Source organism: Haliotis cracherodii, unplaced genomic scaffold (assembly GCF_022045235.1).
Source record: "Haliotis cracherodii isolate W230 unplaced genomic scaffold, xgHalCrac1.p SCAF_7, whole genome shotgun sequence".
NCBI lineage: Eukaryota > Metazoa > Mollusca > Gastropoda > Lepetellida > Haliotidae > Haliotis > Haliotis cracherodii.
Genome location: NW_027266330.1, coordinates 60,488,336 through 60,552,650, shown reverse-complemented (window position 1 = coordinate 60,552,650; position 64,315 = coordinate 60,488,336). Strand labels below are relative to the sequence as shown.

Genomic DNA, 64,315 nt, shown 5'->3' with positions numbered 1-64,315 from the left:
CATTTAGATATATTGAATATAGTTCCTACTTTGCAACCACATGTGCATATTTATCGGATAGTGATACCAGGTTTGTCGCTAAGGTCGACTATGCTTGTTGTAAGTAAGAGGCGACTAACAGTATCGGGTGGTCAGGCTTGTTGACTTGGTCGATGCATGTCATCGTATCTCATTTGCGTGGATCGATGTTCACGATATCACTGACTGACTGACTGACTGACTGACTGACTGACTGACTGACTCAAAACCCACCCACTCAATGATGATCGTGTACCACCAACTCCCGTAATCAACATTCAATATGATGATCGTGTACCACCAACTCATGTAGTCCTCACTCGTGCTATCAGTATTATCAGGTTTCTGGCTGATGCACTGCCACATTGACTTCCACCAGACAATCGGGATGGGCCTCCTCGCGCAGGTTGGGGAGCTGAACCAGATGCCCCGTCCCCCCAAACGCTTCCCCAGTGTGGGAACTGGCAGTACACAGGGGAGGTCGATGTGGAGAAGCCCCGGTGCCCCGTCGATGGAGCAGGACACCGCTACAGAGAGTCCGGGCTGTTGATGTATGCTGCCATGTTAAGCAGCTTGTGCATCAAATCCATGTGAAATAAACGATAATTATATAATTACACTCAATGGGTCATCGTGTCATGCACAGACATTGGTGCATGTCTTTTTGAAGAAGATCCAAATTTTATTGACATCGAATTTGTTTGTTTGTTTGTTACATTACTGAAGATGTTCAGCTAAGTGATCATGTGGACAAAGTGTTGATGGTTGAATCTGAGCACTCGATGTAAGGAGAAAGAAATTTTGAATCCAGTACTCGATGTGCAGCAGATCATATCAAAACGTTTGTCTTAGAAGCGTGATAAGGTCACGAGAAAGTCTTTGTTTTGATCATACACGGAACACAGAATACACGGAATACATACAGGAGTGAGAGTTACAATGTACCTCTTCACGTCGGAAATACATCATCAATATAGCGTCTTTATATCACAAATATATATTTCTAATAAAATATTTCATATCACTACATCCGTGTTTAGTTACGATAATGTCAGTATGAAGAGGCCGAGTGTTTGTCTTGTTGATGTTGAAGGGACATAAGAACAGCCGAACCTCGTTGTGTCGAAATCGTTGGAACCTGGAATAAAGTTCGAGATATCTTTGTTTCCAGACATTTTATGTTTTATTTTCATACTTAATGAGTTCGACACAACAGCGAATTCGACATATCCAAGTTCGACACAACGAGGTTCGACTGTGTATGCCATGGGTGTTAGTTCAGGACAGGACGTCCCAAGTCGTTGTAATAAGAGATGTGACACAGAGGGATATACATATTAAGCTGCCGCATGAGTCCGGAGTTGTACAAGCCGCCAAACACACATTATATAAGTGCAATAGTCTTGAAGGCAACGTTAAACCCCATTTTAACTCACCTCAGTTCTTCTGGTTTCAGTTGGCTATTTTATTAACCTAAAGATATTAGTCAAAGGTGTCATATATAGAACATACTTTCTATTTTTCTCAAAGTGGCCTTGAAGAGGCACACATAGCTGGAAACTACCGAAGCACACATTTAGAAAGCAGTATGTGACAATATTCTCGAAGGATTGTAAATAGTTTGTGACTCTGGGTTAACGATAGTGTAAGCGAGTGGGTGAGTGAGTTAAAGTGGGTTTGAACAATATTTCAGTTGTACAGGGCATATCAGTCTAATAGGGATGACACTAATGCAGGTCTTTGACGTTTGGTGCTTTTTATTACTTACGTTCTGTTTTCCCATCCATGTAACCAATATGATTAGAGACGGGATATTGACTCAGACACTGGTTCAACACACACAAAACACAACAGTTTCACATTTAAAGACATTCAGAATGTCCAGCAGACAATTCGCATTTTTTGCAAAACCTGAGGACATAATGATGTTCCAGTATTTTTTCTGGAAAGCAATAAGGTTTTTAAAACAATCCAAGTAACCACACCATACGCTTGGGCTTTGGAATGACTTGCCATTTATCAAACCTGACAACTATGTCTGTGAAGTTAAAATCAGGTGGTTTTAAGAACACAGTATAATTGTTAATATTCCAAAATATCCCAGGCTTCTTATACAACTGTTACCTCAATGTGATCTAAACCTTTAAGACCCTTTCTCATATACTTCATTTTACGGTGTCCTTTCTTATATAACATGACTTTTATGCCCTGCCGTGTTTCACGGGCAAAAATAACAGTTCCTTGTGTCACTTCTAGGAAGGAATATATTTTTATGTCATACATTTGCTTCACTGTGTGGACTTTATTGATGATTACGTCATATATTTTCAAGCCAAAGTTCATGAAGTATACTTTCCCTGAGCCAACTGCCATGAAACGACGTCTATGAGACCTGACAAAATCCAGTGTTGTGACTCTGTTCCTGCTGTGGTCGTATCTGCAGAGCACAGATGGGCACCACCAGTACACACTCGTGATGTCTGCGTCACACCACATAATGGGAACCTTCTGATCTAGGGTCTGTGCAGGTATTGTCATTCGTTTCTTTGGCTCCTGTAGAGGCACTGTTATCAACTCGAACTGATGACGGCGACGCTTCAGAAGAAACATTTCGTTCCTGATTCGGTCAAGAGCGAAAGCTGTAACATCTGAATAAATTCTTCTTTTGGAAACTGCTCGTCCATTTCTTATCCCATATTGAAACAGATCTGATCTCGCCTTTAACACTACATAGATGTAACACCTAGAAGAGTCCACCTGCATTCTAGATAGAGCGTCAGCAATACGGGTAGTTAACGAAGCCCACTTATAAAATGTGTTTGTTGAACTATCATACGCCTTGAAGTTCACAGATCGCCCTTTGAACAAAATAATCATGAACTTTGGCCCTGAACAATTGTTACCCTGACATTGGCAGTTTATGGAGCTGCCATTTGAGGCTACAGTGTCAAGGGTCGTTGAGTGAAGTATGTCCTGCCGAAGTGAAGAGGAATTGAACACCGATCGCTTATCCTCTTCTGTCCATTTCGTTCTTGGGAGTGTTGTTGTCTTTAGTCGTTCTTTGTACTTTGGATGTACGTGTGATGCATTCCGTTGGCACATTTGTATTATCCATGGTCCATGCTTACAGCTTTCAGTTCTCATAAGTCGACACTGACGATCCAGTGTGTCTTGTAGATTGTGTGGGGTAGGTTGGTTTGGTGAGTCTTCAGTATTACCATACATCCTAATATAAGGAGTACCAGCTGACAAAAGGAACACCAGCTCCAAGCAAAGAAACATCATTTTGTAGAATGTTGTGATTGATGCAGAACCTGTGCTTTATAGCGTGGTGTAGTCCCAATGAACTCGAACTAATGATCTGAAAAAGAGTCAGTTATTTGAATTTTGAATGGATAGAAGGGTTCAGTGAGCGACAATGTTAAAGGTGACATTATATATTCATAAATTTCTTAGAAGTATGAAATATCAGGTGGCCCTTTACGCTCTTCTAATTTAATTTGATTTTCTATTTTTTATCACAGAACAAAGTCTAATGGCTGAAAACTGTTTTATTATTTACGTATCTACGACAAGCTGCTCAAGTGACAATGAACGGTCTGAGAAAGACATACCTATTTACAAAGAAGACTGCGATTCCGGACAGTCATGACCCTTTAACATTATGGATGTTGGCGAAAATATTTCTCAGTTTTACTTCTTGGGAGAAAGGAGATTGAGTGTCCACACAGCCATGACCCATTAACATTATGGATGCCTTCGAGATATTTCTCAGCTTCCTTCCTTGTTTCCAGCTTTTTTATATTACTCGGAATGTTTGCTGGGATTGGCGAGAGGGTCCACAACTACCGGCTTGTATCGCGATTACTGAATACAAACAGGAGATTGGAAAGAAAAAAGATTGTACGAGATTTGTTTGTCTATAACCATAGGGTCTTTGGCTGTCATGGAAATGTATCAGTTAAAAGAAATATCTTTTCGAGTGATCTTTTATGAATATTTACGAAATAATTCTCAAAATGTTTTTTTAAATTACTTTGCCGTTTTGTATACTCTGACTCAAAATGTTAATTTCGGTCTATATTTGTTCAGGTTTGGCGGATCATCGAAACACGTATGGCATAGTAAGGACCCATACATTTGAATTTCAGTCATCCATTCATATATCGTTTATCACTACTTTGAGTTTCATGCCCAATGGAATTTGCTTCGGCAGATAACCGAGACTGGATAGCATCTGGCTGATCGATTTCACTGTCAATGTTTTTTTAGGTAAGAATAAAGGTGATAACAACTAATATTTTGAAAAAAGGCCATGTATGAAAGCGCCCATACAGTCACAATGCATTGGCCGCACGCTGGCATAAACACTTAAAATCATTGACAAGTGTACAAATCCGATCACGTTGTGACTGTTACTGATTTCTTTCTCGGAAACGAGAGACTGACGTTAAGACACAATATCGGCACTGAGTTCATTAAGAATATGTTTATAAAGAGTATTACAAATGATCATGACGGACTGGATGAAATGTCTCGTTCCAACCAGTCGTGTGTGATATGTGAACAGAACCTTGTTGTAAGAGAGTCTGATCTTTTAATGGTCTTCCTTCTGGCTAATGTGACATCGTCTCTTGCTCGACATGTTGGCATAACATGTTGGCATGTTGGTAACTCAATAGCCGATGCTGCAGCTAAAGCCGATTTTGACGAACCGTTATCTCCACTTCTTATACAGTGATTTCAAACCAACCATAAAGAGTTATTTTCGGGATCTAATGCAAAAAGCGTTGGACAGCCAGGTAAGAATCAATAATCTTCACGAATTTAAACCAACACTCTGTCATGCATAATTGGGTTGTCATGCTTATCGTAAAAGGTTACTAACGGGATTGGGTGGTCAGGCTCGCTGACTTGGTTGATGCATGTCATCGATCCCAATTGTGTGGCTCGATGCTCTTGATGTCAATCACTAGTTTGCGTGGTCCAGACCCGATTGTTTACAGACCGCCGTCATACAGCTGGAATACTGCCGACAGCGGCGTTACACAACAAACAAAACAAACAAAATCCAGAACACGCAGACGGCCTTGTCAATACTTTAGTAACACCAAGATAATGGATTATGAAATGGCAAGCGAGCTTATCAAACAGACATGTGAAAAAGCACTATTTTATCACTTTTAACTGACACAGCTCTATTTTTACCCCTCTCGGTGGCCACAATGCAAGGTCATCTTATTCACAACCACGCGCCCCCATCTGCTAGTCTCTTCCTGCGGCAAGGCAATAGTAGAACCCTCTCCCTCAAATGTGTCCTCCATGATATAACCTGCTCTCAATAAGTAAATGCTACACTTTCTCAGCGTCACTGACCTGAGACAAAGAGACCCAGCCATCATTAAGTGATTAGGGTCCAATGAAAACAATGCTCTGCAACCCTAATAAATGGAATCACTTGAAGTCGCACTACAGACGTTTAACATCAAATCACACAAAATGTTCAATGACAATGACAAATTTCCAGGATCATTTGTTCTTACCATAGCAAACGACCATGAAGAAGCCAATGGTGTTATAAATAAGATCTGATTGATGACAACGCTACTCATATTTACCTACAAAATCACATCTAAAAAGGAGACACCAGCAAGTATATATCATAAAATGTGTCTAAAACATTTTCGTCAGGATATTAAAAAAAATGTTCTACTTGTTACTACATCTATTTTCAACTTAACATGGGTCAAACGTTTGTGCCTGATGAGATGAGAGTGTCACGCGTTGCACACGGGTGGCGCAGGGGGTGCACACCCGTGTTCAACGCGTTGTGCACGGGTGTCAGCCGCGAAGCGGACAGGTTATATACGAGTAACCAACGCGGTGCACACGGGTTGCGTCACGCATTGCCCATGCGTGTAAGGGGAATGAACTTATGGTCAGTAGTGTAGTAGTGAGGTCATGAAGGGTCGGTCCTCCTAACGGGTGCGATATGAACAGCTCACTCCAAGCAATAATGGGTTCATTGGTTCAACTTCATAGCTCCCCCATAAACCCTAATCATTTTACATCGGTTGCACCCTGTGTCTTCTATGTGTGGGTAATCACCCCGAGATTACAGTTGGTGGGCGGCTTTACTTTAGCATTAAATATCGGCATGCCACAAGCACTGAAAAAAGTCGTGGTGACTGTATGTCAAGGACTTTCACTGAAACTTGGCTAGTATTTGACTTTGAGGTATTGGGTATGACCTCTCGTTGCAGCTAAGGGCCCGGCCATTTATGACAGGGGGTGGGAGTACGGGACAGAGGGATTCAGCGAAGGGTAATGTATACTAGTATATAAAAAGGTGCACAAAGAATGAACTGCTATGAAATAAGTTGTCAAGATAGTAATGGGATGTAACTCGAAATACTAATCTTCTGAGGCCACTGTGTAATGAAGACCAAGCCATTCATTAACAGTTGTAAAGAAATATCCAAATTTTATGTAGCAGACGCCCCTGAGCCGCAAACACTGGTGGACCATGGACTTGTTTGGGGACAGTTTAGTGTCGCTATTCTGAAACAATACTTTCACTCTTATTGTGCATTGAGGTAAACAAAACATTTAATAAATAGACATTTATTATTTCGGTAATTCGCTATCTATTTTCGTCTTGATTTCAGGTGAGTGAATACGAAAACTATAACAGACAGCTACAAGACGGTTAATTCTCAACAACAAAACACCTATCAAAGTAAATTTTCCCTAATGCGTGTTTATACTGAAATATTTTTAATACCATATGTCAACGATAGATTTACAAGTAGTTTTCTTATGACTCATCAGCAGATAACATTACACAATCACTTGGGAGACTTGGCCCACTTGACCCAAATTGAGAGCGTCGAGTAGCACACAGACGTGTTAGTGGCTGATTTAACAGCGAACCTACATTTGACAGAAATTCAGGTGAGGGTTAGAGAATTGAACAGAAATGTCTGTGAAGTATGGCTAGCAAAACATTATGAGATAAACAACAGGCTTGACAGAAACGAAAGTTTTCTTATTGTGTCCTTTTGGTTATCTAAGCGGAGTAGGTCAAATAGTCCCGTCAGCGAAAACGTTGTGTGAAGCAAAGACTGAACTATACGTGAGTGCGAAAGGAAGTGTGTTTGTGTGCGGAGATGTTTGTTGCGAGATGCTGTGATATCTTAACTGTAAGGACAGCTTGCAACAGATTTGAAAGCGAAACAGTTTGACATTAAAAATGCTTCACAAACTTACAATAAATCAATACGTTGGTTAAAATGGCCTTATTTGTGATAGGTTTAGTGTGGGAATTGTTTTAGTTACACATCTATGGCAGGCTCAACGGAAGCACTACTACACTTGAGACGATGTCGGACTACCACAAGAAGATGATGTACTATTTCGGCGCCGGTAGTGTCATGTTAAGCTTGTCCCTGGCAAGGGAGTTGGGCGTGGTGCAGATGTTGATGGAAGCCAACGTCCCTCTCACATCACAGCAGGTTGCTGACAAGCTGAACCTTAGAGAAAGGTAAATACCGTTTAATGATGAAGCAGTGACGAACTGGTAAGAACATAAGAACATTGATAGACATAGATTGATAGGGGGGACCAATCTTATACATATTATGTATTTAGACATAGCAGGCATAGATTGATAAAGGGAGGTGGGTAGGGGGGGGGGGGGGGGGGGGGGTAGGGGCGGTAGGGGTCGGAGGGCATCTCATACATATTCTGTTGTGCCGCCATTTACGTTTTACTCAAGAAGTTCGGGACCCTGAACGTTTACGAAGGTGGTTACTGCCCAGAACGTCTCCTACAAACAAAGTGACGTTGCTCCATACCAATGGGTCGATTGAGTTTATATTGTAAGAGATATATACGAGGGCTGGTAAAAAAGTTGTAAGCCTAACAAACAAAAGCAATAATTGTGAGGATATTTTTTGTTGTTGCATTTATCAACATAATCTCCCAGTTTTTCAATAGATGTATCTTAAGTCTTCTCTTAAGACTTTTAATTCCAGTAAGGAAGATGTTTCCTGAAACCACCCTGAACAAACCTATTCACGACAGCTTTGAGGTCAGTGTTGTCGTCATACATTAGAAATCACTTGGTGTCAGGTTGCCGAGTATGGAGGATGAGAAGGTTCTTCGAAACCATACTGTCGCACAGCAGCCTTTGCAAGTCGAGAGGTGTAAGAAGAGGCATTGTCATGAAGTAGTAGAATTCCAGCAGTCAGCATTGCTCGCCGCTTTTCTTTGATAGAATCTCTCAGGCGATGAAAGCAAATCAGCATAGTAGGCACCGGTAATCGTCTTTTGACTTCCTAAGCAATCAACAAGGATCACCCCCTGTGCATCTCAGAATACAGTGGACATAACTTTCCTTACTGATCATAAAGACTTGAATTTCTTTGGTGCCAGAGAAGTGGAATGGCTCCATCATAGTAGTAGACCTATGTTTCATCCCCCTATACTAATATTTTTCTCCCCAATTAGCTCTAAATTTTCTGTCAATGTCAGTTCTTTTTTCCTTTTGATCAGAATTCAGAAACCTTTTTGTACCCAAGGAGCATATATCTTATTCGTCTGATAATGTTTATGAATACAAGTTTGAACGAGTCCATGGCTTAGATCTGTGTCTTCCTCAAGTTCAGCAATGGTAATTCGTGTATCTAACAGTATAAGATTTTCTATCCATTGATTGATACTTTATTGATGGAAGTAGAGTGACGTTCAGACCAAGAGTCATCATCAGAGCTTTTCCTCCCAGCCTTAAATGCAGCTGCGCAATGCTTAACTGTAGAATAGGTAGAGCGCTTATCCTCATACACTTGTGATATGCGGTCATGAATTTTGCAGGGAGTACAGTCCCTACAGTAAATAACTTGATGACTGCTCGGTACTCGTTCTTTTCGGGTTTTTTTGTGTTCATTTGGACCCCTATCACATTCAACTGCCTGACACTAATATACAAACGGCCTCAACAGACCAAATATGCTTGCAAGGAACTACTCACACAATGTACTATCTTGACTAGTTCACTTTCTTATGGCCCATAGTTGCAAGTTAGTCATCCTTAATAATATTTTACCAGCCCTCGTATCATTAGGAGCTTTGAGCACGTTAGTGATAAATAAATGTTTTAATAATAATTATATATATATTATAATTTCCACAGGTATGTGCGTGAGATACTTGGTTCACTCGCTGTCGGGGAGGTCATCAGCGTGGACGACTCGTCCACCCAGTTCCATGTTCCAGATGACCGCAAGGCCACATTCAATACAATATCTGTGTTTTCCAGATTTTTGCCACAGTTTGGTTTGAGACATGCCAGTATCAAGGAATGTGCTCAACAACGGAACACTGGTGGTAAGGACATTGTACATTCACATGAATGTCATCACTATAATGTGCAGACACTTATTTACATTCCTATTTCTCGACATGAGTTGTAATCCTGTTGAGAGTGAACATGCAGAAACACAGTCGCGTACAAGTCGAGTTTTCAATCGACACACAGGTCTGGAACATGAGTATTATCAGCTCTTCCCATGAGGAATCCGATATGGTCTTGATCATGAAAAACAGGGGTATTTATGCTTTGAAGTTGACCATAAGTTAATCATCATGTAGAAAGTGATTCAACTTTATGAAACAATTGTAACTGTTGTTAGAAAAGGTACTCTAAGAATCAATAATATAACAAAATAATAATATCTAGCCCTTTATAAGGCACACATAACCAAGGTTCACTCATTGACATATTGTCCATATATGCATGATCTTCCTTATTCAATTCAATACAATTCATTAAACATTGTTTAATCACAACTTAAAAGATGTTAGGCAGATACAAAGATGGTATATGACTTATTAGCTTCATTTCTGTGTCCCCATTTCCTTGTCAAACAAAGGATGTCAAATGTACAGTTTCAGTTACCTTTGTATCTCAAATGTCTCAATAATCGAATGTGGACCAGACAATTCAGTAAGTGATATCATGAGCATCGAGCCACGCAGTTGGGATACGATGACATGCATCAACCAAGACAGCGAGCCTGACCACCCGATCCCGTAAGTCGCCTCTTACAGCAAGCATGGGTTGCTGAATACCTACTTTACCCCGGATCTTCACGGGTCAGGTGAACAATTCATTTGCCTTTGCATGTGTTTGTGATGGGTGCCACTGGTAGGGGAGGATACACTCACATTTTCGCGAACACTTGGTATCATCACTATTTGATTAACTGTGCAAATTCATACATACTTTCAGCTTTTATCTCTGTGCATAATTTTGTGAAACGAAGTGATCTTATGTACCTGACGCTTTCTCTCAGTTGCGTTGGTGTTGGCCTTTTAATCTTATGGTACTTCTCCTATTTACAGGAATAGTCTACAGTCAAACCCCTGGGCTTTTTGAAACATTGACAGACATTTTGGTCGTAGTCAAGAAAGATATGATTGATACAGATATCCTGTCTGCCATTCCTCTGTTGCTGCCAAAGTTAGGTGGGTAAACGAATAGACGAGTTGGAGCACAATACAACAATTCCCGCGTAAACGACCAATTTTGATCACAATTATGCAATAGTTTATTAATAAAATTACAAGAGCTCAAAGGTTATATGCCTTTGTGCCACGTACCTATCTTCCAAATATTTACTTTACAAGGGAAACCAAATGAAGGCATATATGCATGAAATGGACGCAGGTATTGCACTGATATGTTTTAACTTAACATTATTTAATATTGACACTACTCGACTATATGTTGATGTTAGGAATTGTGTTTGATATGTTACTTGTGAGTGCTAATTATGAGGTATTTCAAGGTTTCTGTCTTATGTCTTACTTAACTTGTTTGTTTTTTAATACAGAATCCGGAATCAAGGTTGCAGAATTTGGTTGCGCGACTGGAATCATTTTAAACAAATTAGCTTCGCGATTCAAGAACAGCACCTTCCTTGGTTTTGATGTAGCAAGTGCGCCATTGGTTCAAGCCAGAGAGGAAGCAAGCACCCAGGGCCTTCAGAATGTCACTTATGACACAGACAATATTGAAACTATATCTGAAAGCTACAAGGAGAGTTTTGATTGGATACTCACCCGTCTAGTTATTCATGACTTAACATATCCACAGAAAGCCTTAAACGACATTTACCAGTGTCTGAAACCAGGGGGTATTTTCAGCATGATTGAGGTTGGAATAGAGGGAGGCATAACTGGCAACATTGCTAATGCTTCAGCTATGTTCTACTACTCGGCAAGCACATTCTTGTGTATTCCGGAAAGCTTGCGCAGGCCTGACTCTGCAGCACTTGGGGCTACATGGGGTGCACCTTTGGCAAGAGAGATGGTTGCTAAAGCCGGTTTCACCATCATCAACGAGTCTGTGAGTCGCACAGACGAGTATGAGATACACTTTGTCTGTCAGAAGTAGATTTCATTTGTATTGTACAGTGACATAAATCTGTAAAGCTTTAAGCTTTTTAGAAGAGTTTAGTTCCAGGAAAGTTTTTTTTAGATAGATCAGTGCAGCATTTAATACTAGTATATCAGGATATCATAATTATTTGAGATCGTGTAAAAAGATTAAGTATTAATAATGCATGTGAGGACCTGATAGACAACGAGTCTGAAATTCTTGTAACTCCGGGTAATAAGCATCTAATATCTTCAGGGGGCACGGGTGACCCAGTCACCTAAGGCGCCGCGTTTCGCTGTGCAGAGTTGCGTCCCTTGGACACGTCAGAAACCTATGATTGTTGGTTCGAATCCCGGTTCGCCCCAATTATGTTTCTAGGTTTGTCAGCACCATACCGTGCTCGTGGGTTTCACCGAAGTGATAAACGTCTGAGACTTGCATCACTTCCGGCTTTCCTCCCGCATTAAGCTGACACACCCTGATATAACTGGAATACTGTTAAAAGCGGCGTTAAACCCAACTCACTCACTCACTCACTAATATCCACATGGATGCAAAATCTCTTTGATGTTGGACCTATCAGGTATGGTCACACGACTCTGCCATATTTTGTTGGTCTGGTTAAGACAGAAAATTACAAACATCACATGCCGATTGATCACCTCAATATTGGTACAGTAAAGTACGGTTATAACGAATTCAAAAGGACCGCTAATTTTAGTTCGTTATAACCTTCCTTCGTTTTAAGCATATGTGCAACGTATATACAGCAAATGGCAGGGACCAAAAAGACCAGTTTGTTGTATCCCTCAGTTTGTTATAAATGTGTTCGTTATAAACGTAGTTTACTGTAAATGTTTACTTTGACTGATACATTCGCCATTGATGAAAATCCACAACTTTCATTCCGTTTGCTTTAGTCTTTTCATCTGCAGTCACAGTGTAGTTGTGGCCCTAATGTTATATGAAGTCACATTTGGTATAACAGTTTTCTTCTGACATGTTTCATCTGACATGGAGAGGAATAGCATTAAATATGAACAACTAAGTAAACGTTTTATCAGTATCGTTATTCAAATACTTTCTGTTTAACATCGAGGTTTACAGATATGGACAATGAATAAACTTTAGAACAGAGCTTTTTTATAATATGCAACATTGAATGTAACTTTGTGTGACGTAATCAGAATTTTTAAAACAGAATAATTGATAATGCGTGATCAGATCAGATGTTCCAACGCTCTCCTCCTGATCAATATATGGTCTATTAGCCAGTGTGAATGCCCACATCACACGTTACGCAAGGCAGGGGTGCAGTTGTAAATTTGAATTACTTATGAGTGTCCCAGCATTTCTTCCCAAAACTCAAATCACTTCTGTAGAGTTGTTTCCAGTTGAGACGTGTTGACTGCCTGTCTACGCAGGCTACAGGGCAGCGATTACCAAGACGGAGCATGGCTGAAATCTTGCTGATGTGTGACTAATATTGACGGTCCATGTGAAGCCACGAACTTCCCTCGTTAAATATTCCTTTGTATGTTTTACGCATTGCTGTTTGGGTTAGAAATATGTTTCCCTGATAAACTCCTGTTCATTCTGTTTGTTTAGATCTCCATTTTATGAGGCAATAAATAAACAGAAAGTTATTTGTTGTTTTTTTGTTAAACGCCGCACTTGGCAATAGTTCAGCTTAATGACGGCAGTCTGTAAATAATCGAGTTTGATCCAGATGAGCATCGATGTACGCACTTGGGATACGATGACACGCACCAACCAATCCAGCAATTCTGACCACCCGATCAATTTTGGTTTCCTGAAGACGTATTCTAACCCGAGTCAACAGAAAGTTAAAGCATTAAGGCTGTTGATTGAAAGTAGTAGTAGTAGTAGTAGTAGTAGTAGTAGTAGTAGTAGTAGTAGTAGTAGTAGTCGAAATCTAATTTGTCATTGAAGAATTTCTTTTCAAGAATTAATGCCTACATACATACTGTGACGCTTAATGGGCAACTATTTATCAGACACCATAATATATCAGCTGAATTTTGAGTGAAATCGTGACATGCTGGATTAACGCACCCACCCTGATTATTGTATAACACTGCACTCAGCAATACTCCAGCTATATGACGGTGGTCTGAAATAATCGAGTCTAGACCAAACAATCCATTTTTTGATGTCATGAGCATCCATCTACGAAATTAGGATACGATGACATGCATGAACCAAGTCAGCGAGCCTGACCACCCGATCCTGTTAGTCGCCTCTTACGACAAGCACAGTCGATAAGCATAGTCGCCTTTTACGGCAAGCATGTGTTGCTGAGGACCTAATCAACGCAAGGTCTTGAAAAGTTTATACACCTCTAATTAGATGTTATACAAAAATACTAATGTGAAAGAAAACAAAATCTGTATACAATTTCATGTCGTCCTGTCTACGCATAAAAGAGCCACCCCACATCTACTTTTCATGTAGGCGTTTCTGTATCCACGGAACTAGGGGCAGTTAAGTTTCTTCTCTGTGGTATAGTCGTGATAATATATAGAGGTTATCACGCGAGTGTGTTGTAAGATAGTAAATATCCTGTTTTAGGAATAAATGCTCTATTAGGGAGCCTTGGAGAGCTAAATACGTAATATTTATTCGTAATACAGGATACTTACCATCTCCAAACACACATGCATGATAACGTCTTTATCATATAATGTCATTCTTCTATTCTGTGATCGAAAATATTTTCCAATCTCTCGCAACCATTACCAAAGCGTTCACAACCGAATACTCGTCTGTCCCCCAAATTGCAGCTCCGTAGATTTGAACAGACCATACCATCTTGTCATACAGCTTGGTGTATACATTACATGGCATTCAACCCTTTGTTTTGTACTTTGGAATGAGCAGTTCGAGGGTTCTGTTCGCGGATTTGACTCTACAGTTTGCCTTCAGATTATAATTTAAGTGTTCCCTGAGTAAAACGCCAAGATACTGGTAGTTTTCACAGAGTATTAGTTTACCATTCCTGCACAATAATACTGTTTGCGATCTTGGAGCTGACGGGCATCTGAAATGCACAACTTTGGATTTTCCTTGAATCATGAACATGTACGATCTTGTAGAGAGAGCTGTAAACGTTGGATTGCTCATTAACTTTCTCTTTTCTCCTAGTTATGTGATCGACTGTCGACCTGCCTCACCTGAATCCGTTCTGCTCTTCATCAAGAATATCATTCTCTGCTTATTCTGTTAGACGGGAGTTTAGTACACAACAGTAAACCATACGTATTTGCTCCAGATGCAAGGGGCTCCCTCTGGTCACTGGACGAGTATTTCGGGATTGGAATGATAATGCCTCCCAACATGGCTGGTATACGTGAAGTTAAAAAGCAGTCATTAAGAATTCTATGAAGGGGTTTAATTGTTCGTTCCTCAGTTGTGCAGGTGTTTCCTCAACGCCTTGTGCTTTTCTACTTTACGTTCTACTCTTGTTCCAGGGTTTTGTCTTTGTTGCAGGAATCATGTGGTATATCATCAGCAGCTGAATAACACATTCGGTATCCTTGTTTTCCCTCTCTCCATTCAACAGACAATCATAACATGTTTTCCATTTGTCCATGCCATGTTCCTTATCTCCAGATGTGGGACCATCTTCAGTGAAATTGATTTCTCCCTTTAATTCCCGACTCCCAGTTTTCCAACTTTATTCCAAAAGTCATTGTCATTCTATTCGCAAATAACTTAATGTTGTTTATGAATTTTACTTCTATGTTCACTTTTCTCTCTTTGCAGACATATGCTTTAACTACGGTTTATATTGCACCGACCTTCTGCACCATGTCTTTTGAGCCTTACACGTATCATTCAATTTTCAACTATGGGTGTCTACTCTTCCCCTTTTTATTGCATTCACTCGAATCATGGGAAGTTTTTGTTCATTTCGTCACTGACTTTTCCAGACGTTTCCAGTTTATAGCATCATTCAATCAATGTTCAATATCATCTGATTGAAGAAGTGGCATGGTCAGTTCCCTGTTAGAATCTTATCATGATACACATCCGAGTTAACCCCCTTTACTTCGTCAGTTCCACATACCTCATCTGATGTAAAATCCCAGAGGAGTATTGAGTAATCAATTTTCAGATAGGCGTCTGCATCAACCTTGATAATGCATTGTTAAATAATGCTAAGGGGCGCATATCTTAACGATTTCCAAAGAAAGCAATGCCACTTACATTCCTTGGTTTGACTGGTTAGATATGAATGTGACTACATTCTGTGTTGAATTTCTACCATTTAGTATCAAGGATTGAGCAGAAATTATTTAGGTAATACATTGTTACCACAAAGTCAATAGCTTGCCCTTCATGGAGAAAATCAACTCTCTCTATGAAGTCAGTCTCATTGCCACAGGGGCTGTTGCAATCCCGAAAAGCAAAGCTTATGCGTTTGTACTCAAACACTTGATATAGTAAAGTGTCATAAAATCCTTCGCCACATATATTTGAACCATGCAGGTGAATCATCTGGGGGTAAATAATACACACAAATATAAGTGATTCTATTTGTCGTATTCTGTCATAATGACATTCAAGCTAACACATAACATTTTCAAAACATTTTCAAATGGTTTCATTGTAGTTTTTTCAAAAACATTTTATTAGCGTTTTAGACATGTTTCAACATGTTTTTCAATTGTTTTCAAAAAGGTATTCAAGAACGTCATGCTATAACATTTCATAACATGTTGTTACAATATTTTGAAAACGTTGAAGAAATGTTTTGCCAAAAGATATTTAATGACATCTTTTTGACCTTTTTTTTAAAACGTTTGTAAAAACTGATATCACACAAACGTTTCGAAAACATTTTTAAAATGTTGTGACAAAATTCCTTGTTGTCTTGTGAAATGACGTCGGAATGACGTCACACTATTACGTCATATTTTGCACACGGCATCATCAGTTCAAATTTACACTACATGCAAGTGACATTGTGCAGCAAGAGCTGGATGGCCGAACTCTGAATTCTTAGAGGGTAAGTTCATTCCCAAACGCAGTATCCACTTATCTAATCAGTATCTAAATGGCATTGTGTAAATATAACATTTGTTACATTTGACCACTTTCTAAATGGCATTGTGTATTCATAACTTTCGGCCATGGGAGCTGTGCCTATTTACACTTGTGAGAGGGGTACACAAAGTATATAATCTAGGGGTGCTTTGCAAAGCACGAATCGCTGCAAGAGATGTACAGCGATTCACCTTACAACAGTGAGCTAAGTTTCAGTCGCTTGCAAGTGAAACAATCGCTGGTTGAGGTCGCTTTGGTCAAAAACCAAACCGAAATGAGCAAAGGTAACTAACACCCCATCATCCTGTCTGATCCGCATTCTCAAAGTAGTCATATGCGGAAAATATATTCCCTTACGTACTCTGGAAAATACATTCCAGAAGTCAGCTTGTGGCATATCATATTGTGTAGAAATACAGGAGGCCACTGCTCTACTCAAGTTGGCAAATACAACCAGGTGTTTCTCACGGCCTCATAAGGTTAATGTCACGGTTTGTTTGAGACAAAATTCTGTCGTTGCAATCCATTGTTAGTAATAGTCGCAAATGTGGCATTGAAATGTAGTTCACAATGCATAAGGCCCTAGTGTAAACAACTATGATAATACATGTAGCTGCGCATGGACTTGCACACCACTTGATATTTGAATACTGTACAGAACATTTTTGATGTCTTACCAACTGCACCCGTCACCCACACGCACAACAGATTGATGTGACGGGAATGTGATCAACATACAACGACCGGTAACTCATAATTAAATTCATATAATCAAATGACGACCTTCAAACATTGACAAAGGACCTTTGCAATCGGACAGTTTAGTATTCCTAGCCCATGTCAGCCTGTATGTGTATGGGCAGGCCCATTGGCGACACACACTCTTAAAAAAAACATGCTTAGTTTGTATGTAGTTCATTGAACCTGACTACACAAACAATCCGGTATATAAATCGGATATATGTTATTGGAAAATGTTGGTGGCCTGATATTCGCAAAACAGTGAGTCAAAACGCAGCCATTGTCAATTTGCAATGTCTTAAACGGTATTGTTTTCACACTCGTTCAAAAAATGTCATGGAGTAAAACAGTAAAGCAAAATGCACGTGCAAGTTATGGCATTCATTTCATGGTAGTGGCTATAAAAAAGGCATGCATAAGCCAATAATTTGTCATTCAATTGTCAACATTTTTCAAGTTCGAAAATGCCGGGACTCTGCACTGTCGATCAGAACATCGTTATAGGACGTATCCAAAGAGGGGAATCTCAGTCTTCTGTTGCACGCCACTTCAACGTCCACCACAGCACCACATGCCACCTTTGTGACCGATGCACACAGTTCAATTCCACTGCAGACGGTCCGACTAAGAGTTACGATCAATGCGTGTTAAATACATCTATTCCCGTTTAAATTTCGGTTTCCAATGTCTCAAGACCCTTATCAATGTTTATTGTAATGGATGACAAACTGGCTTGGTTGATTGTGAGTCTTGGTGCCTCGAGTTCACACAGCAAACAAAATGCAGTATCCGTTTTCCGGATCACTTACGGATACTTACCCAAAACGCATCTGGGTATCAGGTGGTAGATAGATACCATGCCGGATAGCAGATCCATGGTATCCAGCATTGGACACCTCAGCGGAGAGCATGCCTCCTGGAATCCGTGTATCTGGCACTGGATACCTCAATCTGGGTGTCCAAGGATCCGGCATCAGATACCCCACTGTAGGTTTTTAAAAAAATTAGGTCTCTGGGCATGTACATTTGGAGAAAATATTTTACATAAAACAGAACTATTCATATTTATCAAAACTTTCAAACACACAAGTCATATAAGTGATCTCAAAATACTATATTATGAGGGAGTATGTAATTAAAGTTTCACTCAGCTTTAAGCAATATTCCAGCAATATCACTCCAACATGAGTTGGTGGTACACGATCATCATATTAACTGTGGATTACAAGAGTTGGTGGTACATGATCATCAGAATAAATGTGGATTACAAGAGTTGGTGGTACACGATCATCATATTAAATGTGGATTACGGGAGTTGGTAGTACACGATCATCAGAATAAATGTGGATTACATGAGTTGGTGGTACACAATCATCATATTAACTGTGGATTACAAGAGTTGGTGGTACAAGATCATCAGAATAAATGTGGATTACATGAGTTGGTGGTACAAGATCATCATATTGAATGTGGATTACAAGAGTTGGTGGTACACGATCATCATATTAAATGTGGATTACATGAGTTGGTGGTACAAGATCATCATATTGAATGTGGATTACAAGAGTTGGTGGTACACGATCATCATATTAAATGTGGATTACAAGAGTTGGTGGTACACAATCATCAGAATAAATGTGGATTACAAGAGTTGGTGGTACACGATCATCATATTGAATGTGGATTACAAGAGTTGGTGGTACACGATCATCATATTAAATGTGGATTACGGGAGTTGGTGGTACACGATCATCAGAAAAAATGTTGATTACAAGAGTTGGTGGTACACGATCATCATATTAAATGTGGATTACAAGAGTTGGTGGTACACGATCATCAGAATAAATGTGGATTACAAGAGTTGGTGGTACACGATCATCATATTGAATGTGGATTACAGGGGCAGTGATGACTAGTTTGTCTGAGTACCTGATTTAATTCCAAACAGCCACGACAGAACTGAAATATTCCTGAATGACAAACCAAATTGTTGACTATTTTGGATAAGCTGTGTTTTAGAAATCTCTTTTTATGTCAGTTGTGTTCAGAACTCGTTTTTTGCTATGAATGCTTTTGTTAACTCGAGTATGTTTTCGGATAGTAAATATCATAGAAAATTATATATTTTATTTTATCTAATGTATGGTGGTGAGATACCAAACGCTGACAATAATGACTGTGTAGCAAGGATCAAGTTGCGAACACATAACGGCAATATAACTTTAAAACTAGCGTAGGAATGCAATTGCGGATTGAAGGGTCAATTTTTTTTATATCGTACCAAAAGGACATGCCGCCACGTTGGCTTACATGAGCTCTCGTCAATCGGGACTCCTAAATAGACTTTTGTGTAATGTTATGTATGCCACCGCATCATTTAGATATATTGAATATAGTTCCTACTTTGCAACCACATGTGCATATTTATCGGATAGTGATACCAGGTTTGTCGCTAGGGTCGACTATGCTTGTTGTAAGTAAGAGGCGACTAACAGTATCGGGTGGTCAGGCTTGTTGACTTGGTCGATGCATGTCATCGTATCTCATTTGCGTGGATCGATGTTCACGATATCACTGACTGACTGACTGACTGACTGACTGACTGACTGACTGACTGACTGACTGACTGTACCACCAACTCCCGTAATCAACATTCAATATGATGATCGTGTACCACCAACCCACGTAGTCCTCACTCATGCTATCAGTATTATCAGGTTTCTGGCTGATGCACTGCCACATTGACTTCCACCAGACAATCGGGATGGGCCTCCTCGCGCAGGTTGGGGAGCTGAACCAGGTGCCCCGTCCCCCCAAACGCTTCCCCAGTGTGGGAACTGGCAGTACACAGGGGAGATCGATGTGGAGGAGAAGCCCCGGTGCCCCGTCGATGGAGCAGGACACCGCTACAGAGAGTCCGGGCTGTTGATGTATACTGCCATGTTAAGCAGCTTGTGCATCAAATCCATGTGAAATAAACGATAATTATATAATTACACTCAATGGGTCATCGTGTCATGCACAGACATTGGTGCATGTCTTTTTGAAGAAGATCCAAATTTTATTGACATCGAATTTGTTTGTTTGTTTGTTACATTACTGAAGATGTTCAGCTAAGTGATCATGTGGACAAAGTGTTGATGGTTGAATCTGAGCACTCGATGTAAGGAGAAAGAAATTTTAAATCCAGTACTCCATGTGCAGCAGATCATATCAAAACGTTTGTCTTAGAAGCCTGATAAGGTCACGAGAAAGTCTTTGTTTTGATCATACACGGAACACAGAATACACGGAATACATACAGGAGTGAGAGTTACAATGTACCTCTTCACGTCGGAAATACATCATCAATATAGCGTCTTTATATCACAAATATATATTTCTAATAAAATATTTCATATCACTACATCCGTGTTTAGTTACGATAATGTCAGTATGAAGATGCCGAGTGTTTGTCTTGTTGATGTTGAAGGGACATAAGAACAGCCGAAGCTCGTTGTGTCGAAATCGTTGGAACCTGGAATAAAGTTCGAGATATCTTTGTTTCCAGACATTTTATGTTTTATTTTCATACTTAATGAGTTCGACACAACAGCGAATTCGACATATCACAGTTCGACACAACGAGGTTCGACTGTGTATGCCATGGGTGTTAGTTCAGGACAGGACGTCCCAAGTCGTTGTAATAAGAGATGTGACACAGAGGGATATACATATTAAGCTGCCGCATGAGTCCGGAGTTGTACAAGCCGCCAAACACACATTATATAAGTGCAATAGTCTTGAAGGCAACGTTAAACCCCATTTTAACTCACCTCAGTTCTTCTGGTTTCAGTTGGCTATTTTATTAACCTAAAGATATTCGTCAAAGGTGTCATATATAGAACATACTTTCTATTTTTCTCAAAGTGGCCTTGAAGAGGCACACATAGCTGGAAACTACCGAAGCACACATTTAGAAAGCAGTATGTGACAATATTCTCGAAGGATTATAAATAGTTTGTGACTCTGGGTTAACGATAGTGTAAGCGAGTGGGTGAGTGAGTTAAAGTGGGTTTGAACAATATTTCAGTTGTACAGGGCATATCAGTCTAATAGGGATGACACTAAGGCAGGTCTTTGACGTTTGGTGCTTTTTTATTACTTACGTTCTGTTTTCCCATCCCTCTAACCAATATGATTAGAGACGGGATATTGACTCAGACACTGGTTCAACACACACAAAACACAACAGTTTCACAGTTAAAGACATTCAGAATGTCCAGCAGACAATTCGCATTTTTTGCAAAACCTGAGGACATAATGATGTTCCAGTATTTTTTCTGGAAAACAATAAGGTTTTTAAAACAATCCAAGTAACCACACCATACGCTTGGGCTTTGGAATGACTTGCCATTTATCAAACCTGACAACTATGTCTGTGAAGTTAAAATCAGGTGGTTTTAAGAACACAGTATAATTGTTAATATTCCAAAATATCCCAGGCTTCTTATCCAACTGTTACCTCAATGTAATCTAAACCTTTAAGACCCTTTCTCATATACTTCATTTTACGGTGTCCTTTCTTATATAACATGACTTTTATGCCCTGCCGTGTTTCACGGGCAAAAATAACAGTTCCTTGTGTCACTTCTAGGAAGGAATATATTTTTATGTCATACATTTGCTTCACTGTGTGGACTTTATTGATGATTACGTCATATATTTTTAAGCCAAAGTTCATGAAGTATACTTTCCCTGAGCCAACTGCCATGAAACGACGTCTATGAGACCTGACAAAATCCAGTGTTGTGACTCTGTTCCTGCTGTGGTCGTATCTGCAGAGCACAGATGGGCACCACCAGTACACACTCGTGATGTCTGCGTCACACCACATAATGGGAACCTTCTGATCTAGGGTCTTTGCAGTAATGTTCATTCGTTTATTTGGCTCCTGTAGAGGCACTGTTATCAACTCGAACTGATGACGGCGACGCTTCAGAATAAACATTTCGTTCCTGATTCGATCAAGAGCGAAAGCTGTAACATCTGAATAAATTCTTCTTTTGGAAACTGCTCGTCCATTTCTTATCCCATATTGAAACAGATCTGATCTCGCCTTTAACACTACATAGATGTAACACCTAGAAGAGTCCACCTGCACTCCAGCTTGAGCGTCAGCAATACGGATAGTTAACGAAGCCCGCTTATAAAACGTGTTTTTCGAACTATCATACGCCTTGAAGTACACAGATCGCCCTTTGAACAGAACAATCATGAACTTTGGCCCTGAACAATTGTTACCCTGACACAGGCAGTTTATGGAGCTGCCATTTGAGGCTACAGTGTCAAGGGTCGTTGAGTGAAGTATGTCCTGCCGAAGTGAAGAGGAATTGAACACCGATCGCTTATCCTCTTCTGTCCATTTCGTTCTTGGGAGTGTTGTTGTCTTTGGTCGTTCTTTGTACTTTGGATGTACGTGTGATGCATTGCGTTGGCACATTTGTAGTATCCATGGTCCATGCTTACAGCTTTCAGTTCTCATAAGTCGACACTGACGATCCAGTGTGTCTTGTAGATTGTGTGGGGTAGGTTGGTTTGGTGAGTCTTCAGTATTACCATACATCCTAATATAAGGAATACCAGCTGACAAAAGGAACACCAGCTCCAAGCAAAGAAACATCATTTTGTAGAATGTTGTGATTGATGCAGAACCTGTGCTTTATAACGTGGTGTAGTCCCAATGAACTCGAACTAATGACCTGAAAAAGAGTCAGTAATTTAAATTTTGAATGGATAGAAGGATTCAGTGAGCGACAATGTTAAAGGTGACATTATATTTTCATAAATGTCTTAGAAGTATGAAATATCAGGTGGCAGTTTACGCTCTCCTTATAGAATTTGATTTTCTATTTTGTATCACAGAACAAAAACTAATAGTTGAAAACTGTTCTATTATTTACGTATCTACGACAAGCTGCTCAACTGACAATGAACGGTCTGAGAAACGCATATCTATTTACAAAGAAGACTGCGATTCCGGACAGCCATGACCCTTTAACATTATGGATGTTGGCGAAAATATTTCTCAGCTTTCTTCCTTGGGAATAAGGAGACTGTGTGTCCACACAGCCATGACCCATTAACATTATGGATGTCTACTCCCGTCCTCCGCCGACACAGGGACGCAACCCACGGCAAACAGGTTGCCCATTTTAGTCGCCTCATACGACCAGCAATGGGAGGCTGTGGAAATATTCTACCCCGGTTCCACACGGGGGAAGAGCTATTAGCGTTACCCAGCACTCACCACGAGGAGGTTGCTCTTCACGAGTGCCAACAGGTGATTGGAAAGTATCAAAATGTTTCGAGATTTATTTGTCTTCAATAACCATGGCTGTCATAGAAATGTATCAGTAAAAAGATAAACTTTTTAGAGTGATCTTTAATGGATAGTTACGAAATACTTTTCAAAATGTTTTTAAATTACTTTGCCGTTTTGTATACTCTGAAGGGTATTTCTTCATTACAGACTCAAAATGATAATTTTGTTCTATATCTGTTCAGGTTTGGCGAATCATCGAAACACGTATGAAATAGTAAGGACCTATCAAAATTTGCCTTGACTGTTTTCAATAAGTTGAATTTCTGATTTCAGTCATCCATTCATATAACTTTTATCACTACTTTCAGTTTTATGCCCAGTGGAATCTGCTTCGGCAGATAACCGAGACTAGATATCATCTGGCAGATCGATTTAACTGTCAAGGTTTTCATTGGTATGCATTAAAGACAATAAAAACTAATATTTGGAAAAAATGCCATATATATTGAAGCGCTCATAAAATCAGAATGCATCGGCGGCACACTAACATAATCACTTCAAATCTTTCGCAAGTGAACACATCCGATCACGTGAATGTTTTCTAACTCCTTTTCTTAGAACGGAGAGACTGACGTTAAGACAGTATCGGCACCGAGTTCATTAAGAATATGTTTGTATATAGTATTACAAATGATCATGTCGGACTTTGTGAGGTGTCCAGTTCCAACAAGTGATGTGTGATATGTGGACAGAACTTTGTTGCAAGAGAGTCTGATTCATCGCTCTCATCGCTCTTGTGTTGCAGTTGTGTGTTCATGTAGAGGCGTGGAGTGGACAATGATATCCGAAGAGAAAAACAAACCCTAAGACGTGCTCCTTGATGCTCACTCAGTATTGCATTCCTTGGGCACGCCAGAAACCTATGATTGTGATTCGAATCCCGGTTCGCCCCGATGTGTCTAGGTTAGCCAGAACCACACTCGTGTTCATGGGTTTCATCAAAGTGGTAAACATCTGAGAGCTCCATCACTTCGTGAACTCTTGTATATATAAAATCTATTGATTCATTGGGAACAGGCTACAATCATGTGTATATTCTCGGCTTGTTGATGAACTCGCCCTCCATAACTCCATAGCGCAAATCCATGAGAACCATACACGACAAGCTCTATTTCATTTAAAATAAATTTGTTACCCACACGATGGCAGAAGTAATACACATTCCCCAGCTCTCAGCAACTTGGTTCAGAGCCACCAATTTGAAATGAGACCCGTGAAGATCCGGGGTAGAATAGATCTTCAGCAACCCATGCATGCCATAAAAAGCGACTATGCTTGTCGTAAGAGGCGACTAACGGGATCTGGTGGTCAGGCTCGCTGACTTGGTTGATGCATGTCATCGATCCCAATTGCGTGGATCGATGCTCATGATGTCAATCACTGAATTGTCTGATCCAGACTCGATTATTTACAGACCGCCGTCAAAAAGCTGGAATGTTGTTGAGTGGGGCATTAAACAACAAACAATAAAAAAAATTAAATGATACTGCTTGTCATTAAGATAGCATCATGGATCGGGTGGTCAGTGATATGGTTGGCACCGACAGGTCATTGCCAGAGTCGATCATTTCCTCTGGAACGAATATCGTTGAGTACGGCGTAAAACAACACGTAAACAACGAACAATATATTAATATGATTCAGTTGTGAGATGGGGTCTTGTACTGTTTTACCTACCGACAATGTATTGTTTAACTTTTGGCTACTAATGTTTTTGTTTTTCTGAGTAAAATATTTGCCTTTCGAAATGTCACTTTGAATGGCAACATTGACACACTCTTCATGTCAATGTCGGTAAGAGTATTTGTGAAATTGAAATAAAAAATACATAATTATTTTCACAAATCTAGCAATTATTGATTTCAACCAGAAAGATCCGAAGTTTGATGGGGAATGGGTCACGTAGAACCAATAAAAAATCAGGGTTTACAAAAAACATTTCACGAAAAATAAATCATTCCTAATGACTTTGATCAACCTACTACAAACCTATTTCACAGTTAAATACAGAAACATCGTAAACTCGTAAACTATCATGGTATTTAATTAAAGTTACCTATTTTTTATATCAAAAGAAGCACTGAACTTAATCAATGTCAATGTCAACATTTAAAATCAGGCAGTCGATTCCGTGCGTCCTTTGATGTAGACACTATAAGACAGCAGAGATCGTTAATTTACAAGCAAAAGCGACCGTGTTTTTCAGTAATGCCTTGTACGAGCGGCGATACTGTTACAGACACTATAGAACAAGAGAAAAGCCATCGCTGTATGATGTGTCAGAATATATATGGCAGTTGGGGTTGAGAAGGGAACTAGTTACGAAATATAGGGCTAGAATAGGACCGCTCGCCAGAATTTTATTTCTTGTCATCAGAGGAGACTGAACAGCTCGGCTACCTGTAAGAGGCGTGGATCATGTGGTCAAGCTCGGTCACCTGTAAGAGGCGTGGATCGGGTGGTCAGCCTCCGTCACCTGTAAGAGGCGACAGTATAGATCGGGTGGTCAATCTCGGTCACCTGTAAGAGGCGTGGATCGGGTGGTCAGTCTCGCTCACCTGTAATAGGCGTGGATCGGGTGGTCAGTCTCAGTTACCTGTTAGAGCTGTGGATCGGGTGGTCAGTCTCAGTTACCTGTTAGAGCTGTGGATCGAGTGGTCAGTCTCGCTCACCTGTAAGAGGCGTGGATCGGGTGGTCAGTCTCGCTCACCTGTAAGAGGCGACTGTATAGATTGGATGGTCGTCTCAGTTACCTGTTTAGTCGTTCCACGACGGGGGAAAATATTTCCTCATTTCCCCTCAGGACCTCAACAGCTTAAGTCCGAACATTAATGGCGTCTGCACAGATTGTCAATAAATTCTCATCTTCGTATTACAACAGGTAATAACTATGACAATATTTCAGACAATGCCTCAGCAATTTTTACTATCAACCTGTTGTGAAGTCCAAGGACATAATAAAACTGATACAAATTTGCATATTTATAATGCGCACACAAGATACAGTTTTACACTACAATGCCTCAACAATGTCTACTGTTAACCCATTATGAAGTACAAGGACATAATAAAACTGACAAAAATTAGTCTATCTATAATGCGCACACTAGATACAGTTTTATTACCCCGAATCGTCCTGGTGAGTATACACCCCAAGCAGCGTATGAGGCGCTGGAACGTTAAACATTGACTCGACCATCTCGTCCTACCGGGAGCCCATTCACTGCTCGGCGAATAGAGGCATAAATCGACCAAAGCCACTTGTCCTAGTAGCCACAATACCTAGCATGTGTTTTAGTGTGAGCACTGGGCAGAATGGGCGTATTAACGTTCTGAAGATCTGGTTCTGGCTTCAGATATGGTCGTGCTTATAGGGGAAATATCGAAATATGGTTTTGGTCTTTGAACACGAAATGTTCTCCAAAATGTTTCATTCCCAGGCATTGCAGACCCTCCCTCAACTACCAGCGAAGCATCAGTAGGTTGCTGTCACATACAATCAACAACGTCCTTGCCAAACCACGTTTTATGACACCACAGTAGCATGTGTCGCGCTATCATTCATTCATTAACGGTAGTATGAGCTGATTATAGGAGACCAGGGACTTTTATTGAATCTTAAATTGTCCCAAATGAAAAACTACACACGAAAAAACAATATGTGCATCAATATGGTTTTGTATTTCAAGAAACGACTGATGTGAGCATTAAGGAGCAGTGCCCATCCGATCGTTTTATACCATTGGTACAATGTGATATGAATGTTGCGCTCAATGGAGGGCTAGGCGGAGTCCGTCCAATCTGTCCTGCCTTCCCCACATCCACCCGGGCCTTCACTACATCCATCCGGCCTTCCCCACATCCACTCGGCCTTCACAACATCCACTCGGCCTTCACTACATCCACATTCACTTGGCCACATCCACCCAGCCTACACCACATCCACCTGGCCTTCACTTTTTCACACTGCCTTCACCACATCCACCCAGCCTTTACTACATCCACACTGTCTTCACCACATCCACCCAGCCTACACCCACATCCTCCCGACCTTCACTAGATCCACACTGCCTTCACCACATCCACACTGACTTCACCACATCCACCCGGCCTTCACCACATCCATCCGGCCTACACCACATCCATCCGGCCTACACCACATCCACCCGGCCTACACCACATCCACCCGGCCTTCACCACATTCACACTGCCTTGATTACATCCACTCGGCCTTCACTACATCCACACTGCCTTCACCACACCCACACTGCCTTCACCACACCCACCCGGCCTTCACCACACCCATCCGGCCTACACTACATCCACCTGGCCTACATCACATCTATCCGGCCTTCACCACATTCACACTGCCTTCATCGCAACCACAGTCTTCAACACTGCCTTCACCACATCCATGCGGCCTTCAACACTTCGACCCTGCCTACACCACATCCACCCGGCCTTCAACACTTCCAGCCGGCCTTCGTTACATCCACACTGCCTTTACCACACTCACCCGGTCTACACCACATCCACCTGGCCTACACCACATCCAGCCGGCCTTCACCACATTCATACTGCCTTCAACACATCAACACTGCCTTCAACACTGCTTTCACCACATCCACCCGGCCTACACCACATCCACCCGGCCTTCACCACATTCACACTGCCTTCACCACATCCACACTGCCTTCAACACTGCCTTCACCACATCCACCCGGCCTTCAACACATCGACCCTGCCTTCACCACACTCACAGTGCCATCACAACATCCACCCGTCCTTCACCACATCCACCCAGCGTTCACCACATCCATCCGGCCTTCACCACATTCACACTGCCTTCACCACATCCACCCAGCCTTCACCACATCCACCCGGCCTACACCACATCCACCCTGCCTTCACCACAGTCACACTGCTTTCATCACAACCACACTGTCTTCAACACTGCCTTCACCACATCCATGCGGCCTTCAACACTTCGACCCTGCCTACACCACATCCACCCGGCCTTCAACACATCCAGCCGGCCTTCACTACATCCACACTGCCTTTACCACACTCACCCGGCCTACACCACATCCACCCGGCCTACACCACATCCAACCGGCCATCACCACATTCATACTGCCTTCAACACATCCACACTGCCTTCAACACTGCTTTCACCACATCCATCCGGCCTACACCACATCCACCCGGCCTTCACCACATTCACACTGCCTTCACCACATCCACCCGGCCTTCAACACATCGACCCTGCCTTCACCACACCCACAGTGCCATCACAACATCCACCCGTCCTTCACTACATCCACCCGGCGTTCACCACAGCCACCGAGCCTTCACTAAGTGTTCACCACACCACCCCGTGTTTATCACAACACCCCTTGTTCACCACACCACCCTGTGTTCAACACACCACCCCGTGTTCACCACACCAATCCGTGTTCACAACACAAACCCATGTTCACCAAACCATCTCATGTTCACCACACCACATTGTGTTCACAACATCACCTCGTGTTCACCACACCACCACGTTTTCACCACTCCCTGTTCACCACACTACCCTGTGTTCACCACACCACCTCATGTTCACCACACCACCCCGTGTTCACCAAACCACCTCATGTTCACCACACCACCACGTGTTCACCACACCACCTCATGTTCACCACAACACCCCGTGTTCACCAAACCACCTCATGTTCACCACACCACCACGTGTTCACCACACCACCTCATGTTCACCACACCACCCTGTGTTCACCACATCACCCGTGTTCACCACAGCACATGTTCACCACACGACCACGTGTTCACCACATCACCCTGTGTTCACCACAACACCCCGTGTTCACCATACTACCCCGTGTTCATCACACCATCCTGTGTTCACCACATCACCCTGTGTTCACAATACCCCTTGTTCACCACGCCACCACATTTTCACCAGACAACTCCGTGTTCACCACACCACTCCGTGTTCACCACATTACCCTGTCTTCACCACATCACCCCGTGTTCACCTCACAACCCTGTCTTCACAGCATCACCCCATTTTCACCACCCCACCCCGTGTTCACCACACCACCCCATGTTCACCACACCGGCCCGTGTTCACCACATCACTACGTGTTCACCACCCCACCCTGTGTTCACCACCCCACCCCATGTTCACCACACCGGCCCGTGTTCACCACACCACCCCGTGTTCACCACACCACCACGTGTTCACCACACCACCCCGTGTTCACCACACCACCCCATGTTCACCACACCAGCCCGTGTTCACAACACCACCACGTGTTCACCACACCAGCCCGTGTTCACCACACCAGCCCGTGTTCACCACCCCACCCTGTGTTCACCACACCACCCCATGTTCACCACACCGGCCCGTGTTCACCACACCACCCCGTGTTCACCACACCACCACGTGTTCACCACACCACCCCATGTTCACCACACCACCACGTGTTCACCACACCAGCCCGTGTTCACAACACCACCACGTGTTCACCACACCAGCCCGTGTTCACCACACCACCACGTGTTCACCACACACCCCTGTGTTCACCACACCACCACGTGTTCACCACACCGGCCCGTGTTCACCACACCGCCCTGTGTTCACCACACCACCCCTTATTCACCATACCACCTCATGTTCACCACACCACCACATGTTCACCACACCACCTCGTGTTCACCATCCCTATCCCGTGTTCACCATCCCACCCCGTGTTCACCACAGCACCTTGTGTCCACCATATCACCCTGTCTACATAACTCCCACTTTATTCACAACCTCTCTCTCATTACCCACAAAACATATCCGATCGGACGTACACAAGATGGATGACACAAACTTCATCTTACTGTCTGGGTGTCAGACGAAAGCCAATCGAATCTTAATAACGCTGCAGAGAACGGCGATATCTACTGCAAATTAACTCCCCGTCTCCGCGTCAATAAATCCTTTTATCAATCGTAACCCCTGCGCCTTGCCCCAGAGGAGTCTCGCCCACTGCTCAATGTGAACGAGTGAGTCAGTGAAAAATGATGAATGATTTGATCTCAAAACTACCTAAATGAAGAATGTAATCTTTGAGAAGACATTTCTGATATTGGTAGGTCTGGATTAATTTCAGCTTCTTCTGATTTCCTCAATTGAAGTGCATGTGATATCGATTGGCGATTCATCTGGGTAATACTATGCTTGCCATTGAATGTCAAGAGGTCCAGGCATGTCAACAAGCTGAACACTCAGAAGACTGGAACACTTCAAACTTAAAGGGGCATTGCTCCTGACAATTCCCTGTTATTTCTGTTTTCCCGTGGGTACCAGGATGATATCCCAGAATTCTCGACTGGTTCGTGCCCACCCGTGTGCGCACAGTGGGCCACAAACAGAACAGCCCAACCTGGCGTAGAAAAATGTATAAATAAAGGAATGTCAACAGGCGAAATAGATTTACTATGTAAATAGTAATAGTAAATCTATTTCGCCACAAAACTAAACAAAAACGGATGATCGTAGAAAAAGGATCTACACTCCAAACTGTTCATGACTACACCATGGTCGATGGAACGGCTTGCGAGACAAACCGATAGACACATTCAACAAGAGCTAAAATAAATGCTAAAGATATACTCACACGCAAAAGAAACGCAAGTCGAGTATGCTGTATACATGCTATTTATTTTCAACAGTATAGACAAGAAATACTAATAGGGCAAGATAGACAAAAAATTGACTGAAGACAGTTTAATGGGTTACAAGGCAGATGACATTTTTTTTTCAAATGTTAAGGGCTCACACAGTTTCGGGTCAATACCCAAAATGTCAGTCAATACCTGATGTGACCACCATTAGCATTGATCACTGCCTAACATCTCCTGTACATTAAGTGGATCAGACGATTTGTGAAGGCCCTAGGGATCCCCCTGCACACATCCAGAGCAGCTGTGCGTAGCTCATCGGCAGTTGTAGGGACTGGGCGCACATTGTGCAGAAGCCTTTGAACCTCATCCCACAAGTGTTCGATGGGGTTCAAATCAGGGCTGGAGGCTGGCCACGGTAGAACACGGATGATGTGTTGTTGCAGAAAGGCCATGGTAGCTCTGGCAACATGGGGACGAACGTTGTCCTGCTGGAAAATGTGTTGTTGATGTTGTGCAAAAAATGGAACAACGTGGGGTCTTATCACTAGGTCGATATACCGCTGAGCGGTGACGCCGTGTCCCCGACCTTGACCAACATTCAGAAAGCACATGGGTCCAAGTCTCGCATTAAGTCCAATCCCTGCCCATATCATGACGCTAGGTCCACCCCATGGATCCCTTTCCACAACGTTTCTGTCAGCGAAACGATCACCTCGACGCCGCCAAATTCGGACTCTTCCGTCTGCATGGGAGATACAAAAGCGACTTTCATCAGAGAAGATGACACGCCCCCACTCACAATGACGCCAATTGCGATGACCCTGTGCCCACTGAAGTTGTGCTTGTCGATGTCGTGGTTGGACAACAGGACGACGTGCAGGCCGGCGACATCTGAGGTTGTTGGAACTCAGACGTTGGATCACAGTGTCCCGGCTAATGTGTCGATTATGTGTTCCTATGGTCTGTCGAGCACTTTCACGTGCAGTCAGGAACGGATGTCGCTGATGTTGACTGGAAATCCGCCGATCTTGTCGAGGTGTGGTGACCCTAGGATGACCGCTCCGAAGATGGTAATCTGTGGTCTGTGTAGCATTGTATCGATGCAGGAAACGGTACATTGTGGCTGTGTTAACGTTGAAATGACGGGCAACATCTTGGACAGACTCTCCAGCTTCCAAACGTACGATAGCCTTGTTTCTCTGAATTTGAGTTAGGCGTGGCATTGTTGACCAAGGTGTGGTAGGTCCAAGAATCGGCCAAAGTTTTATACCCACTACAGTTCGTGACAGTTCGTGCATTTTCCATTTTGCGAGAAATGGGTGCATGATACCCACATATTAATTGAAATGGTGCGTTTTGGCGATTCGTTTTTTATGTTGCGTTTTCAGTCGGGGCTTCCAAAATGCAACCAAAAATATTGATAACACCATCAGGCTTCACTACATGCTAAAACTCGTATCAATTTATGGTTCCGTGTTTGTTACCTATTTGCTTAAAACCACTTGCGTTTCTGTTACGTGTGAGTATATATACAATAAAATCGGAACTTTCGTCCGTCAGCAGAAACGCATCTCTTCAGGTGTTAATGGCCGATTTTGATTGAGGTCATGTATTGTGGGTTTGGTTTTTCAATCTTATCCCCAGAAACAAAGATGTAAATATACAAAAAGAGGAAACTGAGTAGATACCAGGTGCAATGATTCATCCCGTCACACCATAAGTGGTAGATCAGCATCTGAACACGATCTAGGTATAGAATTCTCGTCAAGTGAGATTTCTTTCATGAGGAAGGTGCTGTTGGTTTGTCGTATGTTACAGATCACATTAGGTTACCCTATTTTAGAAAAAAAGAAATTTCAAATGTGATCATATACTCTAATGTAAATGGTATCATTCGCAGTTAATGTATTAATGTACCCCTGTAATGGTCTTTTTACTGATTTATCGTGTGACGTCGAAATAAACATTATTATTAGTAGTAATGTTATTATGATTGTTTACAGATTAAAATAAATAAATGCGGCAAAGAGGGTTTGGTGATCTTGGAACAGTCTGGCTGGTTAGGCTTATCATCAGCTCAGGGGCCCTGGCCCCTCTACACACTGCCCTGATAGCGAATGGGACTCCTTCACAGTCAACAGACAATGGGCATCCACTGACAATGTGTTGGACAGTCTAAATGCGTTGCATAACGTATATTTTATATCAACATTTTGATGCAGAATATCTCATTCTAGTGGGGAGTGACTTGTCCTGAGCAGCAAACGGAAAGTCTTCTGTTTCACTCTTCAGGCTTACCGACTTCGTCCACGCGAAGGGATGCTATCTTTTCAAAACACCGCACTGAAACTCGAAGAAGTGCACGTGGTCGTTCAGAGAGCAATGCCTGGACAAACCAAGCCTGAGCCGATTCAAAATTGCACATAGCTTTGTTGACACTCCTTCCTGTGCCGTCCAGCAGTCATCTTCCCGAGGCAAGAGAGTTGACTGACTTTAAAAGTCCAGTTTCCGCCCTTGCCGAACTAGGCTGGAATTACTGGGCTCGATCGTAGCGCCACCAGTGGCTATTACCAGTTATGTCCCTTCTAAGCCTCTCCTATTGACCAATCAGATTCCACCTCTCGTATCACTTGCGTTTGCTTCACACAAAATGGTGGCGCACGGTCAGGACAATCTGATCGATAATCAATATCTATATTGTGATAAAACGTGTCTTATATCGCGAAATGCATCAAATCACGTAAGCACCTTCTTTAAAAACATGAAAAAAAATGGAAAATATTTGCTGACAACGAGTTGACGGTGCACATGCTTTGCAAATCTTGCAATCGACCGAATCTGAACGACAGTTAACGAACCGCATTACGATTTTGATTGGACTATGCATAGACTCGTTAGTCCAGCCAAAATGTAACTCCATAATACCAGCCTAGTTCGGCAAGGGTGGAAACTGGACTTTTAAAGTCAGTTAACTCACTTGCCTCGGGAAGATGTCCAGCAGTACAGAATCATCAACACTGACATTGAGATTAAATCCCACATTCTTTGCTCGTTTCCGAAAACTGTGGAATGCATTGTTTTCATCATGAATCTTAACATGCTTCACAAGATGAATAAAAGTGTGCAAGTATACACATGACAATTCTTTCACCAAGAGCTTCAGCGTCAATCAAACCACGCCCTCCCAAAATAATTGGTAAAATGTAAGCAACTGAGAGCTAAGGTGGTGGGATCTATTGTCTGTCATCATTCTTCGTGTGAGGGTGTAGATTCCCTGAATCTCTTGTTTCGTCCAATCACGAACACCAAAGGGATCAAAAGGGACGGGTACAGCATAAGTATTTGTAGCTTTAACTTTATTGCGAGCGTTAACTCTGGACTCTGATTTTCGTTTTATACTCTACTCAATACATAGGAATGAACAATGAAGAATGGAGCGTGGTTTATTTAACGATAAAACATTGTTCTATCATGACGTCATTTCTGATATGCTCTCGCCATGATAACGTCATAAATGCAGTGGCCGAACGATCGCATCAAGTGGGAGAGATATGACAATCACTATGAGGAGAACAAATACAGATAATCGACGCGAGGATCATGAGAATTTGCCGGAAATACCAAACTTAACCCACCTGTTCGTAAAATGGACAGTCGGATAGTATTCAGGTAGTCATCACTATTAAAATGTGGGTAAATATGTTCAAAGCTTGTACGTTGTATAAACACCCTTAACTAGGATGTGCGTAATGTTAATGTCTCATGGAATCAACAACTCACGATATATTTTCCATGGAGTGTTTTATTGTACGATAAACAAATCCGACTCGTCGTTTATTTCTTAAATAACAGTAGGTATCTAAAACACTGTTTTGTTTTACATCGATCTCACTAATACATGATCGCTATTGGGTGAACGAATCGGTATATAGAGATTTTCATATATTCTAATGTTAGGAAGTTTGCCTATAGAGTTCAACAGTAATCAAGTTTCCTTCATCAGTTTTCGTTCAATGAAAACCAAAGTCCAAAAATTCTAGAATTACCTTTAAAAGAATAAAAATAAAAATACCTGATTCCAAAATTGATGCAGTAAAACTAAACATAGCCATCAACATACATCAACTAAAAAGGGTTTCATGTATTTTAAGCTCTTGGATGTATATTACCATTTCATGTCCTTAACATTAATGACCCGTGAAGATCCGGGATTGAATAGGTCTTCAGCAACCCATGCTTGCCGTAAAAGGCGACTATGCTTGTCGTAAAAGGCGACTATGCTTGTCGTGAGAGGCGACTAACGGGATCGGGTGGTCAGGCTCGCTGACCTGGTTGATGCATGTCATCGATCCCAGTTGCGTGGATCGATGCTCATGATGTCAATCACTGGATTGTCTGGTCCAGACTCGATTATTTACAGACCGCCGTCATATAGCTAGAATATTACTGACTCTGGCGTAAAACAACAAACCAACCTTAAAATAAATCATGATATAACCAACGTCCAAAAAGATATAATACTATTCGGTGTTCGATCAAACTCATATATGTTCGTCACGTATATAGTTGTAAATCAAAGTCCAAGATAATCCATCGTTAATCCACAAGAATACAAAAATCCAAGCTTAGTCTTCACATTTTTGGCAAATTCAAACAAGCATAATCGTACATGTCTCGTTTGCTGTCGGGAAAGAAAGGATTTGAATTGGCCCCCAGCTAGTGGGAAGAACAGGGTTAAATGTACCTTGCTCAGAATATCAACCATGGCTTGTGGCAAAGATCTGTGGAAACTTTGATATGGCTTAAACATTGAGTTCAGCGTGAAACAACAAACACACACATATAATCGGGGTGAAAAAAACCCGTTGAAACTCTTGCAAGAAAAATCATTATTGATATTAAATGCATAAAACAATGCCAACCATCACATATGAGTCAACACTGAAGCTGAAGGTCACGATCCAGTTGGAAAATGACATGGTTCCAGTTATTTCTAAATGTCACAACCATCATTATATGTGTTAAATGTCAATGGCAATAAAGGTATTGCGTTTCAAGTCGATGTGACGGATTGTGTTCCATTTCTGTGCACCAACCTACCTTCATCCTCAACAAACCTGATCTGATTATATCCCTTGACCGAATTCACATATGCCCACATAGGAGGGCAAACGCATATGATGTTTAGAAGTTATGTTCTTTTGTTTGTAGATGAGTATTTTTAGAGGGCAGGATAAGGTCAATTTCAATGTTAATAATTTCTGTTTTTATTTTAACTGATTCTTGGTCAGTGCAGGAATTTGATACGCAGAGTTGATGATCGTTGGTTTGGATAAAATAACATGATCATTAGTGTTCGATATGCACCTCGTTCAAAGCGACCTCACACACAACTAAATCGCTCTCTGTCTACAAGGTATGCTAACTCACAGACTCCTTCTCTCATTACAAAATAACAGCAACAAGACCTTCTCACATTCATGAGACATCTCTGCCTGTAACAGAGTCGATTGGACAAGTCCGTCTATACTATGGGCATGTGTTTATGAATCACTATCAAATAGTCATGATACCAGGTGTTCGCGAATAGGCGTGTATGTCCTCACCACTAACCTTATTAAATAATAAACTGAAAAAACAACCAAAGCTAACAGTACACCGTATGTTTCTTTGACAATTATGGTAAGATTATTGATCATAGATAGTATGTGTAAATCAAGATAGTAAATCAACCAAGAAGTATGTGAGAGAAGGTATGCAGAATCCGCTTATGGAGTGTACATGGCTCGCTGTTAATATAACCCATGTTCACGGAATATACCTGTTGTTTTAAAAAATGCCATTGATTTGTGAAAGTGTCAGATCCTTTCAAATAGTTCGTCCATTTTCCAGGAACCCCAATTTGTAACCGGTAAAACACATAACCATAATATGTAAAATTACTGGAAGTGTCGGTCCATTTACTATTTTCTTGATTCAATGTTATTCATAAGTAGTGTCTACTTTGTCATCCGTCAACTTCTAACAAATGCCTATCAAACAATTCAATGTGTCAGTTGTCATTGATTCATTTGACATATTAGCTGAATATATCAGTGAGTAAACCGCGAACACAAATGTGGATTAAATACTCTCTCCTGACAAGAATGCATAGTAAACAAGTAACAAAACAGGAATTTGTAGAAATCGGTATCACGGTGAAGACTCGGTTCTGCAACCCTCTACTCCTAAATTGGGATTTACTACTAAAAACAATGCATCTGTCAAATGCGATTTTTAGGCCAGTCGTAGTGTGACATTTTCAGCCATTGTACTAATTGATTGTCTCGACGTCCAGACTTGACTATCTACATTCCACAGTCATACAGCTGCAAAATTGATGAGTGCTGCATTAAACAACAAACAATGAAATGGAATGAATTAAGACACTGATTGCATCACTGATATAACTAAGCAGGGATGTAAATTTGTAAAATAAACTCGTTGAGATCGTTTGATTAATTATAGATTCTATAGTTTGTCAAGAAGACGAATTAGGCAACTGATCAACATTGTTCATGTGTTCGAATGTTTGGATCACTAAGTATTCAGATGATTTGTTACCCGCCTCTAATTTTGATAAATTTGTTTCTCAACATGCTTGAAAAGATGGTCTTGATGGTCTCCGACGTTCATACAGTTTGGCCCTCACTCTATGAAGGTTCATAACTCCAATGAACTCATTCAAAGTGAAAGTCAATTCTTATAATTTTTTATCACAATTTCTTACCTCAAAGGATGTAGGTCAAGATGTTTACACTGAGAGCCATACAACATCCAGCTATATCGCGGAGTAAAATAGTTCCTCAAAAAGAGAGGTGACACGGGCATATGGATGCACAACTTGCTCTTCAGAAACATCTTACGCAGCACATGTGTTCAAATCATTAGATGAGAAAGATCTGTAAAGAACTACCTCAGTAAGTCAGTCACAATGACAGCGCGTCGTAATACATTTACCTCAAGTACAAAACGTCAAAATGGCCGACACGATAAACGTGACGGGAGAGATTTCCGAAGTTGTTAATGAACCTGTGGCGGTTACATGTGTTAGTCATCATTGATCAACTGATCATTGAAAGGTGAATAAAGATGCATCAAACAGACACTAAGGTAAATTCATAGATTGCTGGAAACTGTCAATGTCAGCCTAGGCACGGATCGAGTCGATACTACGATAGTTTAGATGTGCATTTCTTCGTTTGTTCATTAGGATGGTCCATAGCGAGGATATTCGTGAACAATCATGCAGTCACGCTCTCTGACATTTCTCAAAGTATACTGAAACGCTGAGACCAAGAATAAAGGTTCTAAATGATCGGAAAGAACGCTTATGCATGTTTTCGTGCTAGGGAATTCCCAGGGCTTTCCCCAGGAATGTGGAAGTAGTCCGTCAGTGTTTACGTCATTTCAAGAACACGGCCTCGTGAACAACGTATGAACGTCAAATTGTGCCGTTCATACACTTATGAACGTCAATTTCGCGGTCATGTGACCGACCTCTCGTCCAATGGAAAAGCCGTTTATCGTGTAAACTTCAAATTAAAAAAATATTTCTTGGTGAATAGCATTTGTTTGGTATATATCTTTCTCGTTATGTACTGCTTTTAGAACAATATAAAATGAGGCTCACCCTCCGCAACATTAGCATAACAGTAAAGGCAAACACTTTCATGTCTTGGAATATTATAATGCGGATGTTATGGGAAATGTAACAGAACTGGGACAGGTTTTGTCATGTCCATTCGAATGTATGTGGGTGATGTCTATGCGAACACTATATTGGTTTTCTGTATTTTAAATGGATTCTTTTTAACTTTCCATTATGTAATTAAACCTTCTTTTTCACAAATTATAGTTTTTCATGGGGAATGTTTACTTTCAAACGCCTTGTGATTCGTACGTCGCTCCCAATTCAGGTAAATTGCTTTTAAATGTAGCCCATTTGTAACTGCAAACACAGAGTAATTGAAACATGGTGCCATATTTGAAGCGTTTTAGAATAAAATGTTTTATGAGACGGTTGTTGAATCAGCCCCATAAAAGTGGGTTAGACGTCGTATCACACTGGCATTGGCATTGCGTTTAAACCTCCATCTAGATCCACTCCTCTCAAGGAAACCATTATCCAACAAACCAGTCGTGACCCGGTCCCGTCCATACTTAGCAAGTTGAAATTAGAGGTAAATCAATGTGTCTATTTGTTGTACGACTGTTAGTTCAATACACACCGACCCCTTATAAATCACGGGCACACGGTCCGCCATGTTGTTTTTACAACCAGCAGTGCTTGCTTCAAGGTTTGTGTTGATACAGCGAGCCCACCTTGATTGATTAGAAGAAGAAGAAGAAGAAGTAGTTTATTTAAGTGTCACATATCGCACGATAAAACAGGCATAAAAGCATACAATATGCAAGCAATATCCGGCCATACAGGCCTATCAGACACTAAGTTCATCAAAATATCAAAGAATTAAAATATATGATACTGAGCATATAAATTTCGCCCATAGTTATGTTATGACATAAAGTATATATACATGTATATATATATATATACCTTATCTTATAAGCGTTTTCTTTCGGCGTTATAACATCACTAACACCATCGCGGCTAGGGATTTCTGTAGAGGTATACACTGCATCAGAAAAATTAACTGATCAACGTTTGAGAACTGTGGGAAGAGTGGATCCAGTAGAGTAGCTTCCTTCCAAAGGTTATATCGAATATCTGAGTAACATGGACATCTTGTCAGAAAGTGAACTTCGTCTTCTATTACTTTAGAGTTGCAATATGTACACTGTCTTTCCTCGAGGGAAGAGGGCTGAAACGACCTTGTTCAATCTCTAGTGGCAATGTACCACAACGTAACTTCGCTAGTGTACTGCGTTGATTCTGGCTTAAGCTCGACTGGACGTATGGCTCGGCGTTGATCTGAGATCATATTTAAAGAGCCTGTATGTCCGTAGCTTGTTCCATTAATAAGTCTTCGGTCATTCCATAGGTCAGTTGTCCACTTCTCGTAATCAATGATGATAAATTTATGTTTTCTCCCCCTCCCCCCTCCCTTGCGACTAATATGGACTCGAGCTTTGAAGTTACAGTTTACCCTTGGAGCGGAAGCTAACAAACAACGTATTGTTGCAAGTATAAAACAATATTCCATTTGATGAAAAAAAACATAAATATGTACTCTTCGTGAAAGTTTTTGTCTTTTTTCTAACACGATCACTATCAATAATTGGATTTGCCATTGCAGAAGCATCGTCTGGCACAGATAAAAATAAACATAATAGTTAATTTTATTATTGTTCTGTTACACAAATCTACAGCCATAAACCAACTGGCAACCTTGAGCCAGAAACAAAATAATTCAAAAGTCGATGACATCAAGGAAAATCAGGAAGATCAATAATATCCATATGCAGATTAACATTTGTCAATCAATCAATTTTATCTATCTATTAGCAATTCTCTTGTTTCAACGAAATATAATGGGGGCGGTTTCTAGTGTTAGAAAACCTCCCGTTTGTCCACTGCAAGGAGTATTTACAGATCGCCAAATATTCAATACTTCATGAAAGTATTTACTTACTACATAGAACATATATGTTATACCCCTTTGTAAATCAGATGTACTGGAACGGCACATTTTTCACTGGTGCACGTGAAGTGGTATTTAACAAACAATGGAACAACATGGATATCCTTTGATCACGTTGATGTTTGGGATAACAAGTAACATATACAGTGTTGCCACATCGCTATTAAAGATTACCAGATGGTAACAGATTGGTGGACCCGAAGTTGAAGTTGGCAGTCACATATGCAGTCTGTAACGTGCCATGACTAATTTCTTGACGGACCCGTGAAGATCCGGGGTAGAATAGGTCTTCAGCAACCCATGCCTGCCGCTAATGGCGACTATGCTTGTCGCGAGAGGCGACTTAAGTGATCGGGTGGTCAGGCTCGCTTACTTGGTTGATGCATGTCATCGTATCCTAATTGCATGGATCGATGCTCATGATGTCAATCACTGGATTACTTTCACCTTCCGAAAACAATACAATTACTAAATCAGTGAAAGGCGTCCTTTTAAAACACATCTCCTAATTTCGACCCAAATGAGTTACCAGAATTACTTAATGAACTAATGGAAAAAGCAGCTGTTTCAAATTGAAAGTTCTTAGATTGAATGTTCAAGTGGCATGTTTACCTCCAGCTTAGATGTATTCGGTAAGCCGAACGCAAAGTTCTGTCACAGCAACGTTAAAGTAATGCTTGAATTAAAACTTCCATTTCCTTGTAATTGTACACGTTTACCGACCGCTGTCTAAATATACCTCTGAACACGATCATCCACATTGCATGTGGAATCATCATTATTTGACACGCACCTCCACTTTCACTTTCCAGGTAATTATTATCCACCAGCACAAGTCGGGAACCAGCCCTGTCCATTCTTTAGCTACACTCAAATTACAACTGGAAATTTACAGAAGTATCAATGTCTCCATTTGTTAAATGACTGTCAATTCCACATGCACCTTTCTTATAGATCCTTCGTTATATTGGGGACCACGTGTTCGGGAGTAGTCTCGGCTCTGCTATGTTGTTTTAGCAGTAACGTGCTTCTGGGTGTGTGTTGATATGGCAATAGCTCTGTGTTTATTTCATTGATTTGAAGGCAAGACAATTTTATTCAGTATGGAGGCCAGTGGCCCAAAATACAGACATATAAAGGTTTCATTACCTAGCGCTATTTTACATCCATACACACACACATACACACACACACACACACACACACACACACACACACACATATATATATATATATATATATATATATATATATATATATATGGAAAATAGGTAAATTAAGTGGTATTGAACATATTTCTTATTTTGTGCGCATTGAATAGGTATAAACAGAGATCACTTATTGTTTGTGTATTTTGAGTGTTCATAATATTTATGAATATGTTTACTGCACTGTCATTTCTAATGTATTTACTAATATATTTTTTTTCTAATATAGGTATATCCATCACATATAAGTAAAACTTGAATCTCGTCTTCTAAGTACATTTTGTCATTTAGCCTACAATGAGGACATGGTCTTAAATGGTATGGTATATTAGTGTATCTTCCTGGTTCTGTCATAAGTCTAGAATTGACACATCTAAATCTTGTGAAACAGTTTCTCAAATGTAAAGGAATATCAATGCATAAGTATGTTTCCACATGTAAAAGTGTCTTGTGTAACAAATAGTTAGCACATTTATGAGAAGAGTGTAGTGTAGAATACCAGTTTTGTTTAAAATTATCAAGAAGTCTTGTTTTAAATAATCTGATACAAATGTTAATATTTCCAACATCCTGGCTAATCCATACAAAACCAAACCCAAATTGAAATAGAATGTGTTTGATATGTGTAGCCCGTGTGACTCTGCCAGCATCATCAAGAGACTTTAACATTAAATAACATTGATGAGGTAACCTATTTCTATCTAGAGTGATTGGTCTACACCAGTACTTCACTGCCCGTGACATGTATGTAAGCTGAAGTGGAGCCCTACCACATTCACCCAGTACCATACTATTGCATGTACTTTTGCCAACGTACAGGAAATATTTGCACATTCTTATCTGGACATTTTCAGTAGTTTTACACTTGTTGTTCCCCAGATTTCTGACCCATAGCACAATATTGGTGTAACCATTGCATCAAAAAATCCTGAAAAGATCACTACAATTAATATCACCTGGTCTCTTTTGATACCTGTATATTGCCATTATGGCTTTATTTGCTTGTGATGCAAGGTAGGACTGTGCTTTAGTCCAAAGTAGTCTGGGTGTAAAGACACCACCTCAAGCTTCTGGCCGTGAAGAGGCCAATTCTCATAGTGTCGCAGTGGGCCGCGGTTACGAAACACCATAACCTTTGTCTTTTTCAAACTTACTCTCATACCAGTTATGATTATAATGTGGTAGTTATAAACATGTCTAATTCTCCTTACCTGCTAATTCCAAAGGTTGAAACTTCACGTGTCTTCTTTTGAGGAGGACGAAGAAACCATAAGGAGACAAGACACATAGACAAGTTCCTGTTTTCTGGCTTATAAATTTTAGAAAAGGAGGCAAACAGTTACAGCAATTTGTATTCACTAAAGCATCTTTTAAAGTATATTTTGGGGTGTATCATATAATGGGTAGGTTTCTCGGCAGGATAAAGCCAACGGATAAAAACGATATCCGTTGGGGTCGTATGCGGATAGAGATGCAAATATCAAAGGTCAAGTAGGGACTACTTTCACCGTTCACAAACATGGCGTCGCCCTCGTCATTCGGGGATCGAGTCAGAATTAACCATCAGCAATCTGGATAAAGTACAGGGATAATTGCTATCCTTATTAAGAACTGTCTTATATACTGAAAATTAGTCTCTAACTGTGACGTAGATAAGGCATTTTATAAGTTTTGGCAACTTTGGAGATATAAATTTCGAAACAATTTTGCGAGGGCACGAGGCCTAGCCAAGCGGGATCAGTAGCCATATCTGTGCTTGTAGACCTTGAAAGGCTTCTCCACAAATTAAAATAGTTGGATTTGGCCGAAATGTATGTGAATTGTTACCTTGTTGCGTTTTGTCGCTGTGTGTACATCTGACTACACTTCTTAACGTTATGACAGGACGGACCGACTGTCAACAAGGTCTGACCGTGGCCGTGACGTATCAGAGACAGGGTTAGAGTAGCTTCCCTTTGACAAAGGGCAGTTACTCCAGCGAACAGACCGATGGATTGCCGCAAAAGGCAATTAAAAACAATTGTTGTTTTGCGTTTATGTTGCTTCGCCACTGTATAAGAAACAGATTTCAGTTGGAACTATATTGGCTACTGTCACTGTCCGACTGACACGTCACTTACCCTCTGACGTAATAAATATTAATGCGCGCATTGCAGGAAAACTCGCAATGTTTCATTTATGTTTGTGAGAGAGGTAAAGCGATTTTTAAGCACAGAATTAAAGAATGACATTATATGATAAAGAGGTTTTCACGCTTGTGTGTTTGGGGATGGTAAATATCCTGTATTCGGAATAAACACTATGTATTTAGCTCACAATGTTTATTCCTAATGCAGGATATTTACCATCCCGAAACACACTCGCGTGATAACCTCTATATCTGGTGTGTGCGAACAAACCATTCAGGATTATGCTAACTACAACCTTCGCTCATTTTGCCCTATTCCAACAAACAGAAAAAATCTAAGCCCTTTAAAATATATTTTAATGTTTTTTTATCCTTTGAGTTCACAAAGAAAGTAAAATCGACATAAATTCAAGAACTATTACGTTGATACTTCCATTTCAATTCGTGTGTGTAAACACCACACGCCTCTATAACACAAATCTCTTGTAATGGTCTTTAGAAACGACTTCGGACATGAACGTGGCTGTACTTATTTCTCTAGCAATTGACATGTTCAAATACATCTACAGTAAACTAATAGCAACAACAGTTGTACAGCCAAAGGTTTCTTCTGATTATGATTTTAACCAAGCCATGATGGCGTCACATCTGAAGCCCTGGCTTGTGTAATAGCGCATGAAGTCAACATCTGCGTAAGTTTTCCTTACTTAAAATTGTAATTCATTTCTATCGGGTTTTGCAATCATATAACTTATAATTCTTTTATAATTATAAATAATGTTTTTGATTGTCCATTGTGTCTCATCGGCCTTTCATGGCCTGATGTTGTATGTATTTACGCAAGTTTTTATGTCTAATGTGTACACATACAACGTGTGACACATAAATAAATATATATGTCTATGTCATGTGTATGTCATATACCGGCTTCTGATCCCCTCATTGTGCAAAAACGTTGATAAACTTTACGAATCGGTATCTTGTCTATGCCCTCTCAGTACTGATATTAAAAACATGCATAGACAATACAATACTCGTTTTCGTTAGATAACATTTTTTTCTGAAATCAGTTGGATTTCGTCATGGAGTTTTTCGAATGATTTGTACCGGGAATAGTCAGTTCATTCATTCATACTTTCGAAAACAAGAAATAAATATAGTTTCTAGAACACTTACAGCACAGCCGCGACAACCAAATAACTCTAAGCATCATTCAACCTCTTCTAAACTGACATCATTTCGCTATGCACAATTTGCTTCAATAAATCAAATTGAAAGTGAGAGGCTATTAACCAAGATACGTCGCTATGTCTGTAGACTTGGCAAATTGGCACAGCACGATTGTAGCTTTGATCTAACAAAGCGTAAATCTCGATGAAGTCTCGCGAATGTTTTGGATGAAAATGCTCTCACGACAAAGAATGCTCATATATTGGTCAACGAAATTGTGTACTGTTATGTATATGTATTTCTTATGTTTTGTCAACTTTATGCTGATTTACGTTACGACCTCTTCCAGTTTGCTTCTACTCTTAATCCGTCTTTCCCTCAGCTGTCCACAGTTGACAAGTTTCTCTACCTAATGTCCAATAATTCCCTGTGTAAGAAAATAGCCGTATCATTGTCTAAAATGTATAACCGTCGTAAGTCCCTCATTACATAATTTATAAAACCCCATAGTTCGTAAATCTATTTTTCTTAGTATTTCAAATACACTTAAATGGTTTTATAAACTTCTTTTTATATTACATGCTTTTTACTGTGTAACATGTGTCTCATAGGCCTTTATAGACGGGCTGGCGTTATTCTTTTTATATATATCTGCCTGTATTTTACCAAATTGAAGTATTATTGTATACAACGTCGGGTGACACTGAAATAAAACAATTTTCTTCTTCTTATTCTTCTTCTTCTTTTGTATAATTTATTACCAGCAGACTGTTGTAACCATAACAAGACCTGGCTCGAATATGTTAATCGTTTATTTGATGAGTTCGGCTAAAGGTATATATGGACCCAACAATATGTATCACATATAAATGTAGTGAAATGTGTTATTAAGCGGTTTTAGATATACATGGACAGGTTTAATAGACAGCTCCCCTAAGGAAGTATTCTACCGATTATTTAAACATAAAATACAGAAAAGCTATCTGATATCACTGAGACTTTTTATCCCGATTATTAAAATAAGATCCACTAATCATAGATTACCAATAGAAAAAAGCGATGGGAATATATACAACGGTAAGACGTCACTAGTAACAATGACCTAACTGACGAATATCACAATCTAATAATATGTCTTCTTTTCCATAAATTGCGTAAATAAGATATTCACACGAAGGAAGTATTTTACAAGACCTTATGTGATATTACTCGATGTGTAATTAAATACTGAAGGCTTATAAGAACAATGAAAACTGGCATAATTTGTAAAAGAAATCCCCTAAAGGGTTCATTAAATGCATAGATTTATGTCCAGACTACGTTGACCTATAATCCCCCATTTCATCAAGTGATGAATACCAGCAGGTGCGCCACACAGATCAATCCTGTGATAAGGCCATGAGGTAAGAGAACATTTCGCATGTTGTTACATACTCTAGACAAACACGCTACTGGGATTCGGATTGCCTTACGTGACAGGGAAGTTTATCTCCTGATCATGATAATGATCATGAGAGAGAGAAAGTGAGAGGAGTTGGAGGAGTGAGAGTGAAAGAAGGAGTGAGGTGGAGAGAGGGCGAAAGAATGTCATTTTGAACCAGCAAAAGATACTATCTGTGGAATGACCAAATCGATATACATGCTGCAAACTTTACCTCATGATCTTTTTTTTCTAAATAGTTCATTTCAAAAACAGACCGATTTAATTGTATAGCCCTGGCATATTGGGGGTTTACAAACACAAGGAAGTAGAAGTTGTACAAATATCTGCATGCAAGCGATTTCTATTTTCGATGTCATCGTCATCAAGTCATGATGTTGGAGGTGAATGCAGAAGATATCCTTTGTACACATTTGAATATAAACGTGTTATTAAATACTGATGTAAAATAATCAATATGCCAGGATCAAATTTGAAAAAACTCGTTATAATTTACACACGTTCGGAATTAGTATTGCACCACCTCGTGGGTTGAAAATCGGCTCTAAAACCCTACTTTACTTTCATACATTTGCATGAACTAACGAGGAGTGTAAGAAAGAGAAAAAATGAGAGAGAGAGGGGGTGTTAGAGAAGGAGAGAGAGACAGTATCATGGTTTAATCATGTTCGTAGCCCTTGGAGGGAAAAACGCTCTGTGGGATAATGAAATGAATGTACGTGCTGCGTGCAAATGTTTTTTTATCTGCGACGTAGTCGTCACCGAATCATGATGTTGAGGGTGAATGCGGAAATATGTTTTGTACATATTTGCATATAAACGTGTTATTAAGTATAGGTATATAAGAAATAGTTGTCAGAATTAGACCAGCTCGTGAAATAGTCATTTTGACCTCTGGGCCAACTGTCAACGGTTTCTCAACCTCTTTGTACTGTGTGTGTTTCATGTTTAGTTGAAGTGTGTTATTTTTTGTGTATGTTGAAACTTATGATAACCATTGTACAAATAATAACAAGACATATAATTCAGCGATATGATGCTAATACGTGCGTTTCATCAACATATAAGGGTCATAGATGAAGCTAGCCGTTAAAGCTTGGCACGTCACGCCAAAGACCCCATTTCCTACCTGTTTGCAATGGGTTCCGAACGCCGCGACATTGCTGGGATAGTGATAAATGCGGCGTAATAATCATTCCCTCACTAGTTCCGGGAATTCTTTCCTGTTTTCCAGTGATTATTCAATGATGGAATTATGTCATTACTATATATTACACCGCACTCTGCAATATTCTAGTTATATCACGACAACCTGCAAATAATTGAGTCTGGACCATGCAAACCAGTGATTGATATTATGAGCATCACTCCATTCCAACACATGACCAACCAAGTTACTACCACGATCTACATGGGTACGAGTGCATGCAAATCACTGAATCTGACCACCCGCCTCTTACGACAAGAATTGCAGATTTGACGAGTCAATCATCTAACTAATTGTAAGTAATGTCCTATTTTTCTTTAATTCCTCGACAAAATGCATCGATTGTGACTGTAATATAAATAAAATGGGCTTCACATATTGTACTTATATATATCTACACCTACAGGAGCTGGCATCTCCATGTCTTCTTACATACAGCGTGCCAAGTCTATAATGTCCATGGCTCATCTCAGTGGGTAGAAAGGATAAATATTAATCCTTTCTACCCATGGAGATGCCATCCACCTGTAGGTGTAAATATATATACGTACAATATGTGAAGCCCATTTCCTGACCCGTCGGAATATGGATAGACCGCTGCTGAAGAGATGTAACCTATACTCTCACATCCACAATTCACCCGAATCCCATTTCACCCTTTTTCTGTACTTAAGACTGAGTGAGTGATGCTGTTAACCCCAGTTAGCAACGTTGTAACTGTGTCAGGCTGCCCATGCTGATAATCGATTCTAGGCCAGAAAAATCCATGGTTGATATTATGAGCAGCATACAACATTGGAGGGGTACTTTTACACCACATCATTCTCGCCTGACAACTCGATCCTATTGAGTCGGCTTTTACGACAAGCATGCATGTAGGGAACACGTAATATCTCGGAATCTCCAGAGGATCTTGACATTATTTAACAATAAGGTCGGCAGGCAGTCTCGTTCGTGTAACACAACAAAATGTTTATCCAGGATCGTGTTATATTCTCTATGTTATGTGCTGAAAGTTGGGCTATGCATCATTGTAAACTGACACATATTGTCATCTGCACTGTACATCATGAAAACCACGATGGTAAAGGTGGTGAGGTGAAATGGGGTTTAGCGTCGCGTCCGAGATTATTGCACTTATATAGCGACGTGCATGTACGTTTATGTGTTTGTGTGGCTGCTTGTACTAGTCCGGACTGATGCCGATTTATAGTGCTAGCTCACTGAGATATCATGCCGCAGTTTAACATGAATACCCCACTCAGACACAGTATACTGACTCCGAGCCGACCAGTCCTTGTTTTAGCCCCTAAATGCCGAGCGCCAGACAGGGCAACAACAAGTACCATCTTAAGGTCTTTTGGTATGACGCGGCCGGGGATCGAACCCCGGACCTTCCGCTCTCCGGGCGGACGCTCTACCACTAGACCACGGAGGCGGTCTCCTATGATGGTAAAGAGATTGTAAAACGATGGATTGAATGTCTCCGCGAGTTCCTCGTGTGAAATCAGAAACATATAGCAGCTGGACATCCATCTAGAAGGTGGGGGCGGAGGGGTGGGGGAATAATGGGAAGTGACCATCAACATGATGTAGCACGAGCATTTGTGACACATCCCACTTAAATGTAGCAATTACCCATGGAAGGAAATTGTCAGTTCAATTATTTTGTCGAAAATGAAGACGGGTTCCATCAGCAGACGTTGCATTGCAATGCTGAATATTTATAAAATAAGCTTTTTATTAAAATAGAGATAGATAAGATAGAGAAAACAAGTTTAGTGAATCTGTTCCTGTCATGTATGATTCATTGTGCCAGATTACCGACGTGTCTACTTGTCCATTAGATGAAACAGAAAGGAAGAACGACTCCAAAATAATTCTATACAAAATCTAATATACACAAAATTAGGTCCCCATTTAGATGAGAGGCAGTATTTCTTTACAAAGTAAATAATATTAATTGATAATAATTAAGTGTACCTGAGTTATGTCTAAACTTTGTTTAGTTGCAGAAAACATGTAACTGAATATTAACAAATACCTTTATAATGTTTAAAATTGTGCAATTGAAATTTATCTTTCCAGTGAATATGTTGTTTTTATTATTTAACAAAATTGTACGTTATATATATCGAAAGAAATATTACCACTTGAGTGTGATCAAGTTAAGTTACATCCATTCGTTTTATCTGTCCCTGTCTACAATGTTAAACCTAACTACACATTATTTGAATCTACATGCATTTTAGGTTCTTCGTCACCATCTTGCTGGCTGTATGCATTGTGTATAGAAGTTGTGATACACAAGATCGTAAGTTTTTGTTTTTACTATATTCCCACGTGACATGTTTGCGAACCTCACCTTTTTTCGAGCCCCTAAATAATATGGTGATATAAGAGACCGACCTCTTGATGTTCTGTGCACACACACACACACACACACACACACACACACACACACACACACACACACACACACACATCGTTATACATCTTCCATATGAAATGTTTAGTTACAGTTGATATTGTTCAGTTAGGGAGAATATCAAAGCCATTCGTCTCAACATCACGTCCCCTAATCCATGAACTATCGTATGTAAAAATGACGAATCTTCCAAACATGAATAAACCACATCAATACATGTGAGATCTTTTCGTGACGAAAACAAAGATTTTAAATTCAGATGTGGAGCAGATGATATGAAAACGTGTGATAAGATACAAGTATACCAGTATGTTGCCGATGTCATGCTTTGAGGGCTTGCAGGAAATCTTTCACTGAAGTAACAAACATATAACAGCCTTTGATTTTCAAATTCACTGTTCATTCGAAAGCTTTGTGTCGCCTATGTTGGATTACGGAATCGGAATTTGATTTCTCAAATATATATAAAGACATGCATTTGTTCATTTGAGCTCATAGTTTTCAACTTAATTTAGCAAAACCACCTGCCGCAAGGTAAAGGGACACAGAGGCGAGAACACTTGAGAACATACTTGACGTTCGTATGTCAGGGAAATCGAATACCAACTATACATTTGAATCCAATCTCTGCGAGGAAACGACCACACAAAGACAGACATACAGACCTGGTATCGTCACTGTTGGATAGTGAGTCACAAACACATGCATTTGATATAGTCAGAATCGTACAATACACACATTACAATACATAAGCCATTACTGTGTCCAGAATGTATTTCCTTTCACGATCTGATGTTCACATCACTGATTTTCAGTGATCTGTTTCCTATACGCCCATTAGAAATCTGTTTTGGCTGATATCGATACTCATATTTTCTGGCATTGACATTTTATATATAATATTTACAAGGGTACAGTGTTTATTTCAAATAATATACTACATTTCTGCGACGTTGTAAAATGCCAAATGGCAACAAGGGAAGAGACTTTGTCAGTAGAAACTCTTAAATCATCGTTTATGGTTTAAACGTGAGACAGGTATGTATTTTTAGTTTCAGTCGTAAACAAAATCGCTGTCACCTGGTGTCATCACTATAAAGTCAGTGATCCCTTCAAAAATTCAAATCACCATGTTCATGAAGATGAATTTAAGAACATGCTTCAATCAAATACATCGATGCTTAAGAAGCTCAAAGATACCCCAAAGCACTAAAAAAGCACTAAAAAATCATACATAAAATTAAAAACATGAAGTCCCTAAAATATTTCATCGATAATACAATAAAAGTTGTCAAACTTGGAATACTTGGTTTGGTTATATAAGGAATTGTCCAATTTGTAATTGACCTATGATGACCCAACTAAGGATGATGCCGATCATAAGAACCCCCGAGACTAATCTGACGTCAACACAACGCGCAACCTGGAACACGTGGCTACCTACACCAAACAAACATAAATGAGGTAGCGGTCACTGCATGAAAGCTTGTAAGCTTACGGATTGTGACTGTAACCATGAAGTTAGTGTTATCTATAATTACTTGATAATATTGATACAAGGCCACTTTGAAAAGTCTCTAATAATCGTTAACGTATCAACATTCCCTGGGTATTGTACGACAATATTATGTTGGAGTATTGTTGAGAGGCAGATCAGGTGAAATAAAGCTTTGTTTTGATTCACACTGTCGGGTATATCTCGTCTTGTTCATTATGATTGTACAGGAACTTCGACCTTTCTCAAGATTTGTGTTACCGGGAGAGAAGGGCGTCAGTACCAGGTTTCGAGCACCCGGTGTCATGGCCGTAACGCTACAGTGATTATGTTTGTGCAGGGTTTTGAATTTGTCGCCTTAGTCCTGTTCAGACTCCTTTAGATGTGGCACAGTATTGCAGGAATATTGCGTGAAGTCGGATAAATCTCATTTTTTAATATTTTCACGTGAAAGATATACTACTGAATCCACATATTTGTGAAAGATGTTTATTTTTGTGTCACATGTACAATTATATACAGTAATGACAATACACATTATAATTTGGAAAATTCCGAAACACTCAAATACAAAAACATATACCATATAAAAACCGACGGTGACAACACAATACACAAACATACGTCATCATTTGGATATGCAAAGTCTTCTTGATAAATCCAAGGAAATCATTTTATCATTGAATTTCCGGTCCCTCTTGACACTTATGCGATTGACAAGATTCGGGAAAAACATGAGAAATAAGTGAACTCTCCAATTGTTCTCGGTGCCTTAGTTTTGGTCCCTCCCAATCTGTTGACTGACATTGGGAGAGTACCCGGGTTTACTGCCAGGAATACAGCCTTTCTGACAATCTGGCTAATGCAGAAGGCTGCCGTGTTTGGGAGTCTTCACAATCTCCGAAAAGGTCTGGGTGGGTTTGACTTAGCAGCGCTTCCTGGGAGAAGTCCCATTCGCTTTCTGGACTGCGTGTAGAGGGGGCAAGGGCCCTGAGCTGATGATGAGCCTAACCAGCCTGACTGTCCCAGGACCACACAAACCCTGTTTGATGCATGTTTCTTTTTTCAAATATGTAAATAATATAACTATGATAATAAAAACAACAACAACATGATGATGATAGTGATGATGATTTATTTCCCTATCAGTCGGGATGCACAGTATTTCATCAAGATCACGCAAACCAATCATATATCAACATTCTAAACATGGGGGTGAGAAAGCATTCTTGTATACTGTCGAGACGGACGCCACGTGGAAGCTGATCTACGTCTGAGGAGGTGTCATGACAAACATTTCGACTTCGTCCGGTTCTGTGGATGCAGTGTGTGCTCTGGTTAGGCTCACAGTGGCGATAGCATCACATTTCGTGGTTGGATAGCCTTGAGACTTGCCCATGTTGTTTCTTCAGGATACCTGTGAATACAATTAAGCCTTCGCTTGTGGGTTTAGATAGACAAACTTGTTCACGGAATATGTTTTACGGCACTACTCTATCAGTAATAAGAATACATAATCAAAGACATTACTAGTAGAAACAACACTGTTGAGAGTTGTAAACACAAAACAAGTGTATATGCAATATAAGTAGATGTACACACCTCGGCCAGCAGCTTTTGTGCAGGTCTTTTTTGTGGATACTGTCCTGCTGTCGCCAGAAGTTTTTCTCTCTGTCCTTTACTGTGACATCTGTCAATGAAGTCCTTGCAAGCAACGCGAAGATCAGGAAGTCGGAACTCTTCTGATGCACAAAGAAGACCTGTAACATAATATTCACGTACAATGTATAGTGAGTAAAGACTTCTAAAAGTTTTGTAATCGAACCTTTTGCTGTTGTCTACATTGACTCGATTTACTTTAACAAAGATCAATATTTCAAGTTTAATCTCCTATAATTAAATTTCCTTGGGTTCATTGCAATTCCTGCATTCTGATCAGCTGAATTGGTCACGTGTTTTTGCATTAATTTCCGAATGAATGTAAACAATTATGCCACTCCCACCGAAGCGGACAACTGAACATCGGTGAATCCAATATTACAGTCGAGGGAATTCACTCCCTGCTCACGTGTATCGTCATGCACGGGACATTTAGCGAAATTCATGCATATTCATTGTTCAAACAACCCCTTTGGGACCGAAAGCCGAGAATGAATGAAACAGCAAACGTGCAGGCTCGCTCGCCTGTTTTTCTCCCGCTCGCCTCGGTTCCACAACTTTCATGTCTTTTCATTAAATTTTCTAACTAGCATTTTCCCAACTGTGTCTTCCCGTTCTCAGGGATGACATGTTCGAATCTAGCGGCAACTGACCATGTCATTTGAAACAGCCGCCTTCTCCCGGACATATTTGTTCCGGTTCGTTACAGTCTGACTGCTGCAGTTCTTTTCGCCTCTTTCCTTGATTGACAGGTCCAATGAACTTTGTTTTTATTCTACTCTCCGTTGATTGGCTATTGACTTTGTAGTCGTGTCAATATATAAGCATAAATTAAACGATCACCTGATTCATGTCATATATTCCTACACCTGGAATCTCGTCATATTTTACTGCTTTGATATAAACAACTGTTTTTGGTTAAACTATTGTATGTGTTCGTTGCCGAATTTAATTATAAGCATTGAGGTTCATTGAGGTATTCATACATACGCGGATTCAAACAGTTTGCATATCGGTTTTTCGATTCATACCCCAATCAATCCTTAAGTTTACATTCAATCTTCACCATTCATCACCTACCGACAGCGTTGTTGACGTCAACCTTGACCTTGCCCGAATGGACAAAGGTGATGAACCTTCTGAATGTCTCCACCTGGTAGTCAGGGACGTGGATGACGAGCGTGTTCGGGTAGGGAGAGGGTTTCTGTTTCTTGAATCTCTTCTTGGTAGTCTTTGTCAGCTCCGACTGTCTCTGATGGTGCAGGACCAGTTGATATAAAGACCTGTAATAGGAATCAGAATTATGTGATGCTAATTAAAGATCAGAAAAGTTCTCAAATACCTGTGCGATGCATTTTAGTATTGATACATGGGCTGATCATTAGTGACGGCAATGTGCACCGTTAACATATCCAATGATCATGTGCAGTCTGTGTCACTCTTGCCGGCCCTTTATGCGAGAAAAGGGCCGCTGGACGTTGCTGCTAGATTCGGCCTGATTATAATACTCTAATTGTCCCGAGTGGTGAACGGGTATGATATGATAATAATGTGCATAGTTATAAATATCCAAATGCACACCCTAAAACATGCTCAAAGAGCTACATTATTACCCTGGTCAATGGATCCGTATGCACTCGATTTTTATTCTTATCTCTCTGGGGAGGATACATCCCATCTGCGTCATGTTAGGTACATTTGTATTTACATTGTGCCATCATATGTGATATAGATAAAATACTGTTAGAAGCAGCACTAAACGCCATCGCATTGTATCTAAAGTTTACCCAGATAAACACGTGATGTTGACATATACTTGATGTTGACGTATAAGGGATATGATTTCTCTTTTTACCTACTACGAGTTGCTAGAATCGCCTTGACCCCATGAACCGGAACTTGATCTTTGCCAACAAGGAACGTGACGTCACAGAGCTCGGGCATGCTGAGTATGAAAGCAAGGCTGTCCTGAAGGTCGGAGGTGCTTTTGAAGATCATGACTTGCTTCTGAGCTGAGGGGCGTGGCAGGCGAGAAGGGGCGGGGCTTGAGTCACGTGAAAGGTTGGAAGAGTCACCGGATTCATAACCAGATGATAATTCACCTGCGGACAAACACAATACAAGTGTCAATTTGATAACGAATAGACCATCAAATTCCCCTGCAAACATACAAGAAACTCTCGTCCCGCGATATTTGAGAGCTCGTAAATGACACATATTGATCTTGTCTTTCATTATCGCAACCATTCCATATACTACTACGAAAACAATACAATTACTAAATCAATGAAAGGAATCCTTTTAAAACCCATCTCCTAATTTCGACCCAAATGAGTCACCAAAGTTACTGAATGAACTAATGGAAAAAGCAGCTATTTCAAATTGAAAGTTCTTCGATTGAATGTTCAAGTGGCATGTTTACCTCCAGCTTAGATGTATTCGGTAAGCCGAACGCAATGTTCTGTCACAGCAAAGTTAAATTAATGCTTGAATTAAAACTTCCATTTCCTTGTAATTGTACACGTTTACTGACCGCTGTCTAAATATACCTCTGAACACGATCATCCACATTGCATGTGGAATCATCATTATTTGACACGCACCTCCACTTTCACTTTCCAGGAAATCATTATCCACCAGCACAAGTCGGGAACCAGTCCTGTCCATGCTTTAGCTACACTCAAATTACAACTGGAAATTTACAGAAATTTCAATTTGTCCGTATGTTGAATGACTGTCAATTCCACATATGCCTTTCTTATAGACCCTTCGTTTCACTGGCCGAGGGGACCACGTGACCTGGAGTAGTCTCGGCTCCGCCATGTTGTTTTAACAAGCAGTAACTTGCTTCAGAGTTTGTGTTGATACTGCAATTACTCCGTATTTATGTCCCTGATTACAATGTGGAAGTAGTTAATAGCATTAATCCTCGTTACCTGATATTCCACAGGTTGATATTCCTCGTGTCTTCTTTCGAGCAAGACGAACAAACACATATACACATATAGATATGTTCCATTTTTATTTTTAATTAAATAAAAAAGAGGAAAACATTTACAACAGTGTGCATTATAAGAAATGTAAAGCGTCTTTCCAAGTATAAGTACGGTTGGTTAAATGACACTTTTCTTATGAATAACAACTTTTATTATTTGTGTAAACTTAGACAAACAATTCTGGTTTAATCTAACTGCAACCTACGCTCATTCTGTCTTATTCTAGACCCAAACCCTTTAATATATTGTGTAAATGTTTCATCCTTGAAGTCCAAAAAGAAAAGAAAATCGACATAAGTTCAAGAACTATAATCTTCGCTCATTTTGCCCTATTCCAACAAACAGAAAAAAAACCTAAACCCTTTGCTATATTTTTTAATGTTTTTTTTTTATCCTTGAAGTTCACAAAGAAAAGGCAATCGATATACATTCAAGAACTATAACGTTCTTACTTCGATTTCAATTCGTGTGAATAGACACCACACGCCTCTATAACACCAATCGTCTTTAGAAACGACTTCAGACATGACCATGGATGTAATTATTTCTTTAACAATTGACATGTTCAAATACATCTACAATAAACTAATGGGGAGAGAAGTTTTTAAGCCTTATCCCTGAATTATCTGTACAGCCACGGGTTTCTACTGATGATGATTTTAACAAACCATGATGGTTTAACCTCTGAAAGACCAGGCATCGTCTTGTGTAACGGTGCTTGAAGTCACAGTTGACGGATACCAGCATCTGATTCTCTCATTGTACAAAAAAAATTTGTAAACTATATCAACTGTTTATTGTTATTGCCCTCTCGTTGTAAACACATGCAGAGAGAATAATACACTCGTTCTCGTTAGATACCATTTTTATGAAACCAGTGAAAGTTCTATGGTAAATGAACGAGCTCAAGCGTGATGCATCACTGAGTTTTCGGTTGAGTTGTCTCCTTTCCGCCTTGTTGTTTTACTAAGCAGTAGGTTGCTTCAGGGTGTGTGTTGATAAGACTATAACTCTCTTTTTATTTCATTGATTACAACGTGGAAGTAATTAATATGGCTTTTCCTCTTTACCCGCTATTCAGGTTGTTATTTCTCGAATAAAACATCTGGAGTCAAGAAACATGTGCCAGTTTTCCGGTTTATAAAAACAGATGAACACAGTTACAGCAATGTGTATTATAATAAAACTAAAGCTTCTTTCCAAGTAGTATGGTTTAATATCCTGTCTGGTTTGTATAAACGCAGACCAAAGCCTTCAGGTTTATGGAAACAATAATGGTAACTAAAGCATTTGTTCATTTTGTCCTATTCTATTAAACAGAAAAAGATAACCCTTTGATTTATTTGTTTCAAGTGAGAAGTTGACAACAAACCAAACTTAATCGACATTAATACAAGAACTATAACGTTGGTATTTCTATTACAATTCGTGAGAATCACGCGCATATTCGACACAACTCGCCTGTGCAATATCAATCTCTTGTAATGTTCTTCAGAAACCACTGAAGACATGAACGTTGTTGTAGTTATGTCTTTCACAATTTACATGTTCAAATACATCTACAGTAAACTAATGGGAACAACAGTTTTAGGGTATTGTCCCTGAAAAGCTTGTACAGCCATTGGTTTCTACTGATGATGATTTTAACAAAACCATGACGTCTTCATCTCCGAAAGCACATGCGCCGTCTTGTGCAAGGGTGCATAGCGTCACGGTTGGCGTGTACCGGCTTTTTGATACGCTCATTATACAATACCTTTGTTAAACTTTACTGACAGACAGATATATATTTTCTTTAAGTTTTAACTCAACATTGATACATCAATAAAAATATACATGATAAACTACATGAAAACCTGAGCCGTTCCATACAGAACTAGCAGAGACTATTTAACATAAAATACAAGGAAAGTAAACTTCACTTACAATAAAATACTGGACCTATGTTACAGTTAAGTAGATATTAGATAGATGTATACAAATTGACATAACGTTGTTTTAAGATATTAAAGCAGGATTTGGCGGATATAAAAGACATTTCAGGATGCGGCTAAATAAACTTAACTTTCTCGACATCATTAAAAGACAAGAAACATTATTGTACTTGAGTGCATTTTTAAATGCGGTTTCTTTCACCAGAGTATAAAGGACATTGAAGAAAAGCGTGATATTCATCCTCAATAAAATCATCTTTACAAGAAGATAAAGGACAGCAGTCATATCTTCCAGTATCAAGGAGTCCAACTTATGTCCCAAATAACACCTTTATTTGGTGCCTGTTTACGTAAACCCAAGAACAAAATATCGCTGGGTTATGAACAGCTTTTATATATGAAAAATGATTAGTATCCCATACTACAACACCATATGCAATAGTAGAACATCCCATAGATTCATACAACTTAAAATATGTTTGATATTGCATACGACTCAGGAGTTTATACTTTGTGATAAGCAAACAAGGACTCTGCTCGCTGAATGTGCCATACGGGCACAATCTAAATGTTCAGTTACAAGCAAACCTAAATAATTATAGAAATCGACAATTTCTAACTTATGTCTCCACAAAAAAGCAAAAGTTTTAACCACCGAAGGACCTCGAAAATGCAATACTTTTAATTTAGCACTATTCAAAGTTAGCTTGTTGGAAACCAACCAATTACGTGGACAATCGAGCATAACATTGAGCTCGTGTTCACCTTTCAGCGATTACAACAATATAAAGTGACATAACAGTTTTAAATATGATTGAATTCACACCAATATTACCAAATTTGTCCCATAGCAGATTCCTATCAATACAGCCATATGCCTTTTAAAATCAATGAAGGCTGTAAACGTGGATGTACGTTGGGACTTTCTATTTTAGATGTCAGACTGATATGTGTTCACGTCGCTACCTTAATCCATTTGAAAATCATGGATGAGTTCGTTTTCGTCAGCATATACAGTGATACTGTGGTTCAGAATACCAAAGTAGAGGATATATGATGCACTTGCAAGAGTAATACAACGGTTAGTAGAGAGTCTCCGGGGTCGTCAGCACCGGACATAGGGACAGGCATTATAACCCGTTTGCCTAACTAGAGGGTACATATCCAGCCTCAAAACACGTAGAGAATAATCTGTGAAGGTGTCCTATCCATACGTTATTGTTTAGTAAATCTGCTGGGATATTATCAAATCCAGGCGATTTTACCACTTTCGGCAACTAATGGCATGTCTCACTTCACTTCATCCAGAGCTATTAGTGTCTATCCACGTTGTCCGTCTCATTCGGGGTTAAATGTTCCGAGCGTATATCGATCGTTACAGATTCAATGAACGTCAGTTATGTCACAACTCATACTGCCATCATTTCCACTGGGATTTTTTCTTTCTGTCGTAACCATCACCCACTCCAGCTAATTTCCACCAGAAATGTACATTATTGGTTTCGCATACATCTTCAAGCACCTATAGAGAGGACTTGTTTATCGATGACTTTCGATTGGAGAACCTTCAGAACCTTCTCACGCAAACTCTTTCTATTACACCAAGGTTTTCAGCATCACACATTTCATGCAGGGGTAGAGAGCGTTTATTGCACGACCATTTTATTTTATTCTATGTCTTTTGTTGCTTCTACCTGTACGCGACGTGTCAGTGATTTACATGGTGGAAGGTTGTGTTTCACCTCACTCTAAGTGCATCTGCAAATACGTCGACGGCTGTATGTTGATATTTATCTGAATTGTTTAACTTATTGATGGCATCTCTCATACATTGTTGTCATGCCCTGCCCTGTTCCGCTCACCCTTTTCATGTATCACGAAGCATGCTCAGTGACCAAAAATATATTCTGTATCCACCTCTCCTCCCTAGTTTAAATAAGCTGGAGCATTGGTTGCATTGAATATGAGTGAGTGAGTGAGTTGGGTTTAACGCTGCTTTTAACAGTATTCCAGTTATATCGCGGCGTGTCAGCTTAATGTTGGAGAAAAGCCCGGAGTGATGCAGGTCTCAGACGTTTACCACTTCGGTGAAACCCACGAGCACGGGTATGGTGCTGATAAACCTAGAAACATAATTTGGGTGAACCGGGATTCGAACCCATAATCATAGGTTTCTGGAGTGCCCAAGGGACGCAACTCTGCACAGCGAATCGCGGGGCCTTAGACGACTGGGCCATCCGTGTCCCCCATAGCTTGGTAACATGTATCGGACGAAAAGACGTTATTTGGTCCATTAGCAGTGTCACAGTTCACCGGGGCGACGGGTAGCCTAGTGGTTAAAGCGTTCGCTCGTCACGCCGAAGACCCGGGTTCGATTCCCGACATGGGTACAATGTGTGAAGCCCATTCCTGGGTCTCGCCGTCATATTGCTTGAATATTGCTAAAAGCGGTGTAAAACCATACTCACTCACATTTCACCACAGATATTTTCCCACTGTTGTCACGAGGTAGAGGATATCAGTACTGACGCGCGCACGTGTATTCCCCAGGTAAGTGAAGGTCGAGTGTCAGCATACCTTTGGGTCTGTTTATATCAACACAGTGAGTCAAATCCATCTACGAGTTAGCGCGTAGAACTCGGAAATGGCGTATGTTGTCACGGTTATCTAATCAGAACCCCCAAACTCGGTCATCCTTGTACGACACATGTGTGATGTATATAGAAGTTTTGTTTGTTTCTTGTTTAACACCATACTGAGCCATATTCCAGCTATATGACGGCGGGCTGTAATTAACCGAGTCTGGACCAGACAATCCAGTGGACATAATGAACATCGATCCACGCAATTGGGATACGATGACATGCATCAACCAAGTCAGCGAGCCTGACCACCCGATCCCGTTAGTCGCCTGTGTAAGAAGTAGCATCGTAGACAGGCAGATCGTTTATTGAAGTTGCACCTTGCAGCATCTGACTCTTCACAACATGGGTATAAAAAAATCAATTATTCTTGTTTTACTTTCACGCATTTACCTGAAGCTACGATACATTTCCCACAAAGTCCTTGATTGTTTTTATTTGAGTTTTTGAACCACATGTCCTTCACCCAAGCGCACCCCAATTAGATTGTGAAATCTATCACAATAGATTAGATTATATGCAATAGTTTTCATGAGAGTTCTTGAAGTGTGTGTGGGAGGGCCAATGTTTTAACTCGTAAATGCAATAATGAAGACAAATCACTTGCTTCATAACAGTGTTAGAACCTACACCGAAACGTCGCTCTTAATTGTAATAAAGAAGTTGTTCATCCATAAATTCTTATCCTTACTCACGTCAGTAGGGTTGTGGGACACATGTGTAGCGTGATAAATGTATTGCAATTTGCTATCAATACATAAATCTATGTCCAGACTACAGTGACCCAAGATTCCTTATTTCATCTAAGTGATGAATACCTGCGCGTAAGCTGCAGAGCTACTGACAGCAATCATGGAAAAAGGCCAAAGGCTCAGAGAGAACACGTTGTTACACGCTCTAGACAAACACGCCCTTGTGATGAAGGAGGCGTCTCGCCAGAGGAAATTTCGTGTCCTAATCATGATAATTACATGATAATATTGATACATGATCACTTTGAAAGCACGGAAGTCTATACTAGTATTCACGAAAGAAAGTATAAATTATAAATATCCCAAGGGGATGCTTACCGTTATGCCAGGGAGAGAGTGAATGAGTGAGGATGGTTTAACGCCGCATTTAGCAATATTCCAGCAATATCACGGCGAGGGACACCAGAAATGGGCTTCACACATTGTACCCATGTCGGGAATCGAACACGGGTCTTCGGCGTGACGAGCGAACGCTGTAACAACTAGGCTACCCAACCTATGTCAGAGAGATATAACAAAGTACAGAAGAGAGAGAGAGAGGGGGGGGGGGGGGGGGGGGGGGGGGGGGGGAGAGAGAGAAGAAGAGAGCGTTTAGAGAAAGTTTAGAGAGAGACAAACTGTCATTTGAGTGTCACTCTCCAATATAAATCATACAGCAATGGTACATATTATACTAAAGGAGTCCAAATATCCAGCTCTATCCTCCCGAGAAACCTTCTCAATTTATGATAAATAATCATATCTTGCGCATGAACGATTATATAATTTTTGTCAAACTTTTTAAACTTGGTTTGGTTCGATCATATAACGAATTGTCCATTCTGTTATTGATCTGTGATCTCTGACCCATTTCATTAACTAAGGGGAGATTAAGATCAGAAGACCCACGAGACTAACCTGGAACGCTTCCTCCACCAAACAAACAAAAGCCTTTCATTGAAGAAGCGGTCACCACATAAAAGCGCTCATGTCGACGGATCGTGATTGTAAACAAGAAGTTACTCTAATCTATAATTACTTGATAATATTGTTTCATGGCCACTTTGAAAAGACTGCAGTAATCGCTAATGAATAAACACCCTCTGGGTATTGTACGACAATATTATGCTTGGGTATTGTAGGAGGGCAGATCAGGTGGAAAAAAGCTTTGTTATAATTCAACTGTCGGGTGTATCTCGCCTTGTTCATTGTAATTGTACTGTAACCTTCACCTTTACTCACCATTTGTGTTACATATGGGGAAAAACGTGAGCCCCTTCTTTCTCGAGCACAAAGGTCATTGCCGTAAGGTTACACTGATATATGTTTGTTGCGTTTGTGATCTGTGAGCGCCTTTTCGTGTGGCACAGGCGGATGTGGGGAAGCCTTGTGGTTGAAGCGTCCGCTCATCATGACAAAAACTCGGGTTCGAGTTCCGGTAGTTCAGGTAGATCTGTGATGTTCCGTGATGGAATATATATATTTTGGTCAGAAAAAACGACAGAAATCTACTGACAGAGTGTATTTCAAGGTTTAGAGACAGTGAGATTGAAATTGGGCGCTTTTCTAGGTTACAACCAGCCAACCAACCAACGAATCAATCAATGAACCACCAAATCACTCAATCAATCAATCAATCAATCAATCAATCAATCAATCAATCAATCAATCAATCAATCAGTCAACATCCAACCAGTCAACATCCAACCAGTCAACATCCAACCAGTCAACATCCAACCAGTCAACATCCAACCAATCAACATCCAACCAACCTATCGTTTATTCTGTGAAAACGTTGATGGCAAAATACAGAAGCATCCTTTAACATAGAGTGTTGCACAATAGATAGATACAACATACGTCAGTGTTGGGTTTTTACTGTATACACACGATGGGAGCCTGGGGTTTTTAACCACAAGGGACATCCGACGTACATTACTTAAAAGCTTCAACAACATCATTTCTCCTAGCGTAGTTCGTGCCACCAAATGCGTCACCAATCAATGTTACTCAGCATGTGCTCTGCACAGTGTACACCTTCTATCTGCTATTAACGTCAGCACAAATGTAGAGTATGGGTCCTCGTGTTGGGAATTCCAGCATCTGTGTCAGTAAGACGTCAAGGTAGTCTCCAGCTCAGACATTTCTTGTCAAGTTTCGGTGAAACCCACAAGCACGGGTATGGTGCTGACAACCCTAGGAACATTAGCGGGGCGAACCGGGATTCGAACCCACAATTATAGGTTTCTTGCGTGCCCAAGGGACGCAGCTCTGCACAACGAATCGCGGCGCCTCAGACGACTTGGCCACCCGTGTCAC

The 64,315-nt window shown here is 40.4% G+C and overlaps 2 protein-coding genes across 2 annotated transcripts; one reads left to right on the top strand and one right to left on the bottom strand.

The window, feature by feature from the left end:
• The first annotated feature begins 6,900 nt into the window (after positions 1-6,900).
• On the top strand, positions 6,901-11,861 carry LOC139448284 (S-adenosylmethionine-dependent methyltransferase Rv2258c-like). The gene is made up of 5 exons (XM_071229825.1): positions 6,901-6,972; positions 7,370-7,561; positions 9,212-9,405; positions 10,423-10,545; positions 10,914-11,861. Exons 2-5 carry the CDS (start codon positions 7,401-7,403, stop codon positions 11,474-11,476), a joined length of 1,041 nt encoding a protein of 346 aa, XP_071085926.1. The 5' UTR covers positions 6,901-6,972; positions 7,370-7,400; the 3' UTR covers positions 11,477-11,861.
• A 40,073-nt stretch (positions 11,862-51,934) lies between these two features.
• LOC139449054 (serine-enriched protein-like) lies at positions 51,935-56,360 on the bottom strand. The gene is made up of 5 exons (XM_071230524.1): positions 56,297-56,360; positions 55,549-55,795; positions 54,774-54,976; positions 53,637-53,794; positions 51,935-51,979 (listed from the first exon to the last, which is right to left on the bottom strand). Exons 1-5 carry the CDS (start codon positions 56,358-56,360, stop codon positions 51,935-51,937), a joined length of 717 nt encoding a protein of 238 aa, XP_071086625.1.
• Between the last annotated feature and the right edge of the window lie 7,955 nt (positions 56,361-64,315).

What these genes read in the sequence shown, in the direction of transcription:
- LOC139448284 (XM_071229825.1), top strand. Translation starts at nt 7,401, where the DNA reads ATGTCGGACTACCACAAGAAGATGATGTACTATTTCGGCGCCGGTAGT. An exon ending in AAGCTGAACCTTAGAGAAAG is followed by an intron (nt 7,562 to 9,211) that starts GTAAATACCGTT and finishes TAATTTCCACAG; the next exon opens with GTATGTGCGTGAGATACTTG. An exon ending in TCAACAACGGAACACTGGTG is followed by an intron (nt 9,406 to 10,422) that starts GTAAGGACATTG and finishes TCCTATTTACAG; the next exon opens with GAATAGTCTACAGTCAAACC.
- LOC139449054 (XM_071230524.1), bottom strand. Translation starts at nt 56,360, where the DNA reads ATGGACAGGACTGGTTCCCGACTTGTGCTGGTGGATAATGATTTCCTG. An exon ending in ATTCTAGCAACTCGTAGTAG is followed by an intron (nt 54,977 to 55,548) that starts GTAAAAAGAGAA and finishes TTCCTATTACAG; the next exon opens with GTCTTTATATCAACTGGTCC. An exon ending in CACAAAAGCTGCTGGCCGAG is followed by an intron (nt 51,980 to 53,636) that starts GTGTGTACATCT and finishes TGTTTGGTGTAG; the next exon opens with GTAGCCACGTGTTCCAGGTT.